The sequence below is a fragment of the Sturnira hondurensis genome, unplaced genomic scaffold (genome assembly GCF_014824575.4).
Source record: "Sturnira hondurensis isolate 20B ecotype Veracruz unplaced genomic scaffold, ASM1482457v3 Scaffold0006413, whole genome shotgun sequence".
Taxonomy (NCBI): Eukaryota; Metazoa; Chordata; class Mammalia; order Chiroptera; family Phyllostomidae; genus Sturnira; species Sturnira hondurensis.
The window spans coordinates 28,517,286-28,589,374 of record NW_028079044.1 but is presented as its reverse complement, the minus strand read 5'-3'; the positions used below and the strand labels follow the sequence as shown (position 1 = coordinate 28,589,374).

Genomic DNA, 72,089 nt, shown 5'->3' with positions numbered 1-72,089 from the left:
TCACGCTCTCCCTCCCACGTGGAGCTTTTGCAGACTCCTCGGAGATCCACCTGCAAGGGTGTGAGACTCAGGCCAGGCTCTTCAAGCTGGCCTTTTATGGAACAGCCCCTGGCCCCTGACTTCTGACCTCTGCCAACCCTGAGTCACACTCTGCTGGGGTCACCTTGCCTTGCAGATGCTCCTTCGGGGCAGTGTCCCTTTCCAGGAACTCAGCTCCAGTTCTCTTCAAGCAGTGGTGGGAAACGCCCCCCTAGGTCCTGTTATGCACCCCTCTCCTGGCCATGCCACAGCGGGCCACTCCAAACTTCATGGTTTGAGTCTCAGTCCCTCTGTCCCCCCAACTCCTGAGGGCACCTGTGGAGCTCCCAGTGGGGGGGGGGTTAAAGCCTCAAAGTCTCCCTGGCTGACTGTGGGGCGGGGTGGGAGTAGAGATAGTCAGGGGGCATTAGGGGAGACGCACCCAATTCACTCCTCCAACGGCTCTCACTCTAAACAGCTCTCTGCCCACCCCTGTATCCCCAGCCCCTTCTTATGTAGTCTCCAGGCAGGTGGCAAGCCACAGGTCTCGGAACTGATTTCACAATCTCTTAGCAAGATACGTAGCTCTCGCTTTGGGTTCTCTGCTGAGACTCTCACACCCCAGCACGTAGGATGCACCACGGGCTATCCAACAACGTTCTCTGCTCCACACAAACACGGAGAAAAGCAGCGTCATGGCCCTCCTCCGTGTCACGGGCGAGGGAAGTGAAAACGCCAGTTACACAGCTGCAAGCCAAGGGAAGGAGAGGCCGGACCCAGCTCCTGGACTCACTCTGAATGCTCTTTCCAGGGCAAGTTCTAGCACGAAACTCAGAGCAGCTGCCAGCGTGCTGGTCACGGCAGCCCACAGCCCGGCCAACTGGGTCCCGGAGGCCCTCTTCTCAGCTTCACCTCCGGCCACACAGGCCTTCTGACCTTCCTCCAGGCACACCGGGCACTTTCTCCTGCTAGCGCCTCTGTGTCAGCCTCCTAGGGCCACCAGCACCAAGCAGCACAGCCTGGGTGTTGGAACAGCCACATGGGACTCTCTCACGGCTCTGGGGGCTGCGGGTGTGGCTGGAATCAGGTGGCGGCAGGGTGGGTGGGTTCTGAGGGCAAAGCTGTTCCGTGCCTCTCTCCTGGCCTCCGATGACACCCAGAAACCCTTGGTGTCCCCTGCTTCACTTCAGTCTGCTCTGTCACTTTCCTCCCCAAGTCTTCGAGACAGCCAGCGCTTAAGGTGGATGGAGATCTGATGAAGCTGCAAAAGCCGCTTGAAAAATCTCTCCAGGATCCTGTTCCGATTGTCTGCTGGCTTTGTGGTGTCTGTTTTTAAACACTGAAAGACAGTTCAGGCCCTTTCCTGAAGAAGGAAACCAGCCAGAGAAGGACGATGTCACCCCTTTTCTCACCACGCCCCAGAAATAGCTCCTAACGCAGAGTCAGGGGATTTTCCCGCACCCTACGCTGTCTTGTTCTGAGGAAGGATTTTCTTCACCAAATACAAAACCTGACAGGTATTTCTCCCAAATGAACCAGTGGGGAGGAGCTGAAGTGACATTTTTTTTTAAAGAATTGTAATATTTAAAGACAGTTTTTTCTTCCCACTCCCAGCCCCCGCCACCTTGGGGAAGGGAGCCCTTAATATTCCCATCAGTGCTGACACGTGTGAATCCCAGACCTTCCGTGTCTGTGAAAGCACCATGATTCATCATGAGCCCCACCAGCCGTGGGCGGCGCACTCTCCTCCTGACGGAGCAGGCCTTCCCCAGAGAAGGGCTCGGAGTGCACCGCTCCCAGCTGCAGGTCATCACGAGCCAGCCTGCTGTTTACTTCTTTTCCATAGTTGGGGATGGCCTGGGGTAACCTCAAGGCCGCTTCGAGTCTGCCACAGATGCAGAGGGCTCTGCAGAAGGGCCTCATCATGTGAACCAGGTCGCCTTGGCTGAGAATGCAAACTGCATTTTGGTTTCTATTTCAGATTCTGTGCATTAAAAAAATTATTATTTTTTAAACAAACTTTACTGGAGTATAATTTTCACACAATCATCTACGTCCACCTTTTTTTTAGATTTTATTTATCTTTAGAGGAGAAGGGAAGGAGAGAGGGAGAGAAATATCAATGTATGGGCCTCTCGTGCATCCCCTGCCTGCAACCCAGGCATGTGCCCTGACTGGGAATTGAACTGTGATCCTTTGGTTCGCAGACCTGCGCTCAATCCACTGAGCTACACCAGCCAGGGCAGCTACATCCATCTTATGAATAGTTCGAGTGTGGATAAATGGGTACACCTGTATCTCCATCACCCTAATCAAAACATAGGACATTTTCACCCCCCACCAAAGCCCCTTCATGCCCGTTTGCAGTTTCTCCCACTTCCACCCCATGCGACCACTGAGCCGCTTTCTGTCACTAAAGGTCATTTTTGCTTATTACAGAATCTCATGTAAGTGAAACATACAGTGTGTGTTCTTGCACGCCTGGCTTCTTTAGCTCAGTGTACTGTCTCTGAGATTCACGAATGTCACTGCATGTATCCATAGTTTATCGCTTTCGGTGGCTCAGTGGTATTCTGTTGTGTGGAAACATGACAACTGATTCATCAAGTGTGATGATGCAGACTGTGGCCAGAAATTTGAGGAAATGCGATTTCTAATCACACCGCAAGTAATTAGAAAATTGTACTATTCTAATACAGCGACAAACCAGTGGTGGGTCCCTGTGGGTTGGGGGACAGGGATCTGACCAGTCCTGGCTCTTCACCAGTCTGCATGAGCTTGGATAAGCCCATCACCTTCTGCGGCCACCCTTAAATGAAAGTACAGCAGGTCCCCAAATAATGTCCTTTCATTCAATGTCATTTTGATATGTTAACGAGATACCATAGAATCCTGACTCATTTATATCGATCAATCTGTGGTCAAATTGGTTTCTTGTTCGTGTTTCACTTGAAGTTGTAGAACCTACTGACGATGTTCCCTGAGGACTTGCTGGAAGCAGAGCTGATCCTTCCTTCACTGCACTCGATCATCTCTTAGAAAACTTTGGGTCCTTTAAGAGAACTTGAACTATAAGAAGCTTGGTGACATACAGTGAATTTACAAACATGGACTGAGTGTGGGAAGCCAGGCACAGAGCAGACACGTGGTTGCTGGGGAAATACAACTCGAGCCAAAATCTTCTCCCAACCCAGAAATCCTCTCCACAAAACCAGTTTTCTTACTGAGTAATCGCTCAGTCAGAATGGCATGTACGGTGCAGACGGTCCACCAGGAATCTCAGAGACGGGCAGGAATCCCGCCCGTTCGCTGAGCCAAGGAGACATGGCCCGGTGCTGACCTGTTCTCCAGACCAGCCATCACGAGGCTGCACTAAGCGGACTTGGTGGCCTCATTTGTCACACAGAGTTCATCCTAACTTTACCTGCCAAGTGGGGTGACCATCTACTAGCTGACCAGCTTTATCTGGAGGAAAAATAAACTTCTACTTTACGACAAGAGGTCGTTTTGCAGCTTGGACGAGGCGGCCGCTGAGGCTGGGCTCCTACCCTCCCGCTAAGCTGGGAGGCAGGGACACCTTCTCCCTCCACATTTGTATTCCAAAGAGATGGCTGGCAGGGTCCCTGCATCCGAAGCTGACAAAAAGCCAACCTAGTTTTGAAAAGGATTTACACAGGATCCGGCAGAAGTAAGGCCTGCTTGAGTGTGGTTGGTAGGGTAATAATACGGGTGTAATAATTTATAGTTTTAATTTGAACATTTCACCTGAAATGTTGTGTGGTGTGCTTGAGTGTGGTATTGTTACATTACAGCATTACTTGCTTACGATTTTGTGATAAAAGATTTTGTAATAAAACAGGGGTGTTATTTGTGCCGGACCCTGTATGTCCTTTCAAAGAGGGGAGAAGGCACTAACAACGGCAAGTTTTCCAAAATCAGTGCTCAAAGAAGAAGGGAAGGAGGGAAATCTCTTCCCATATTTCCAACAGGGGAAGTAAACCTCTTCTTATTTTGCATTTGTCCCAATAGTTCACCATGAGTGTTCCTTAAAGTAATGCACAAAAAATAAATCATTCTGGGGCCCAGATCCCAATCTGGAGCATCCGGCTTTGGGATGAGCGGAGGGGAGGGATGGGAACGAGCTCTAGCCCCTGCAACCTTGGGCTCCTGCAATGGACTCTGTGCTCAGCCTCCTTCTGCCAGCCCAACCCTTTCCATGTCCAGCTTGTTCTTATTCACAGGCAGCTGCTCCTAAGAAACCACCCTCCTCTAACCTCCCTCTGCCAGCTCAAGGCTTTGAGTTTTGCTTGAGTGCCTGAAGTTCTTCAGAAGCCCCAGCAAAGTACTGACTAGGCCTCTCTCACCTCTGGCAGCAACTGGGGTCAAGGACAACACAGGACTCACAGGGTAGCTGGGCACAACCTGCGCGCCAGTCACAGGAAAACTCTTCAGATTCCAACCGGGCGTGACCTGCGCCCTCCTCAGCTGAGTCCCCCGTTGTTCCGTCTGAAAAGAGGCCTCTGTAAGCTGCCCGATCCAATGGCGAGTTTCTCTCTAAAACGCTACCGACTTCTAAGTGTTTTTAGCTGAAATTGGGTGGTTTCCTTTTCTAATGAACTCCAGGGGCCTCTTCATTGATGGTGGCAGCTATAATTATGTCCCACTTAACCCAAAGAGGACTTTAAAATTGGGGGATGTTCAAGGTGACCTTTCTGTCCCCCCTCGCTTATCTGGGCTGGGGTTCTGGGGAAGAGACGACGGTGCTCGACAGATGGGTTGTGTTCTTCCGTTGGCTGGGCGAGGTGCGCTGTGATGTACACGTGCCCTTCCCTTCCTTTCGGCCCTGAGAGCAGCTGACTCAGAGGGTGCCGGCCAAGAGTGTGTGTGCAGTGATGCGAGACACTGCGGGAGCAGGAAGCGGTTGATCCTGTCATTATATAAAATCCCTTCCACCCACTGGGCTGAGTCACTGGAACGTCACTGCCAGGGGGTTTGCATCGGTCTCAAAAATACACCTCAGTGGAGCTTTCCACTCTTGGCCACGTGCCAGTTCTCTCCCTCGGCCCCTTGAAAGGAAGGCTGTTGGGATCCGAGGCACAGCTTCTCCCTCAGGTGCCCGCATGTCCCTCTGCGGATTCCTGATGACAGTGATGCCCACGCCTGTGCAGCACCTGACGTGGCCAACCTGAGCTCTGAAGGAAGCAGTGGGACCCCACGTCACACAAGAAAACTGAGATTTGAGGAGGTTGAGGGACTCGACCCAAGGCAGCTGGAGGGGCAGCCGGGCCAGAATCCGGGCCTTCTGCCTCCTAGCCTAACCCTGGCCCAGCCAGAGAAGAAAAGGGGCCTTTGGGTCTGAAAACACAGACCCCTGTTCTCAAATGCACCTGCAGCAGGTCAGGTGAACAGAGACAAAAATCCACTTTGGCTAAAATGATTTCAACACCTGCCATGTGATTTCAGATTTCAGAACAAATAAGACCATTTCCTTATTTTCCTTATACCTCAGGTGATGATAAATACTCTCTCCCTGCCCCTCAAAGTCCAAAACAAGAATACACCTATAAAAGACCTGGCTGGTTTCCAGAACACTCCATGGCAATCCAAAAGGAAAAGAGCAATTTCCCAAGCAGTGGGTTCTAGTGGTTCTAGAAAGACAGCTGTGGGCCCAGCGGGCTTGGGGCGGAGCCCTGTGTGACTCTGGGCAGGCGGTCATGCCAGGTGCCTTAATGATGCGACCTTGTTTAATCCAGTGAGGCAGAGAGGAGCACCACACACTACTCAGGAACAAAGGGGCTACGTGCCAATGTCACAGTCCTCCGGAGTGACTCAGTCAGGACATGTGACTCCATGGTATGGGACTTTCTGGAGCCCGTGTTCTTTCGACTATTCCACACTCAGCAGGTGAAGGAGAAACCCCAAATCAGCTAAAGACAGCACAGCCACCAAACCAGAGGCACACCATCCCCCGTAGGGGCCGAGGACACGGAGCGGCGGGGAGAGAGAAAACTTTATAGAAAGGGGGGGGGGGGCCTTTGAGCTGGTCTGCAAGGAGCCAGCTTCCTAGCAAAGGAGGAAACTCAGAGATGAGAAGGGGATGGGAGCCATGAACCCTCCAGGAGGGAGAGAGAGAGGGGGAGAGGGAGGGAGAGTGTGTTGTGGGGAGGTGGGTGAGCAGACAGAGCAGGCTGACAGCCAGCCAGCTTGGAAAACTAGATCTGAATCGTATTTCCAAAGAGTTTCATAGGCCACGTTGCAGAGCTGAAGTTAACTGCATGTTCAGTGGGGAGCCGTGAAGATTCCCATACAGAGTGACCTGGCCAGACTGGGTTTTGGAGGCTCCTTCTGCAGAGGTGCCCTGCTGGGGCTCAGGGTAGAGACAGGGCAGGAAGAGGTCTGGGCAGACACGACCAGGCCCATAAAGACTTGTTGAGCTCCCCGCTAGTGTCAGAGGAAAACGCTCAGTGCTGCTAACCCTCACAGTGACCCTGCCGAGGAGCGCCAACCTTCCTCAGATGGGATAGATGGGGACTCAGAGAGGTTAGTTAGCTTGCCTGAGGTCACTCAGTTGCTAAATGGCCAATTTGGGATTTTAAATTGCACTCCTCTTAAGGAGCCAGATTTTAACACCTGTGCTTTTATCTATTCTATGTGTAATGTGTATCTATTCTATTTTAACTATTCTATGTGTAATGCAGAGGAGAGAGCAGAGTTAGGAGCTATTTTAGGAATAAGTGGATGGGGTTCGGCGACCAGTTAAAAGGAAGGACGGTTGAGTAGGAGGGAGAGGCTGCTGCTCGATTGACTTCGTGTGTGGGGGGGGCGGCTGGAGGGGGTTGGGGGGGCTGGGGGGGTGGGGACTGGATGGAAGAATCCAGTGCTTCTCAACCAGAGGCAATGCCACTATGGCATTTAGAGATGGGGGAGGGGACGGTTGTTTGTTGCCATTGTTCCAGTGAGCGGGCAGGACCAAATCTCCTTCAAGGCACAGGGGCGGTCCACTCAACAGAGAACTGTCAAGTCCAAAATACCAAAAGCGCCCCTTCTGAGAGACGCAGAACACAATCGAAAAGGACATCTACCTGCCAGACGGGAGAGATGTGGGAATGAGTGACCGAACCTCAGAAAACAGATGATACCAGGCAGGATGCCACAAAGGAGAGCTCACAACACAGACATTCTGAAAACCCAGCAAGGCCAATGTCAGTGTCAAAGTGGGGGTCTCTGCAGCAGCTGCATGTGGGGTCCATCAGCATCAGCTGGGACTGGTCCAGTGCAAAGCCGTGGGCCCCCAGACCAGCTGCACCAGAAGCACCAGGGCGGGGCCAACAACCCACGGTGCCACAAGCCCTCCAGGTGCTTCTGCCCAGCAGTCAAGTGTGAGGACCACAGGTGAAGGTTGGATGGGACATGGAGGAAAGCAGTGCAAGAAAGGAGAGGAAATGAGTTTCTGGGAAAAGGGAGTGATACAAAGAGGCAAATGCTACGGAGTCAAGCAGAGCAGCCACTACATTTGATTACACAGGATGCGTTTGATGACTTCCCCAAGATTTAGTTTCAGTGGGTGGACTGACAGAGGCTTTCGGCAGGCTGAGGGCTTATATGGAGTTAGAAAGAATAAAGAAGCCCTGGCTGGTGTAGCTCAGTGGATTGAGCACGGGCCTGCGAACCAGATGATCGGGGTTCGATTCCCAGTCAGGGCACATGCTTGGGTTGCGGGCCAGTTCCCTGCAGGGGATGCATGAGAAGCAACCATACATTGATGTTTCCTTCCTCTCTCCTTCCTCTCCCCTCTGAAGATAAATAAATAATAAAATATTTAACAAAAAAAAAAAAAAGAAAGAATAAAGAATGCAGAGCCAAAGCAATGGAGGAGTCAGTAATAGCTCTAGAGGAACGCAGGGCCCAGGGAGAGTTTTAGGATAAAAGAACAGACTTATGTGTCTATAATACAAATAGGAAGAGGAATAATAAACAGGAAAGAAAGTTATAGGAATAAAAGCCATGTCAGAGACCTGTGCACCAAGAAGTGGGTGCTGAATGGTAAGGTGGGTGCAGGCAGAGCTCTGCCCGGTGGAGCAGAGCCCCGCATGCAGGAGGGACGGGGACACAGTGACTGGAGCAGGACATGCCTTCCCAGAAATGGGGGTGGGGAGGGGGGTGCCACAGAGGTACGGAGCATCTGGAGGAGCTGCCAAACGAGCCCTCCGTGCGTTCTCAGAACTAACAAGCCCGACTGCTCGCGGTCTCAGTTTCTCCCCCCTGTGGAGGAGGAGGGCCGACCTTAAGGGGAGAGCCAGCGGACAGGAGTTGGGACAAGACCTTGAGAAACGGGGAAATTTGAAACAATCCCTGTGGGGAGTGGAAGACAGTTGACCAGAGACTGGTAAAAAGAGCATATACAAAACATGGTAAAAGGATGTATGACCAGAGTACAGAACCAGAGTGATGTAAACTTAGAAAGTAATGTTACAGCTCTGAACTGAGGTTTCAGGGGTTTTTTTTCTTCTTCTTTTGGTTCAGCTTCTGTATATGTCAAACAACAAATACCTCTAACCCAGGATGGTGTAGTTACTACTGAGAAAGCAAGAGCTGCCTGTGATGGGTTAATTTGATGTGTCAACTTGACTGGGCCATGGAGTGCCCAGGTAGGTGGTCAAACATTACTGGGAGGAGTTTTGGGAGGAGATTAACCTTTAAATTGGTGGACTTGAGTAAGCAGATTGCCCTCCCTCGTGTGGGTGGGCCTCACCCAAACAGTTGAAGGCCTGACTAGACCAAAAAGCTGACTTCTCTCAAGTAAAAGACCCCCTGCCTGATGGCTTTCAGCCTGGGACATGAACCCTTTCTGGTTCTACAGAAGCTTCTGGCCTTTGGACTTGAACTGGGACATTGGCTCCAGAGGTTTTAGGCTTTTCATCCTCTATAACCCTATGAGTTAATTCATTATAAAAATCCATATGTATATCCATATACACATACATATGTATATAGGTATACACACATGCATATATGCATATGTATATATACATACATGTATACGCATGTGTGTGTGCAGTCTTCTACTGGTTCTCTTCCTCTGAGAACCCCGACTGCTATGCTCCCTAACTGCAGGATTGATTATTCTTCCTCTCAACTGCAGAAAAGGTTTAAAATGGCTCCTTAGCAACATGAAGTTCCAGGCAAGCGTGCCTTCTTTTAAACAGCAACACATACAGGAGAAAAAGCAGATTTGTTGGGAAGCAGTTCTGAAATGAAGGGGGGAAATACACAGAAGAAATTACTCACATGAAGAAGTCAAAAGGGTATCAGAATGTTTTAAAACAAAATTTGACGCCCTGCTGTAGCTCAGTGGATTGAGTGCGGGTCTGCAAACCACACGATCACGGTTCAATTCCCAGTCAGGGCACATGCCTGGGTTGCAGGCCAGTTCCCAGCAGGGGACTCACGAGAGGCAACCATACATTGATATTTCTCTCCTTCTCTCCTTCCCTTCCTCTCTAAAGATAAATAAATAAAATCTTTAAAAAAAATTTTTGACCATATAAAATTATTCAGCAAAAAATAGAGGGGAAACTAGAAAACCAGAAAAGCAATAAAAATAAATTAATATAAACAATGGCATTAAAGGAGGAGGGAAGAAAGGAGTGTAGTCACTATTACTGCTGCTTCGAGACTTGCACGCGGGCTGTAACGGGATTCAGAGGCTGAGTGAACCAGGACGACACCGTCGCCGCGTCACCACTGGAGAGTTAACTTTCCGGCCGGAGGCCCTGCAGCCAGGTGCCTGGGTGTAGAGATAAGAGCCTTCCAAATCATTTATCTCAGAAAAGAGATTCTGATGTAAAGGGCAAGCGGCCAATTAAAATCTGGAAAGCCACAACGATGGAAAACTCGACACTTCCTTTCAACCTAAGTAGCTAATTACACAAGTCCGTTCAAGAGCTGCACACCTGCCAAGCCATCAGTTTGCACACCCCAGTGTCATTTCCTCTGGAAGAACCTCAGGGTTCCGTTAGAGCTGAAACAAATGAATACCTTAAATGACTTTACAGGCAGATGCCACAGAGAGGTTGGAGCAGCAACGATTTATACGACTGACTTTACACGTCTTACCTCAGTGAATGGAAAGGGATGCAACCGTTTGAAGCAAAAAGGCAACTTTCCTAAGAAATGTGGAAGGTGGAAATACAGGCACACTGGAAAAATGAGAAGGAAACCGGTGTCCCCTGCCCCCAAAACCCATTGTCTTCTGTTAGTTATTATCAAGGGACCACCGTGCAGTGAGTACTGGGCTGCAGTTATCTGGTTATGTAGTGAATATGATTTAAAATGCCAACTAATTTTATAAACACACAAAGGCTGTGATTTGGAAGAAATCAGGGCAGCTGCAAGAAAATCAGAACTAAAGTTTACAAATTCCTACAGACCACCTGGATCTTCACCGGCATTTGGAGGAACACACAGGGTGGGGTTTTCGGGCACAGAGCTGGGCACAATTCCTGGCAGAGTTTACACTCAGTAAACCCATCCATGGCTTCTATCGGAATGTGCCCGTGCATGTAAGCAATGGGGGTTACAAACTCATGAGTGAGACCACTGCTGGGGTGGTCCTTGAGAAATGTAAGTTAGACCCCATGATGGTTCCCATACGATCCTGCCTCCCTTGCCTTGGTTGTACGTCCTACACCCCGACTCACTTAAGCTACTGCTGACCTTCTGAAGCAAACTCAGGGCTACCTCCCTCTTGGGGCCCCTAGCATCAGCTGTTTCTTCAGCTGGGGTGTTTCGGGTACGCAGGTGGCATCTTGGGCAACCAAAGACCCCCTGAAGTAGCTCTCCTCTCCTTTCCCGGCCCAGGTCACATGCCAACACAAGTTCAGAGGTGAAAGGTCTTGTTTATCATGGGCTTATTGCCCCTCAACCTCTGGCAGGTGAGCTCCAGGAGGACAAGACCCTTTTCCTCACCTCACTACTCTTGCCCCAGCACCCCTGTGTTCAGTAACCAGTATTTGCTGAGCGAACAAAGATTCCCCTCAAGGACCTTGTAAGCCCTCAGCAGATGGTCGTTCAGTGAACGAGCTAAGGATACTCTCACCCAGACTAGGCGTCAGTGACAGAGACACTAACTCGACAGAATGATCCGACCAGTAACGTCTCAGTTTCTCTCTTCCTCAGAGAATGCGGGGAACGAGTGCTGACCCTGGAGGTGACGACCAGTGCCTTCAGAGGTCGAGGTACGTGACTTGGCCCGGGAGATGCAGGCCTGGCTGCAGCAGCTGCTGCCTCTAACTGGGATGCGAAGGAGAACAAAGGAAAGCCCGACAGAAAAGAAACGGGCAGAACAGGAGACCATAAACCCTCAGAACAAATAGCGAGGGCATTGAAAGGAGTAAAATCCCGAAGTGCAAACTGCTTATCTTTCATAAAAGAGAACTCAAATTAATTTTTAAAAACCTCAGTGATAGTAAACATGATAGTAAGCAAAGAACTGAGAGAATATATAGAAAATCTGAGATAATTCTGGTAGATTTTTAAAAAATATTTTATTTATCTTTAGAGGGGAAGGGAAGGAGAGAAATATCAATGTATGGTTGCCTCTCGTGAGTCCCCTGCTGGGCACTGGCCTGCAACCCAGGCATGTGCCCTGACTGGGAATCGAACCACGATCATGTGGTTTGCAGGCCCGCACTCAATCTACTGAGCTACACCAGCCAGGGCCTCTGGTAGATTTTTTAATTGTGAAATAACATGTATCATAAAATACACCCCTTCAAGTGGAATTTCGCAGTATTGTGTGACCACCACCCTTGTCAAATCCTGGAACACTTTATCACCCCCAAAATAAACTCCCAAGCCCCTCCATCTCCCTGGTCCCTGCCAACCACAGATCTCTTTCTGTTTTGGGATGTGCCTATTCCTGACATTTCTTAGGAAAGGAATCGTACAATACGTGCCTTCAGTGGCTGGTCCCTTCACCAAACCTGATGTTTCCACGGCACGGATGGGGGCTCCACCCCCTTTGACAGCTGAGTGACACTGCCCAGTGTGGAGACGTACACCACGTTGTGTTTATTTAGCCCTTCATTTATCTTCAGTAGATGGGCACTTGGGCTGTTCCCAAATTTCGACTATTATGATAATGCAGCTACAAACCTGTCTGTGTGCTCAAGTTTTTGTGTGGATGTGTTTTCAATTCTCTTTGAATTCACATAAAATATAGAAGGCAAGAAGCAAAAAAGAAACAAAAAAGTGTAAAAAAAAAGGATACTACTACTAAGAATATAGTTAATACAGGGTGGGACAAAAGTAGGTTTACAGTTGTGAGCACGCAAAAGCTTATTCTTGTATTATTAATTATTGTATTATTTTCCATATGAATAACCGTAAACCTACTTTGGCCCATGCTAGATGTCAGACACCTTCCCTGTGCCATGCACCTCACTAGAAATTCACGTGTACCGTGAGGTTTAATCCTCCCAATAATTCCTTGTCGTGATTATCCTTTTTCTACAAGTGGAGCGACTGGGTCAGAACCCAGGATGTCATCCTGCTCAGAGAGAGCACAGAGCGGCCCCTGGCAGATGCGGCCGCTCCAAGGGGCGGGAGGGAAAAGCAGACCGACCACAGTCTAATTCGCCATCAGAGAGACTCGGGTTAAAATAAAACACAGACAAACATTAAACAATACCCTGCTTTCAGAAAAGAGAGGCAAATTAAAATTTGAAAGCAAAAATTCCAATTTGAACAAAGGGGCTTTATTCTGTGAGTAAACGAGGTGAGTAAATGAGGTGCTCTTCAGGACTTGTGAGCGGTGACTTGACACTCCTCTGGCGCGGGGCAGGGTTGTTGTCGGTGGGCAGCGTTGTCTGCCGGCGGCAAGTTAGTTATTAACAGAAGAGAAAGGAGCTGAACTGGCTAAGCCTGACGGACTAGGAAGGGACTGCTTCCAGACCCTCCAGGGGATAGCAGCATTGCCCTCCTCAGGGGATCACCATCCCTCCCTCCATCGAGTAGAGGAAGGACCAGTNCATTAAACAATACCCTGCTTTCAGAAAAGAGAGGCAAATTAAAATTTGAAAGCAAAAATTCCAATTTGAACAAAGGGGCTTTATTCTGTGAGTAAACGAGGTGAGTAAATGAGGTGCTCTTCAGGACTTGTGAGCGGTGACTTGACACTCCTCTGGCGCGGGGCAGGGTTGTTGTCGGTGGGCAGTGTTGTCTGCCGGCGGCAAGTTAGTTTTTAACAGAAGAGAAAGGAGCTGAACTGGCTAAGCCTGACGGACTAGGAAGGGACTGCTACCAGACCCTCCAGGGGATAGCAGCATTGCCCTCCTGGGGATTACCGTCCCTCCCTCCATCGAGTAGAGGAAGGACCAGTAGTGAGGAAGGACGGGCTTTCCAATCTCCCTCGGGACTGGGGGGCAGTGCGGAGGGGGGGGGGGATGTCGGGGGATTGTAAGCAGGAAATTCCTTTGCTGAGAGATGCGCAGAAGCCAAGATGGTGCACGGAGAGGGCCCAGCACGGGCCCTCGAAGAGCCAGGAAAGGGATGGGACAGTTTGAAAGAAAGCTTACTCCTTCCCAAACCCAAGGAGATATAATTAAAGCTTAACAAAGGCCCGGGGTTTGCTTTTCCTTTGCTCATTCTCTCCCCTTTACCAGTTGCATGGTCACGACCCCAGTGCCATCAAGCCTCAGCGAACCTATAGGGAGATGAGACACAGACAAGCACAGCCGAGAACAGAGACTACGCTAGACTACAGAAGCTGCGGATGCCAATGCCTGGGTAATGGTGCAGCAACTCTGGGCCCTCTCCCTCCTCTTGGGATGGGTGAGGACAAGCGTGGGCCTGTGGCTCCAGGGGCTGGACTTTTTTCTCAGCAAGACAGAGCTGAGCCATCTGGTCTTGGATGAGATATCGGGCACCTGGGGACAGTCCTTTGTTTTCGCTCCAATAAATCTTGCCACAATACTGCCCCTCCTCCTATGCATGTATCCTTGAAATGCGTCTCCTGCGATACCATGAAAGAATCCTGTTTCCACCAGCAACAGGGTGAACTGAAGGTGAGCAGAGAGGGGGGCCAAAGGGTCACTTGGAGGCTGTCGGTAGACTGGGGAAAGGAGAGAAATGGCGGAGGGGAAGCAGGGCCCCTGAATGCTTGAGGGCCTGAACGCAAAGCGTGAGAGGCAAACAATGAGCAAAAAGCAGAGGTGGGAGCCACAGCTGGAAGGGAGGAGCTTGAGCACCGAGCATACGCCTTCCTCCCGCCTTCCTCCCTCGGCCGGTGGTCCTGTAGTGCTGCCTCGAACGGACTCAGGAAAGGGGTGAGATCCATGCCAACCACCACTGAGAACCCACAGACAAGGTGCTATCCCTTTTGTATACACTTGCCTCCCACCAAGGGCTCCCTATACGCTGCTGAAGACCTGAGCTGTTCACTATTTCTGAACCTCTTAAATCCCTAAGAGTCAACAGAGACAAATAATGTTGAAGAACACGTGCTGAGCGTCTCCTTGCTGTCTCCCCACAGAGCCTGGCATTGCAAAGGCCCTGCAGGCAATGAGCTGAGTGAGCAATGACTGACAGCAGAGATTACACTCCCATCAGAACCACACAGCTGTGTTTTCGATCCCACCGATTCAGAATTTCCCATCAGAAACAGCTTTTGGGCTTTCAATATTGCAACCGGTTTGCCCTCATGCACATAAAGGCACAAAGTATGTGTTGTCTTTCGTGATGAAAGAGAAAGAAAACTGTCTGTCTAGCAATCTGAAGCACATCAACAGTTATTCAGAAAGCAATCTTTTCCGTCTTCCTCGGATTCACAGGGAAATGAAATCTGGCCATCCGAGTGAACAGAGAATAGGCTGGCTCTTCCAGTTACAGGAACAAACAAAAAAGCCAATGGATACGGGGCATATCAGAAACTTAAGGGCAAACTGGCTCATCACTCAAATGAAACCAACCACACCTGCACTGTCCAACGCAGCGCCCCCTAGCCACACGTAGCTACTCACATTAATTCAAGTTAAAGAGGATTTAAAGTAGGCCCCCCGCCACATTGCAAGGGGCCTACAGCCACGGATGACGGCAGCTACCACACTGGGTGACAGAGGTATGCAATGTCCACCATTACAGGAAAGTCTTTTGGTCAGTGCCCAACCAGAGCAACTGTGCAGTAAGATTTGGGGGAAAAAAGGGGGGTCTATTCTGTACCCACTGACTAGAGTACTATAGGTTGGCTTCTCAACACAGATATCCTTAAGTATGTTTTCAGACTTCAGAGTTCCCGGATCAGTCAGGTACTCTAATTATGGGTTACCAAGTTTGTATTTTGTCAAGGCTGCCAACAGATTGCCAGGCTTCAGGGCCCATCGAGGCAGGCCGGCACTCTGCCTTCTCACTGCTCAGAGTCACAACCCAAAGGCTGGTTTACAGTATGTGCCCAGTAACTATTTTCTGAATACATGCTCAGGTATGTACACACACAGACACATATGTGCATGTATTACACGTACCTTCACTTCTTCATTTCTCTGTCACTAGTTGACATCAGTCACCTGAAAGGTGTATGGGCTCTATGCACGTGCACACGCACGGACAGGCTGGATTAAGTCACAGAATGAATGCATCATCTAACATTTTTTGAGAACTTTATGCTAATAAACACTTCTAGCAAAATATTCCAAATCCAAATGGGCCTCTCTAAACTGGCTGTTTCATAACCGACCATGAGGGGGAGCGAAAGGGAAGAAGCTAGCTGTACAGTTTTTAGTGGCACCATATTGCCCTCTAGTGGTAAAACTAGTACCTGTGTACACAAGTCAACTTTTATTCTAAAAAACAAGTTACTTATGTTTCTGGTGACATTGAAACCTGTACTGACACGCAGTTACCCTAAGAATCAGCCCAAATATGTACGTACATATTTAAATATGAAATCTGGCATGTTGTAACTGTGAAAAAGATAAATTAAGGAGGTTCTGTCACAGAACTCTCCAATAAAGTCATCCACGTACCTCGGAAATGGAGAAATAAAGGAGAGCTCCTCTTTGGATCTAAATTTCTGGATCGTTTCTGTTCATCCTTTGGTTTAAAAAAATACACTGCTTTCAGATGCTGTTGTACAGTTTATTTATTTTTTGTCTAAAACCAACAACCTTTGCTGCATTCAACTCCTTTCTCATTTTTGTCTTAATAGCTTTTTGTTTCCTCATACAGAACATTCCTTAAAAGTGTTTTGATTGTTCTTTTAAATTTTACAAGCACTAATAAATCACATCCAAAGTGGGTTTTGAATGAAAAGATAAAAACGTGACCTTCATCATTTTAGACAGTTTTTGCAATTTTCAATTTGATAACTATGACCTTGAAAGGGTAGCTATTCTATAGTATTTGGGTATATGCTTTTTAACCCTGTGCATGTGTTTTTTTAAAGGCAGCTGAGACTTTTGGTCCAGGTGGAGGCATAGGTAGACATGCTTCACCTCCTCCCACAACCATAGAAAAGAATTACAACTAGGTCTCAAAACAAGTTAACACCCAAACTATCAGAAAATCGAGCTGTATGGAAGTCCGACAACTAAGAATTTAAAGAAGACACATTCATCCAAATGGATGGGAGTGGCAGACAGGCAAGAAGATGCAACTCGGTACAGAGAGGCGGCAGCAGCAAACGGACACTCCCACATCCACTGATGGTGGATGAAAATCGGAAGGGACACCTAGGGAGCAAGCAATCCCTGCTGCAGGCCATACTGCAGAGCCCAGGGTTCCAGTGCCAGGAAGATAAATCCCCACAACACCTGGCTGTAAATACCCGTGGGGTTGGGGTGGCAGAAGAAATTGCTGGATTTTCAGGAGACTCGGCTTAAAGAGCCCGCAGGGACTTAAAACATACGCAAACCCACCCAGTTGGGAATTCACCACCAGGGCAACAGCTGGAAGGGCACCAGTCACACACAGAGTGGGGTGAAGTGACTGCAAAGAGGGCAAGTGCTGAGCAAACCTCCAGAAGCCAGGCAGCAGCACTGTTCCCTCTCTGAGCCCTCCCCACACATACAGCCACGAAGTGGTGAAGTGGGTTGCTGTGCCCTGGCAACAATCTAAGGCTTCACTCCAAAAAATTTACAGTTGCCTTTTTACAACAGGCCACGCTACTAGGAGAGTCAAAGCAGTTCTACCTAATACACAGAAACAAATACAGGGAGGCCACCAAATTGAGGAGACAAAGAAATATGGCCCAAATGAAAGAGCAGAACAAAACCCCAGAAAAAGAACTAAAGAAAATAGAGATAACCAACCTATCAGATGCAGAGTTCAAAACACTGGTTATCAGGATGCTCACAGAACTCACTGAGTACAGCAACAACATAAAAGAAGAAATGAAGGTTACGCTAAGTGAAATAAAGAAAAATGTACACGGAACCAACAGTGGAGGGGAGGAAGCCAGGATTCAAATCAATGATTTGGAACATAAGGAAGAAATAAGCATTCAACCAGAAGAGCGAGAAGAAAAAAGAATTTTTTAAAAATGTGGATAGTATAAGGACACTCTGGGACATCTCCAAACGTACCAACATCCACATCATAGGGGTGTCAGAATGAGAAGAGGAAGAGCAAGAAATTGAAAACTTCTCTGAAAAATAAAACTCCCCTAATTTGGAGAAGGAAATAGACATACAAGATCAAGAAGCACAGAGTCCCAAAGAAGTTGGATCCAAAGAGGGCAACATCAAGACACATCAGAGTTAAAATGCCAAAGGTTAAAGATAAAAGAGAGAATCTTAAAAGCAGCAAGAGAAAAGCAGAGAGTTACCTACAAAGGAGTTCCCATAAGACTATCAGCTGATTTCTCAAAAGAGACCTTACAGGCGAGAAGGGCTGGAAGTATTCAAAGTCATAAAAGGCAAGGACCTACAACCCAGATTACTTTATCCAGAAAAGCTATCACTTAGAATGGAAAGGCAGACTTCCAGTCAAGATGGAGGAGGCACAGACAGACACATTGTGCCTCCTCACACAACCAAAAGATGGAGAACAAATTTAAAAACAAAAAACAACCAGAACTGACAGGAAATCAAACTGTATGGAAGTCTGAAATCAAGGAATTAAAGAAGAAACATTCATCCAGACTGGTAGGAGGGGCGGAGATGGGCAGCCAGGTGGAGGGAACTCAAGGCAAAGCAGAAGCTGGAGGCCCAGGGTGGACGAGGCGGCAGCTGGTGGAGCAGGTCACCCCATATTTGCATGTGGATAAACTGGGAGGAACTGGGGAGTGAGACAGACCACACAACCCAGGGTTCCAGTGCGGGGAAATAAAGCCTCAAAACCTCTGACTCAAAAAATCTGTGGGTGTTGGGGCGGCAGGAGAAACTCCCAGCCTCACAGGAGATTTCGTTGGAGAGACCCACAAGGTTTCTAGAAGGTACACAAACCCACCCACTCGGGAATCAGCACCAGAAAGGCCCAATTTGCTTGTGGGTAGTGGCGGAAGGGACTAAAAGCCAACAGAGAGCTGAGCAAGCAGCACTGTTCCCTCTCGGACCCCTCCCTCACACACAGTGCCACAAGGCAGTGACATGGGTTGCCCCACCCTGGTGAACACCTAAGGCACCATCCCTCACTATGTGACAGGCGCTCAAAGACAAAAATATGGCGCAAATGAAAGAACAGATCAAAGCTCCAGAAAAAATACACCTAAGCAACGAACCTATCTGACAGATAGCCAACCCATCAGATGCAGAGTTCAAAACACTAGTAATCAGGATACTCACAGAATTGGTTGAGTGTGGTCACAAAATGGCAGAAAAAGTGAAGGCTATGAAAAGTGAAATAAAGGAAATGTACAGGGAACCAACAGTGATGGGAAGGAAACCAGGACTCAAATCAACAGTTTGGACCAGGAGGAAGAAATAAACAGTCAACCAGAACAGAAGGAAGATACAAAAATTCAAAAAAATGAGGAGAGGCTTAGGAACCCCCAAGACAACTTTAAACATTCCAACATCTGAATTATAGGGGTACCAGAAGCAGAAGAGGAAGAGAAAAAGGTTGAAAACTGATTTGAACAAATAATGAAGGAGAACTTCCCCAGTCTGGCAAAGGAAATAGACTTCCAGAAAGTCCAGGAAGCTCAGAGTCGCAAAGAAGGTGGACCCCAGGAGGAACACACCAAGGCACATCAGAATTACATTAGCCAAGATTAAAGAGGAGGAGGGAATCTTAAAAGCAGTATTAAAGTCTAAATTGAACCTTAAAATCATTGCATAGGCCTACACAAATCTTTTAATCATCAAAACACATCACCCATGAGAGAGCTTAGACCCTTTTACAGCCACTGAGACCGAAAGAACACTTGCAGAAGACAGAGAACCAGAATTTCCTAATATCAAAACTAAAACTTTTCAGCTTCCTCTTATCCAAAGGAAAACTGAAAGTAAAATCTGCATCCCAAACACATCCCAAGTTAAAATGAATGGATTACAACTTGGCAGTATGTCAAACCTTTGAACACATACAGCCTGTGACCAACCAATGTCACCTCCAGGATCTCTGTTACTTCTCCTAGTAAGGAAACTAAGATGCCTGTGCAAGGATTTTCACCAAAGCAGTGTTTGTAAGAGCAAAAATTAAAACCAAGTGAATATCCATCCGCTCAGGTACATTATGGCACAAACCCATGATGGAAAACCATGTCATCAGTTAAAAAAATGAGGTAGCTCCAAATATGCAGGCAGGTAAGGAAGTCTTGGACACACTGGCAAGCAAAATGTGACAGTGTGTGTACAGTATGTTCTTACTTTAATTGAAAAAAACTGTTGTTTTTTTTCAATAAAAAAAATGTGCATGTGTGTGTGGTATGTGCTGTGGAGCAGTGACAGACCTGGGGGGGTGCATAAACGTCCTTGGGAAGAAGGAACAGGGCTGAGGGCGGGGCTGGGGAGTGGGAGGAGGGAGGAGGGGGCAGGCATCCTCTCTCATGTTTTACCTTTGTTTGAAGTGTATATTGTTTGACATCAACAATTACTTTTGAAATAAAAAGGATTCTGCAGACTAATTTTCTAAAGAATAAAGAACAGCTTATAAAAGCCCTTAAAACAAAACATAAACTTCTCTGTCCCACTCTCAAGGCAGCGGGGGCCCAGGCAGGGCAGCACTGCCCCACGCCCTCCCTCAGAAACCCGCTCAGGATGCTGTAAACGACGTCACTGATTCAGACTTTTAAAGCTGGCAACGCTTCATCTTTCAGACGTCATACATGTCAAAATAAAGGCTTTTATAAAGTATACTTCTTAAAATGTGTAAAATACTTAAACAAATGACTAAAGCTGCATAATTTTGCTACAAGTTTTTCAAAATCAGCCCTACCTCCTAATTACTGGGTTGGCCAAAAAGTCCGTTTAGTTTTTTCTGTAAAATGAAAGACACACTTCATTTTCATCAATAACTTTATTGATTTGGATATTCTGAGTATATGGGCTGTCTCCCATGTGGTGTAACACTCATTGTTCTCAATCCATGTCTCGATTTGATCACTGTCAACTTCACCTGGTCCACCTGACCGTGGACCATCATCCAGCAAGAAATCTCCAGCATGAAACTTTGCAAACCACTTTTGACACGTTCAGTCAGTCACAGCACCTTCACACACTGCACGAATTGTTTGTGTTTCAGTTGCATTTTTACCTTTCTCAAAATAATGAAGCATAATATGCTGAAAATGTTGCATATTTTCTTCCATCTTCAATATTAAAATGGCTGCACAAAAATTCACCAATTTTGACAAGTTTTTTTAAATGCATGCTGATATGACAGCTGTCACAATGCAATCTAATAAAGGTGTTTCGAATGAGGTCAAAGACAGCTAAGCGCCACTACAGCCATGTTGCAGAAGAAAAACAAACGAACTTTGTGGCCAACACTATACTAGAGAACTATGAGTCTAGAGTCCAAATGGAAATACCCATCATGCGTGGAAAAATAATCTTCAAATTTGTGCTCTGATCAAAATTTGACACATTTAAATCATAACACAAGTCAGACACCTCGTATAACAAAACACTAAAAGTGGCATAGCAGGTTAACTATGATACCACTCGTTAAACTCTCAAACTGAATTGTAATCTTCTGAAGTTACACACACCACAATACACCTTTGCACAGGTAATTTTATTCTCTCCTGTGGGTGTCAACAAAGCTCATCGATTATAATTTAAAACATTCAGAAAGCACATATCTGAATATTGTCACATTTCTTTACATCATGATCAAGTAACTATTCAACAGTTATGTCTACTAAATACAGTGAACAAAATGGTATAAATGTTTACACCATTCCCTTGTAAACAAGGCTTTTGTGCACAATAGTAACAAATGGAATTATGCCTATCACAACATAGATGAGGAAAGACCTCTTTAAATAACCTATTCTGTTTTATAAATAGACTCTGATTTGTTTCAATACACATTTACAGACCTGATCAATAAAAAGAAACAAGACATACATTTCCCTTTAAAAAGAAACTGTTCAGAAATGGACTACGATGGGAGAATTCACCTAGGAAAAAGGGTCATAAGCAAGCAAAGGATAATAGAGTTAAAAGTACTGTCGCAGTTCAGCCTACTTCTGTGCGCTATTACACCAACACAAAGACAGGGTTGTCTGGGAGGAGCTCGATTTTACTTGAATTCCAGCAAGTTGCAGTCAATCTTGTAGGACACATAGGGATAGTATTCCTGTTGACTCAGGTTTAAGCCTGGAATATCCATAGGTGCCTATGAAAAATGAGACAAATTATTCGATTATGTACTCACAGAAAGTAAACAAAAAATAAAGTATTACCATTTACCTTCCATTAATACCTACTCTGGACCAAGTTTATGATTTATGCTAATTTAATCTCAGGTATACAGTATCTGGATTTGCAAATGAGGAAACAAGCCCAGAAAGGGTGACGTGCCCAAGGAGACACAGACAGTAAGTGGTAAGGCCAACTTCAAAGCCCGTGTGTTCACCATGATCCCGCTCCTTTTTGTGTACACTGCAAAAAAATTATTTTTCTCAAGCCTGGGATATTCAGCCTGGGACATGTGAGGCCTATAAAATATTGGATAACAATAAAACAAGTATGGTTTTAAAGATATCATATGTATCTCTGTTATAAGAATTTACTGGTAGGTCAAATATTTATTTGACCTCATTATTTTATTGACAATTCCATGAAAATGCAGAAGGTCATTTCTTGCATTTTCTTCTATCAACATGTTTGAAATTAACAAATATAAAAGCCCACTACAATCTTAAACAACAGCAATGACAAAAAACACATATATTTTGTTTATATTTTCTGTATAAAAGATATAAACACATACCATTTTAAAAAAACAATTTGCTTTACAGTGCTCATCTGTTTAATTCATTTCTTCTACCAAGTGAAAATAACTACTAATTTTCTTCTTTGCAATTTATAATTTTTGTAAACAATATCACTGATTGGTTCTATATTTCTGCAACTATAAACATCTGATTTATAGCAAAATAGTAATTGGCTTTTAGGAATCCCAGGTCTAACTACCATAAAACAGAGTAAACAAGGTAAATTACTTGCTGTGTTTATCTAACAAACTAATTGAGAATCTCAATAATAAAAACAGAATGAGTTATCACAATGTTCACTGTCCCTTTGTCTTTTCCAATATTTTTTTCTGAAACTCATTCCAGTTCTGATTTTATGAGGCTAACAAGTACTTACATCAATAATAGCTGCCGCACTACTATCTAGATGTTTATACAATTCATATAATACTTCTCTTAGTTTCTTCATTGTTTTCTTATTGGGCTGAAGTAGCATTGCTTGAAAGTTCACTGGCAGGCCATACCTTATAAGGAAGCAAAAACTGTGTGTAACACAAGCAAACACAGACTTTACTTTTAAAGCAAATACTCTCATACTCTCCTTGAAGCACAGCTAACAGGGAGATGGTACCTCACTTTAATGACCACCTTTACAAGCTCAACTAACATACGCAGAAACTCAAATCTTCTCTGGTCCTCATTGTCCACTAGGTATTTTCCTTTCAAATTAGAGCCAACTGTCTACTAGGAATTACTTTAACTACTCTTCAATATTTAAGGGAATCTATAAATAAAATAATAATAATATGTAAACTTAGTAAATACTTTCATGATAAATGACATGAAATTAACCACATCTACTTTAAAAATTCAAAGTAATTTAAAAATAGTGAGCATAGCTGAAGATAAATATTTCACAGGTTCTAATATGAGTAATAGGTACAGAAAATAGTAAGATATTTAGATTTTACATATATCAAATATGAACTATTTTTGGTTAAATAAAACAATGATTTCAAATAAGTCATTACTATACTGTACCAAACTACACATAAATATCTGAAAGATCTTTCTTTTAAACAAACATTGGCTAATACTTTGTGATCTACTTTTAACCTAAATAAATGGTAAGAAAAGAATCAGCGTATGGCAGCACGGATCTCTTTTTCTGAGCCCATTGTTAAGGGACATGACAAACGTGCACATAATAAGCTGTGTGACACTGACAATCTCCCCTCGTGACTGGCCCTTTGGTTTCTACAAATGATTTCCCATTGCTGGACTGCGTGTTACAATAAAGAGATCCAATGTAAGGGCACCTACGAACTCTTCAAATCCAAGGTTCTCAATGAACTTTCTTTACCTTAAAACAGATTCAACAAAAACCCTCAATGCTTTCACATGAATCCATGCAATAAATGCTTCACTGAAATTCACTTTCAGCCACCGAACAAGTGGACCCTATAAAGAGAGGGGAAAAAATCACCACAAACTTGGTCTTGAAAAATGGCAAGTAGGTATTAGATGATCCAGTTGGCTTTATTAGTCATTTACTTGGTTAGGATTAGATTTCTCCCAACTGAGACAATATGGTTTATAAAGTACTTAAACACAATTTAAAATGAAACGGCCTTTATTTTCTTTTTCATTACAAGAGAAACACCTTCGCACTAATCACGTCTCCCCTCCCATACACTCTTTTGGTCTTCACGATTATCCTACATTTTAAGATGGCAAGAAAGTGGACACCAAATCCATTCCTGCTCCCCGTTTTGCCTAGACTATCGTAACTCTCCAATGGTTTAAATACAAATTTAAAACCCTGTGGCATTTTTAACAACTTCAGTAAAACCCTGTGGCATTTAAAAAAACTGCTTTAAGAAAATGAAAATTGTTGCTGGAAAGAGAAAACTACACTACTGAAATCGCCCATTCTACTGCAGGGGCTCTAACGAACACCCTGCATTTAAAATGAATTTCTCACATGGATTTAGACGGAGTAATGAATCTTAGGTATGTATTTTAAGATAACCATTCACAAATCCAAGCCTGTTTAGAGAAAATTTCTTCTGATTATTTAATAGAAAAAGTAATTAAAATCAAATGTCTTAAATGCCAAATCAGAGTATTTGCTTTCTTTTAAATCAAATAAAAGCAACACCAATTTTTCTTCTGCTTAACACTGATAACACTAAATATTAAGAATACATACAAATTGCTTTTTCTTGTCAGTAGAAAGCCTGTTCATTTCTTCTTTGTCTGCTTTCATTTCTTCTTCATTATACTGGAAGTCACGAACAATGAACCTAATTTTAGAGGAAAAAACAAAATTGTTCACACTTTGTACAGGTGATTTAACAAGTTTAAAAAATAACAAAAAATAGTAATCTTACTTGTTTTCCCTGGCTTTGTGTCTGAAGTCATCAACCGCCTTCCTGAACAATGTGACGTTACAAAGGTAACTATCTTGGTCCTCCGAGAGAACACTACGGAAAAAAGACAAAGCCCGCTGAAAACTTGGCGTTTATCCACTCTCTGTTCATATGGAAGACAGAAGGCAGAAACAGTGGAGGGGGGATGACGAGCAGGCCACTGCAGCCCTTCCCAAACCTGCCTGGAACACCGAAGACACAGTGTTGCCGATGCTTTTGTTTCCATAATAGCCCTACATGACATCTGCCGCCTCCTAGCCAGTCACATTAAACAGGAACTCAAGGAAGGCACCCGCACCCTAAGAAGCACCTTCTCAGTCCACATCAGTGCAGGGCTGGCTGAGGCAACACCGCCGGGGCTGGGTTGACTCCAGGGCCTCCTCGCTTCCTTGCTAAGCATCCGCTTCTCCTCTGGACACCTAACCTTCTCTGCCCCTCCCGGCCCACCCTCTCTGCACTGCCAGAACCTCCTTCCTCAGATCCTTCCCTTTCTCTCACCACAGCCTAGATCAAAACTCACACGACTCTCTAAACCACCTCTGAGAAAACACCCCTGCACATTCATCTCAGGGCTCCGCCTTAGGCTTTAGAAGATCCCAGTGAGGTCGGCACCTCCACCCGGTCACAGCTCTCGGGGACACAATTAAAAAGACCTGCCACCTCCTCAGCTCCCTGGGCAACCTGCCTGCCTCGTTGTCAAGACACCTTCCCCGCTTTTCTTCATAAAAGTGATCTTTGCGATCTCTGCTGCGAGACAAAAGAACGTTTTCTCGGCACTACAGCTAGTGTGGCTAGTTCCAGGCCTTCCTAGTTCGGCTCCTGCACTAACACGTCCATGCAGCCCCGCTGAGTCCGCAGCACTGCTTCTAACAATTGAGAAAGACAGACGTGAACAGTGGTCGGACCTAATCAAACCATCTGAACAAGCCAAAGTACACGGAGGAAAAGGAAAGTGGGGATCCCGAAAGCACAAATGAGAAGCACCTGGCTCTGAACTGTTTTTCAACCAAACAGCAGCTGAACAGCAGCCCGTCCTTGGCTTCTCCGACCGCTCCACCGACCGCTTCTCTGACCACTCCACCGACCACTCCACGACCGCTCCACCAACTGCTCCACCGACCACTCCACTGACTGCTTCTCCGACTGCTACACTGACCACTCCACCGACTGCTTCTCTGACCGCTACACTGACCACTCCACCAACCTCTACACCGACCACTCCACCGACTTCTTCACTGACACCCATCACACACATCCCTGTGCGTAACTGCAAAGTGGGGCAGTGCTGCAAACTGTCCAACAGCTTAGGACTTTAGGCAGAACATTTTGCAGATAATCAGATTCTATACATTTTAAAATAAAACTCTTCCTTCTGGGTTTGAGATGGTATTTTTTAACCTATTCTTGTACCTCAGAATTCCACTTTCACCTCATTCTCCCCAAGACAATCACTCCAGTATTGCACCAAAAAGCAAAAAGTCAAAGTATTACTACTTATAAATGAGTTTTTATAAAGTCACCTAGAACAATGACCATCACACAGTAATTAGTCAAAAACGTTAAGTACTATGATAGCCAGAAAAAATCTAGCCTCAAGGATCTCTGTGCCTCGGACAGAGATCGGACACATTCCAGACGAGCCCACTGGGCCCGGCTGCCCCCTCCCTGTGAACCAGCCGTCCCCCTCACGGTGCAGGCCGCACCACCGCTCTGCTCTGGATGGCTGGCCGCACACGGCAAGTCAGTGCGTGCGCAAGTCAGCGATTCCAAATGACTTCCGAACGGAGACAGAGCAGAACAGACGTTCTCACTGGGTGAGGAAGGGCTGGGTCGTTCGGAAGACAGGTCCTGCCCGCACTGAACGGTGGCTGCCTCCCACTTTTCCCCTGAAACTACTCAAGTGATTTTCTGAAGATGTACATTTCTAAAGTAATATTTTAAAGTCCTTCTTTTAGAGTAAATCTGGGCCTACTTAACCAGCCTGCTCACCATTCCCCCTGGAACTCAAACTTAGCACATGAACAACTTGGGCAGACGTACTGTGTGCACGGGGTCATTACTCTCGTCTCTCCCCGGCCTCCCAGACAAAGTCAGCCTCTATGGCTCTAATGTGCTACAGGGCACCGAGGTGGAAGACAGGTTACCTGCCAGAGTAAGGGCTTCAGAAGAAAACCAGCATCAAGACCCTAAATGTTTACCATGTGAAGGGCTGGTGTGAGTGAAAGGCACAGCACCCCTCCCAGTCCCCACTCTAAAATTCATCATGGGCACAGGTTTGTGGTTTAGGTTTCCAAAAAAAATCACCATTTGTGAAACTACAATACTAATCATATTACATTGTATTTTGTAAATCTTACCAAAACCTTAAAATAACCTTACGACTTGTACAAGGTAGGTACTATACTCACTTTACAAAGAAAATGAGGCCCAGAGAAGTTAAAAGACTTACCCCGGGTCACACAGCAAGCTGGTAGCACACCGCGCAATAGAACTCAGACCCCTGGGTCCAGGACTCTTCCCATTATTCTACTAAGCTACCTCCCATGTGACACAATGAAACTGGAAAAGGAAACAGTTTGTGGGCCTGGCCTTACCACTTGCACTTCCTACTATGGCCTATGCTTTCTTTCACCATGCTGCCACCTTCGGGGTGCACTGCCACTTAATACTGTCTCTGAGAAGGCCTGGGGTGGAGGAGCCACGCACAGAAACAGGGACACGGTGTGGTGTCAGAGAGCACACGACCGGGATCGCTGGTCCAGCTCTGCCACTGGGCACGGACAGCCACGTGCCTCAAGCAGCTATTTAAGTCTCCGCATTCTGACTTCCTCGTCTGTGAGAATAACCCCCCAGACCACCTCTCAGAATTGTTACAACCAGACAATGTACGTTAACCTATAAAGTATAAAGTGCTTAGTAAAAGGGTTTGTTTACTGTAAAGTACAAAGTAGGTAGACTCTATGCCACTGGACTCTGGCAGCGACAATTCAGAGAGCAACGCAGAACTCCAACAGCCACTTAGGGGCACTTCCCTCACAAGGTCAATGAGGACCCGTCACAGGTACACAGGAACAAAGAATTTCCAGAAGGGAGCACTGTGAGGCAGAAAACGTGTCACACCAGAGACCTGGGTTCTAGTTCCAGCCCTGCATTCACAGGCTGTGTGACTCTGGGTAGACCACTTCACCTCTGGGGCCTCAACCTTCTACATTCATACCGTGAGCGGGTGAATCAGACTGTGTATGTCCCTTCCAGGTCTAAAATTATGACAGCTAGAATTCATATAACTTGTTTGTAAGGTGAAATAAAACTATACACTTCCCACAAGGATTATTTCCCAACCCATCATCCAAACTATAAAAGAAATTTTCTAGGAAAAAATGGATTTTACAAAGACTACTACTTACTTGCTAGACCTTGGAACTACCATTTCAGCTAGTGTTTCATACTGTTTCATCCAGTCATTGTGGTTTAACCTGCAGAAAAAACACAACAAGCGTTGGAAAAGGAAGCCCTGCCTCCGGCCACATCCAGAAAGAAAAGAAATGAGGGGACAGATAGGAAACCTGGCTACAGTAAACATATGTCAAATCTATCTAATAAAAATGTTTACATTTCCTACTGAGAATGAATTTCAAACACACTGAGTGAAGAGGTACCTATGGTTCACCACCCTTATATCCACTACCTATTGCAAAGCAGACACATCCTAGAACTAAGTTTGGGAACGAAGTAAGGCAAAGCATATTTTCTAAATTACTTTCAAACTTTAGGGTTGATATGCATTACCTTATGAAAGAAAGGGAGAGAAAGAGAGAGAGAAATAGAAAGAGAGACGGGGGGGGGGGGAGGCCACACCGAAAGCACCATCACTTCCTTTCAGTGGCCACATGAAGGCTGGACCAGAGGATATTTACTGAAAGCACCGGGCACCAGGAAGTACTGAGTCAAGTGCCAGTAAACCTCATGGCCACAGAACAATTGTGCAACAACCTTCTCTAGAGAACACTGGCTTTTGGGGTTGTAGGAAGAGACAATTATGTTTGTAATTTAAAATAAAGAACTATAGTATCTGTAGGCCAGGGCAGAGAATAATTCATTATTACCCTAAAGAAGGTAATGCCTCGGTCCTACGTTTCAATTACAGTGTAGAGAAAACTATGAAAACTTCTGGTTTTAAACACAAATTTTATTTTATGGTTTTTTTTTGGGGGGGGGGTGGAGAACGAAAGAGAGAGAAGCACTGATGTTCAAGAAAAACACTGACAGGTTGCCTCTCACGTGCCCCCCATCAGCTAGGGACCTGGCCCACAACCCAGGCACGTGCCCTGACTGGGAATCAACTGGCGACCTTTCAGATCGCAGGCCAGCGCCCAATCCACTGAGCCACACCAGGCGGCACATCCTTTGCTTCTTATATGGCTTCATTCATCCTAACCAAGCATCAAGATTTTTCAAAAAACAAAAACAAAAGAACAAAATATCTTTCCTTTTGTATCTTGAAAAATTTAAATCCACTTTCTAAATCAAATGATTTAATATTACTTAACTTTTTAATGAGCCAACTCTATTAAGCTGCTAAATTCAATTTGGAACTTCAATTTATAATTCATGTCTCTAGTTATAACTAAACTCTATCATCCGTGCCACATGGGTATGCTGGTTGACAGAAAGAATGACAGGTGACAGTCCCTTTACATTTAGGCTTTATGAGAAACTTCAAATTACCATATCAGTTTTGAACATTTTTTGTATTTTAACAAGTAAAAACCTTTGTTAATAAAAAGACATACTTGGGAACTACGACCAGTAATGTGACGAGATACTCCGAATCGAGAACAAAGTCATCCTTCTTCACAATTTCTGCTAGACTTCTAGTTAGCAAACTTCCCCTGAGGAAGAAGAAAGAAATCATTAGGCTGATAATTACATGCTCCCACAACACAAGTAAAGAAATAGCAAGCTAATTATATCTACACATACGACTCAGACATCTCAAGAGAGCCACTGGTCTAGTTAACATTTTTACTTTATAAGTTGTCAAAGTTTAGCTATTTCTCACCCCTGCAACCAAAGAAATGTCAATTTATCAAAAAGGTCTCCAGTGTCTCCCTTTGTGTTTGCTCTAATTAATGTAACTCGGGTCTTCTCTTGATTACATATGTAATATCTAGTCTGAGAAAGTGTTATTTATTAGGTCTTAATTAAAGTCTATTTCATTGTAATTATGAAATTGTATCATCTGAGCACAACCCTTGGTTTTCCTCTCTCTCCCTGGGTATCATTTGATACCAGGCAATTTCGGTCAGTTGGCCCAACAGCCAACCCTTTCCAGTCAGTCTTCATCTGGTCTCCCAGCACGGACCCTCCCCTAATGGAAATGTCTGGCCTGTTCACCCCACTGACAGTATACGCGTCAACCAGCTTTTCCTCTGGGACACAAATGCTTAACAGCTAAGTGCTTCAAGCTGTGCTTGTAGCAGCCCTGCCGCAAGATCAACCCAAAGAAATGTGTTCAGTTTAAGGAAACCTACTGTGCAAAACCTCTGAACTGGGAAAACAAAGAATGAGTTTTATTGCACTATAAAAGGATTCTTCCACAGAAGTCTTGTAACCAGGTTATGCAATTCAACTGTGATTTGATTTTAAAACAATTTTAGACGTTTTTCATCAAATGCACAAAGGCATAAACCAGGATGGAGCTCTTAAGTTTCAGTCACAAGTATTAATTATGAAACAAGTATGAAAAATCAGTCTCACATCTACTTTGATTAGACTCCATAAACTTTTCTCCATGAAGTGAAAAAATAAACAGCTGCAACTTACTAAACCCCAACAGTATCTCATTCAGTGTATGCTAGATAGAGTACTTCTCTAATTTTCTTTCTAAATCCGCACTCAAGGATATGTTTAGTGATTTTAGAAAGAGAGAGAGAAATTTCAATGCAAGAGAGAAACATGGATCAGCTGCCCCCTGGACGCACCCCAACCAGGGATCGAACCCGCAGGCCCCTGTGTACGGGACGACACCCAACCAACTGAGCCGCCCAGCTGGGGCGCTTCTCTAATTCCTCGTATTCACAAACACTCGCTGTGCTTACGCGTTCTTTCGTTCCAAATTCTGAAGATTCCCTTTCAGGTTATTATATGCGGATGCTCGAGATTTCAGGTCATTGTCAATCTGAGTTACTCCCTTAAAAAAAAAAATAAAAGAGGCCAGGTATTCCTAATCCACATCTGTTAATATACAGTCAACTGCACTTAAACATTAACTTCAAAAAAACAACTACTAGTTCCTGGTGTAAAAACATTGTTTCTTAAATCACAACTTTAAAATGTCATTTAAGAAAATAACCTAATGGGGGGAAGGTGTATTAAATGGTAATGAAAAAATACAATAAAGATTAAATTTAGAAGAAAAAAGAAAATAACATATTTTATTTTTAATAACCATGGTAATTTCCATATGAATCTTTTCTACTCAAGATAATATTTTAGTCCTTGTGTATTTTAATTATTTACTGTATTACTTCTTAAACCTAAATGAAATCTAGGCCAACAGGTTTAGAGATTACTAATTAAAAGGCTTTAATTCACAAGGCTGATGAATTGTTCCCAGAACAAACTAAATTCGTTTTATTCTTCACAACTCCACTATTATTATACAAAAAGTTTTCTCAATGTAATTTGAATTGTAGCTGAATTTATTTATGAACGCTAAAAAGTTGATTTTTCAAAAAGATGACTATAACTACTAAGAATTTAGGGAGAAAACGCAAAGGAGTGGATTTCACACTTGACTACCTTGAGTCTGGCCCCTTAAACCATTTAGCCATCCTGACAGCCTGATTTAATATTTGAAAAACTAGCTTCAGCTCAGCTCTACCATTATTATCCAGCCGTGTGATCCAGGGTAAGTCACTTCACTTACTCTGAGTCTGCTGCCTCATCTATAATAATGTCAGGAAGAGGAACACTAAATCCTTGATAAAAATTGAAAGAAAACAGGCTCAGTCATAGTAAGAGCACCATTTTATAATATTATCAAGCTACTAATATTCATTAAATTACATGATGAGTTTAGTTAAATCCTTGATAATCTACTCAGTTACATTTAACTATAGAGTATACTATACAAATAAAGTGACTGAGAATCAAAGAAATGTCTGTCCAAGTAATTTACACCATAAAACTGCCTTTTTATTGCCTTTTTATTCTATAGCCAAGTTACAAAAATACTGATAATAGTAAATCCTTGTCTATTTGCCTCATTATAATTTCAGGTAAGACTTCTATATTTTCTCTCAAGCTCCAGGACTTCGCAATATAAAAAGGAGCTTTTAACTCAGTGAGTTCATGGATGGGCTTGAGGATTTGTGCACTGCTTGGAACTGCTCATAAAATCATGTGCTACATAAACACAGGCACCCTTCTGGGTAGAGAAGCAATACTGAATGTTGTAAGGCGTCAGAGAACACGAAGTTTCATGTCTAAATCAGTACTGTACATAAACATACCTAAGTGGCCATTACCATCTACGTGACTTCACAAATCCTATTTAATAGTCTCTGATTTCCTATTCTACATGATCTCAGTTACCCTTGAAATCTGTATACAATATAGAATTTTAAAGTTTCTTTTCTTACTAAAACATTGTTGATGCAGCATTAAAGTTAACTATGTAAATAAATAAACTACATAACTTGGATAATCTATACATGAAAAGTGCTATACTTTTTTTTTTGGCAAAGTTGTAAGTGAGGGCACCTCCTGTGTGTATCAGTCACATATAACTAAGTTGCCTTTTCAAAACCTAAAGAGTATTTCCACAGCTAACTGCTTGTAAAATAAATGGAGCCACTATAAATCAGTGTGTCCTACCTGTGTCATTTTTTATCTTACCTTGGCAATTATTTCAGAAATGTTTTTCAGGGACTGCTTGATTGGATATTTAGCCATGTCCCACTGAAACCTTGTTATGTAAGTAACCAAGTCAACTGAAATGAGGGAATAAGTTAATTACTGAGGAGAAGCAATAGGATTTTTTGTAGTTTGCTACACAGTAAACATTCATATTTTAATGCTGAAAATTGGCGTTGAAAAAACTGGTAAAGATGTCATCATTTCCAAAGCATTCTGATCAAATAAAGGTGGAAGGATACTGAGTATGATGAATTAATCAAATTATCCTTGCAATCTGATTGGATCTCTTATCCTTACTCAACATTTAATATATATTAAAATACTCCTTCTAATTTGACGACTCAGTAAATGGAATGAATATGTATATACCCCTGGTATGCCTCATATGTAGGAAAGAGATACAAAGATAAAGAAACTGCTTCAAATTGTCTCAATTAGCAGAATTTGACAAAAGTATGTCCTGTCTTTGCCAAATAACCCGAACAAACTGAAAATAAACTTGTCTGTTGACACCATGTGATGATTGTTCCTAGGGGCCTATACTTCAACAATCTCCAAAACACAGAACTTTAACTTTAAATAAAAAAAATAAAAACTTCAGAGCCAAAGAGACAGTCAATAACTTTTCCTGAAAGTTCAGTCATCAAGATGACTTTACCCTTCAAGGCTGATCCCATCAGACTTGGGTCAAACCCAAATGTCTAGTACAGCTAACTGGCAAAAATAATTCATCTCAAAATATCATTCTCTCCTCAACTTCTCCCCATTTAATACTAACAACTCAACAACGTAGATGGTACTTCCAAAATCATTTTGAAACGCACTGCCCCCTAGAGTGTCAACCCCCTCTCCGCCTACGAGACTGGCACCCTAGTTCATCGGTCACCTAAAAGATTAATAAAACTGCCCTAAATTAACGTATCTACCTTCTGTTCTTTATGTCCCAAACAAAAGTTATCAGAAACAGTAAATCAGATCAGGAGCACTCTCAAAACAAAGAGCAAGAATAAATTATATATTTTTACAGATTATGCATTTATTAAAGATTTACTTATTTGCAAGGAGAAGAAATGAGATTAGAGAAATGTGGATTTAAAATACTGTTACTTTAGAGAGTTCAGCCAAACTGCTCCATGCTTCTGCCTTGGCATCCATTGTGTGTGGCCCAGTGGCCTGTAGGGGCCTAGAAATTACACTACCCCTCCCCTCAATAACAGCCCAATATAGCAGCCTGCAGGCTCACAACTAAATGTGAGTTCCACAGATAACTCTCCTACTGCCCAGGGCCTTCCTCTTGTGGACCCTTGAGATAAGACACTTTCCAAGTTATCAAAACCCTACTCTTTCTGGTTTGAACTGACCTACCAGGACTTAGCCTGAGAACCCCAAAGCACCCACCCCCAGACCCTATTAAAGGCACTTGTCCCAACACTCTCGGCTGTACCCTGCTCTGCCCTGACCGGCCCCCCACCCTGCCTCCTCCAGGACCTGTGAGTAATAAACTTCTCTATTTCACTTTCCCTTGAGGTCTCTGGTTAGGCAGCACCTCACCATTCCACGACACTCCTATCCCATGACCCCCTGGAACTCTATTTAACAAGTGTTAATTTGACAAAGTCACATCAGTGACCTTATCATGTATTTAGTTATACGTATTATAATGACATAACGAAAGACCTACTTTAAAATGAAGCAAATGCTAACATGGTATTTCCCAAGAAAACAACAAGTCCAAGTACAAATGACAATGATATTAAAGCCATCTTTACAAACCCATTATTGCACAGAGCAAACTCTATGTAAATGTTAAGTTCTAGCTGCAGAAAGAACAGTACTCGACAACTGTATAGGTACTAAGGTAAAGAAATGCCGCATTCAAATTTGAAGATAGGGGACATTACTCTGTAATAAAAAAATAATTTTGAGGCCTCCTGGTGCTTGCCATGGGCTGTGTTCTCACACAGCCCTCACGGACAGAGGAGGCAGAGTGAACCCACCCTGTACACACCTCAGCCCAGGCCTTTGCCTGGTCTATATTGTGAATGGGGGGACATGGAGAAAAAAAAGAGGGGGGGGAGAAAAAATAGTAATTTTTATTCTAAGGCTTTAGCAGTTGGATGCTATTAAAATTTTAAAAGTTAGAAAAGACAACAAGTACTTAACTGAAAAAATGCTTAGACACATAACTTGGAAACACACTTGTAAATGTCAGCTAACAAATAAACTCCAGAAAGAACTAAGATAAATCTTTATAATACTGCATCTGGAGGGATTTGACATCCATATCATAAGCTCTATTATACACTATGTAAGACTGTCTCACATGAGCCTGTGTTTCAGGGGGCAGCTTGTAACTAGCAGTACTGCCAAATTCAGTCATCTCTGTATTTTAATGGCTGTCTATCACATTTAAGATCCTTATCTATAGATTTAAATTCTTTTTTTGTTTTTGTAGCTTAGTCATTCACTTCATACAAGTCAACATCAAATCATGAAACATTAGCTTACCTCCGTTTGCCAAGAGATTCTCCTGAACTTTGTCTTTACTGTCCTCTAGTACATCAGCCATATATTGAGCCACTTTCTTAACCACCCTTAAGAGAAAAGAAAACACGTCATTTTCAGGGGAAAAAAAGACCTGAATTCCATGCTATACAATGAACACATTACATAAAGATATGAATCTGACTATATGTTTCCATTATGCATATCTATATAATAGAGAAAAATGGATCCTAACTTCTATAAATAATGTTTGAAGGACAGGACAGACCACAATTTTTATGTAAAACTCAGCTGAATAACTGTTTATTAGTCTGGAAAGAAAAAAGTAGTGAGAAACAGCCTATAGAGAGCCACATGGTATAAACTGAAAAACTAGGCAATGGATCTGACTGTAAGGACCAAGAACAAAGGAGGCGGCAGAGAGCCAGCACTCACCAACTATATGCTTTTCCAGCATGCAACAGAATACAAGCAACAATAATGACGACAAATGAGGTCCTACATTATTTATTCATTAACTATTTATGGAATATTTGCAAGGAGCAAGCCTGTACAAGAAACTTTAGGACCAAAACTTCTGAGGCATCCAGATATTACCCTGTTGGTCTTTTATTTTATAAAAAAAGACCAAGCTACAGAGAGAGTAAGTCACAAAACCAGTCAGTGGCAGATTTGTGATCGGAAGCATGGTGTCCTGACTCTGGAGTCTGGTGTTCTCTCCCCCGTCCATGTGTGCCTCTAGGCCCTATATATTCCAAAGTATCTAAGGCAAAAATCACTAACTTCACATTGCTTAAACTTGAACTGGAGAGCTACCAGAATATACAAATGACTAAATACAAAGCAATCTGTGATCAGTGCCAGTGCAGATTAGCAGGTTAGAGAAAGAGAGAAGCATAAAGGAAAAAGGGATCGCTGCCAATGACTGTAATCAAGAAGCATATGGCTCATGCACAGGGTAATAAAAGGTAGGAATGGTTTTGAAAGGATGACTCAACAGGAAGAAAGTACACCCCGCAGGGCATCAGATGAGTCAAAACCAGGAGAGGCAGAAACACAAGTGACACTCAGAGAACGAGGAGGGGTCCAGACTGCCTGGACCATCGAGCCGAGGCCAAGGGGCTGCTGCGCCGGGAGGGCGGGCCGGGACCTGACCTTTGGCAGCCTCCGAAGTCAGACTTTAGAAGGAAGTGCAACGTGGTCAAATCAGGGCTCCCGGTTACCTGATGACCACGTGCTCACTGGCAGTGCATTTGACTGGAAGTCAAACGAAGAAACTCCTGCACTAAAACCAGTAAGGACCAGAAAAATTGACAGAAGGGTTAAATTTGAATGACCTCAACCTGAGAAAGTAGAACAATTTCAGAAAAAAACCTGAGCTATAAATCTTCGACATGTTTAACTTGAGATCTGTACATACGCTTCTGGCTATGTCTCCAAAATGTTCACCTGTTCCTTCAAAGGAGACAAACTATTATTCCCATGTACGTTCGCAAGTATCTTGTAAGCAGAAACGTTTGTTGTGAACATTAAAAAATGTGCATACACTTACCTTAGAAATACTTCAAAGTACAGAACTTTTTGGTATCACATTTATAAACTTAATGTAAATACCGACTCAGAACTTTACAGTCTCCCTATGTATCTCTAAAAGCCTATGCCAAGGCTTTTTAAAAAGCCTTTAAAAAAAAACTGCTCAAATGATCAGACTGCTGGAAGAAATTAAGCTATAATTTGTTCCACACAGCATAACGTTTAGACTTTAAAAACTGGAACATTTAAGTCATGAGGTACCATCTGTCAATTCTACCAAGGCCTAACAACCACATGACTTTTAAATTCTTCCTATCTTTCAGAAATACTGGAAAGACAAGACCGCACAATGGTGCAGAAAAGGACAGCTGACGAACTGCACAGGTGACTCAATCCTACTGACGAAATGAACTACCTTGCTGTGAAAACTTTTCAGATTCCTTCCCTAGAAAAATGTGACCAAACCTTCAACTACACTCAGGACAGTTCACTGACAATTTAAAGAAAGACCTATTAAGACGTAAAGGTACTTAATAAGGATCAAGGTAAGTGTCGATAATTATGTTCTCAGGAACCGCCCTTCTCAATGTCTCTTTGGTTGTCCTGCCCTGAAACTGTAATGAGGTGGATGAAACCATAGGGAAGACCATGATCTCAGGAATAACAACCACAAAAAGTTTCTTCAAACTCTAAATTAAAAACGTGTACTCAAGAAACCAAGAGATGATCATTTAGTCCTTTGAGAATAGCACCAATAATTATTTTCACATTTGCTCTATATGAATGCATGGAATTATTAACCTTATTAAGTACTTTGATAATTTTTGTTCATCCTCTCTTTTCCATTCTATTGTCAAGTGGCTGGCCTTAGAGATCTCTTGCCTAATCTAGTGTAAAACTGTCTCCTAACCAGCCTTCTTGGGTCCAGTATTAAAGACTATCAGCGTATCTTTAGGTCTGTTTATTTCCTTACCACATGTTACTATGTTAAAAGATCTCTCTGGAACATCTCAGCCTCTATTACCAGAGAACTTGCATTATGATGGTTCTATCAATGCCGAAAAGCCTAACAGCACAATTAGTACACCCTTCCGCACAGGTTTCGAGAGTAAATTCCCTTCTATTCAAGCCTGTTCCCTTAAAGCTTTAGTCAAACGTACATTTCTAAGATTCTCCAAAATTCTGTATTTTACAAAAATGCCTATTTACTTATGCGTAAGTATTTAAAAGCTCTGCATACCAAAAGTTAAAGGAATTGGTTCTGCCAATTCATCAAAATGCAGAAAGTTATCAAGGATCCCATACCCATCTTCAGCTGAAATATACAATAACTAAATTTTAAAAGCTACTGAAACTATAGATTAGAAAAATTCTTCTAATGAAACTAAATTCTGATAACAAAAGCATCACCGTCTTCAAACAAATTACATAGCATCCCATGTTCATGGATCAAAGACTTATCAATATTACTAGGATGGCAATGCTCTTCAAACTGATCTACAGATTCAACAGAGTCCCATCCAAACTCCAGCTGACTTCTTGACAGAAATATGATACAATGATCTTGAGATTCACACAGAAATGGAAGGAACTAGAATAGCCAAAACAATCTTGAGAAAGAAAAACAACGCATACTTCCCGATTTCAAAACTAACTACAAAGCTACAATAATCAAGACAATGTGGTACTAGCACAAAAATAGAAACATGGAATAGAGAAATACGAAACAGAAAAGAAATAAATTCTCAGTTTATTCAAACCGACTTTTGGCAAGGGTGCCAAGACACTCAATGGAGAAGGATCGGTCTCTCCCACAAATGGTGCCAGACTGACCAGACGTGTAAAGGGATGAAGTCGGACCCCATCCCACACCACAGAAAAAAATCAACTCAAAACGGATCAAAGACCTAAATGTAAAAGCTAAAACTATTAAACTCTTAGAAGAAAACATAGACATAAAACTGTGTAAAGGTGGATTAAGTAAGGTTTCTTAGGTTTGAAATTAAAAATACAAGGAAACAACAATGAAAAAAAGAATGTGGAGAAGCTGGAACTTTCGGACACCGCTGGTGGAACTGTAAAGTGGTGTGGCCACTGCGGAGGGCAGTCTGGCAGGTCTTCAAAATGCTAAAAGGAGAGGAACCTTATGACCCAGCGATTCTACTTTAAGAGATATCCAAGAGAAATGAAAACATTATGAATATACAAAACCATACACAAATATTCATAGCAGCTTTATTCATATTAGCCAAAAAAGGGAAACAACCTGAATATCCATCAACTGATGAATAAATTAATAAAAGGTGGTATATCTACACAATGAAATATTATTTGGTAATACAAAGAAATTAAATATTGACACATGCTACAATGTGGAAGGACCTTGAAAACACTGCTGTTAGACTGAATTTTATAAGTGAATTAACTGTAAATTAATTTTGTCAGAATTGTGATAGCTGAGATAATATCATTCTTGTGCACTGTAACAGTATTATTGTTTGGAACTTTAACCATTTTAGAGTTAGATACAAGGAAACAAAAATGATTGGACACCATCTCATTTTTTTCCCCTTTATATATCACTCAACAACTAGTTTCTCTTCCTTTTGTCAGTTGCCATTGTGAATTTTTCAAAAGAAGTACTGTTTCCAGATGCCAGCCAATAAATTGTCACACAATGGAAAATGATATGCCACAACATTCACTGTAAGTTTTAATAAAATTTAAAAAATTTTAAAGAAACCACTGTTTAAAACAATGTTTCCCTGAGGCATTTGAAGCTGGTCACAAGAGACCACATGTTGTCTGATTCCAACAAAATGTCCAGACGAAGCAAACCCGTAACGTCAGAAAGTAGAGTGAGCAGCTGGGAGGTCGGGAGTGACGGACTGTGGTGGGGGCTGCCCGACTCTGTGAATGTGCTAAAAATCCCTGCACTGTGCACTGTAAATCGGTGAATTGTGTGACAGGTACATCGTATCTCAATAAAAATGATAATTTCACACTTCAAACAGGTATATGTTGTTGTAGGTAAACTGTATCTCCACAAAGTTGATCACAAAGAAAAAAGAGTCTTCATTTCTAAAACCATTCCATAAGCACCGTATACGTGTGACAAAAAACCCAACGTCCAGGCAGCCTGAAGACAGCAACCCTCATTTCGCTCTGATCTGTGTACACAGGTACATTACCCTTCCACAAATGCATCCAGTTTAGCCAGTTCATCCGACAAACCAACCAAGACATCCAGTGTGCCGACCTAGAGGGGAAACACAGCACTTTATTACTCAGTTTTCTTTTTACAAGATGATGCAACACTTAATTTGAAGGGCCCACAAAACTTAAGTTCTCCTTTTTTTATTTGTGCAAGTGTGGTTAAAAAATGCTTGCCAGACATTTCAAAGCTATTTATATGTGCAAGGCAATCCTCTAATGCATGGTTACAACCACCGTTTAAGACACGACGATTCTGCAATGGCCGACCTGTGCCTCTGCTTGTACTACCCAGTGACGGTGAATCACTTGAAGCTACGGTTTACAAAAGCAGCTCTTAAGCATGGGTACATGACTGTGCATCAGAGGGTATGTAACTGACTTTACATGCAAAACTGTATGTGTATAAATGAGCATGTTTTGGAAGTAATGTCCATGGTCTGTATCAGTGTCTTAAAGGAATTCATAACTCCCAAAATACTGTTATAAAAACCAGCCAACTTAAATATTTCTTAAGTAGATGAGTGCTGTATATAACTGCCTCCCTTCTTAGTTACCCAGCAAAATACAAATTTTCATGTTCTTTTCCATTCTTTACAAAAGTTCAGTCAAATGATTACACTGGCAGCCTGTTTCACTTTGAGACTGCTAGGTTACTGATATTTAATAAATGGTAACTTGATTAACTAGATTAAATAATATTTGTGCATGTAATATATCACATCTTTTCATAATATTTCCCATTACAATTTAGAAAAAGCACAAGTGTTTAGGAAAAAACATAATTTTGCTTTGGTAGCTCACTTCTAAAATCTCAATTTCCTGAAAAGAAGAAGATGGGTTTCTCTAAAGAACCTATTATATCATTTATACCAAAAGGTAAACAAAAACACAACTGTCCTTCAAACACTATTTTGCACAGTGCAGTTTTACCTTTAAGTCAGGAATGTTGAACTTTGAACTAATAGCAAGATTATTATTCTTTGTAGTTGCTGCATGCAATTTCTCCCATGTTTGTTGACAGGTTTTCTCCCCAGGAGCTGATATAAGCCAGAACTCAGTCATGTTTGTTACCCAGTATTTCTTCCAAAATCAAGAGAGACTCTGAAATATAAAATAAAACTGAAGGTAAGTTTAATATCACTTTTCCTCAAGTATTTCCGAGTCACATTTCAGAATGAATCTGCCACTGGTACATGGTCCCCAGCAAAGTCAAATCTACTCACCTGGAAGTGAATCCATATAAATGGTAAAATGGGACTGACTCATGATCATGTGAAAGAGATGACAAAGAGCTAACACATGAAGTATGAAAAAGTACAAAACATGAAGGACACATGGACAACAACTAAGGAAGGTGGAAATGGGAGGGAGGTGGGGAACACCGGGGGGTGGGCTGGGATGGGAGTAAAAGTCAGAAAACTGTACTTGAACAACAATTAAATAAATAAAATTTTACAAAAATTACAAAACATCCTAAAGTAGGAGTTAATTCAAGAAGGTGGACTACCTAAAATACTAACCACTAATAGTGTCATTTCACAAAAGTCAGAGAGTCACAAATTTATAAGTTTATCCTCAGCTTTTAAAACACAAACCAAACTAAGAAATAAAAAACATGCACAACTTGAATCAATGCATTTGACAAGTAAACTTGCCACACCTGGCTTAGCAAATTCTACAAGGTTAACCAAATTGGGGTTCATCTTAATCCATATTCAACCTAAGGATGCTCAGATCTCTGGCGTATACTCAGCTACCATAAAACATTTATAAACTTGCAAAAAAAGAGAGAGAGAAAAAAGAAAATCTTCCCAATCAGCCTTGTATTTTTTAAAACTATGACCTGGGGCTGGGGGTGGAGGCGGGGGTGGGCGGGATACACCACTGCTGGATCTGAGAGAGAGGCCGTGGGTCTTCTTTTCCAAGAGTTCCAGATCCATTAAGACACAACCAACCTTCTACAGTCTTTCTCCCTCGCACTTTCCTTCTCTCCCTCCCAGCCCCCCCGCACCCCCGCCAAGGCCCGCATGAGCACATAAAAAATAAGTCCAGAGCCAACTGTATTCAGAATCTAAGTACACAAACCAAAAAGAACTCATAAAACTGAAAACATCATTATTTCCACTTTAATATGCCTTTATTAGAACCACTATTAGCCTTCTATTACCACTGCTTATTTAGCCTGTCCTGAAACTTGAAGTCTTAGAAGATAAAACTATCTTAACAAAGTTGCCTTGATAACAAAATTAGTGAAATTTATAATCAGCTTGATAAACTTAAATCTCCTTTAAAATGAAATTATAGCCCTGGTTGGTGTGGTTCAGTGGATTGAGTGCCAGCCTGCAAACCTAAAGGTCACCAGTTTGATTCCTGGTCAGGACACATGCCTGGGTTCCAGGCCAGGTCCCCATTAGTGGCACGCAAGAGGCAACCTTCTCCCCCACACCGATGTGTCTCTCCCTCTCTTTCTGCCTCCCTTCCCCTCTCTCTAAAAATAAATAAATAATCTTAAAGTGTATATAAAATGTAAATTATAGCTAATCATAATTTACTTTTGTAATTTCAGAAGCCCACTGCAATTAAAGTAATCCTACCTAGTCATTACACAATTGAAAGTGAATAGATGCCAGTCTATTTGCTTGTGTGTTTTTTTTGAACTTCAGCTTACAGAGCATCTACCAAATACCAGGATCTGCCCTAAATTTTTTGTGATTATCCCAGGCATCCCAGCACCTCTGAGATATGTACCATCCTCCCCATTTACAGATAACATACTCAGAAAAGTTAAACTGGTATAAATAAGTAATCTCAAGAACTGTATTCTAAGGTGATTTTTCATACAATACTGATAAACCTGCAAAGAGCTACAATCAGACGGCCAACAACTAAACACAGACTTGTCAGTGACAACCAGACCAGACAAAGCACTGAGTCTGGTCAGAAAACAGCAAACTTAACTGGCTGGCTGAGGATGGAAGCCACTCAAAACACCAAGTTCTAAGGAAGACATCCAAAAATAAGCTTTGATTTAAAACAAAAGCAAAAACAAAACCCTCATTAGCCTACATGAGAAACCTCAAATGTTACTTCAGTTATTATATAAATATAATCCTACTCATACTCTTCTCCAACCTGTTTTTTTCACTCAACCTATTTTTGGAATTATCTATGGTAATACCTATCAATTTAATTCACTCATTTTAAATGCTAAATGGTATTCTATGAGCAAACTAAAATTTATTATCCATTTTTCCTCTGGAAGAATAGCTGTAATTTACTTCTTTGCTTTATAAACACGTCTGCAGTGAACAATTTTGTACTTCACGTGTTTTTGTGAATTTTCCAGGACAAATAGGAAAAGTACAATAATATGGTGGAGTTATCTCAAAGGTAAAGGCAACAGGTCTCTCCATGTTCCTACCATCAAAAGGTGGAGTCTGTTTCTCCTACCCTTGAATCTGGGATAGCCCGTAACTTGCTGTGACCAATAAAACACCACACTATTGTAAGTTCAGGGCCCAGGCCTCAAGAGACCTTGAAACTTCAACTTATGTTTATTGGATGGCTGCCCTCAGAACACCATGGAAGGAAGCCAGCCTAACCTAATGTAAGATAAGAAGCCACATGACACAGAGAAACACTAACACTGTAGCTGACAGCCAGCACAAACAGGCAAACGTGAGTGAGGCCATCTTGAAGCTTCCAGACCGGCCAATATCCCAACTGAACGCGGTCCCATCAATGAGCACATATGAATCATGCAGAAGAACCACCAAGACAACCCACAGACGCAGGAAAAATTAGAAATCACTGTGTAAGTCACTAAATTTCAGGGTGGTCTGTTATTTATGATGCGATTAGACTAGAAAAAGGCCAACCATTGTTATTATAATGAGAAGAGTTTGCACAATACTGATGTAACCTGGCAGCCAAGGAGAGTGAACCGGAACGCACATACGTGAATGATGACTTCGATGTACTAGTTACTGGGGGCAGTAGGTGCCGTTGAGTGACTGTGTATACTGCGAGGCTGACACATTCCAAATGACTGAGTAGAGCAATGAAACTACGTTCAGCGTGAACATTCTACCACAGAAACTACTCACATGATTCAGAAGGCTGCGGCCGTAGGAAACTGGTGATCGGCAGCTTCACCAGACAACACACTCATTCTCGCACCACATCTTGTGCAGAATTTTCGGGTAAAACATCAAATCACCCAGATAACTCAGTCCCTCTACCACCCATAATTGGTGCCCTACGACTTCTGGCTTCCCCCAAAACTAAAATCATCTTTGAAAGGGAAGAGATTCGGGAAAACACGATAGAGCAGCTGATGGCGACTGGGAGAACTGTGATAGGGTGCCTACTTTGAAGGGGACTGAGAAGTCATTCTCCTACGTACAATGCTTCCTATGTCTTGTATCTTCTTCAACAATTGTCTCTATTTTTCATAGTACGTGGCTGGATACTTTCTGGGTAGACCTTGTAGATGAGATAACTGAGAAGACCCTGCCAACTCTGGGTACTGCCAAACTCTTCTCAAAAGCAGTTACCAGCGTTAAGTTCCCACATGAAGGTATACATTGTTCATAACTACATACTTACAAAAAAGTTAAAAATATACACAGGAGAAAAGTGCTTCTTTAGCTTTTATTTCTTTAGTAAATTACCTGGGGCAAATATGGCAGAATGTTGATCCTGTTAAATCTGTGTAGTGGGTATGTAAATGTCTGTTAATCTGAAAAATTTGAACTTTTCTGTATACTGGAAATATTTCAAAATTAAATATTTTAAAACTTGTTATAAGAATGTAATTAATTTATGATAAATAGAAAATGCCTAGCAAAGTCATAAAAAATACAACTTTAGTGAAATTTCAAATGCACTAGCCAGATAATAGTCTAGCTACCAAATTAATCCTCCAAGCACAATTTTTCTGTTTTAACCCTCGTGGATATGCTTTCTAGTCTTATGACCAAGAGTAATATACTGAACACCAACCGTTCTGATGTTTCAGGATTTTTTCTAAGAAATATTTTCAGGTCATTATATTTAACAATTCTAATTGTGGAGTCTTGCAAAAGTCAGAGCTTGGGCTACACCTGTACTAATACCAGAATTTATCTAAGCTGCTTTTTAAATTAAATTCCTAATGAAATGGTATGGACCTACTTCTTCTTTATCATCCTGATCCTGTTCCTGTTCTCCACTGCACCACTGCACCTGGGTCATCGCGCCAAGCTGCTCCAACACTTGCTACCTGTTCACTTTCCACCTTTGCACTTTCCACCTTTGCACTTTCCTTTGGCCACTTGGCCTTGGCTGTTTCCTTATCTCTGGTCTCTGGATTTAATATTCTTTTACTTAACAAATCTGACTTTTTTTTTAGCCAAAACACCAATTATAGATCTACCTTGAACTCTGAAGTTCTCAGTTGAATCCAATATACTATATCTTTAAACATCTTTTAATAAACCAGATCTTCAAGTGATAGTAATTTTGGAAATTTGAGGTTTTATTTTTAACTATTTATACAAGTGATCCTGTAACATCATGCAGAGTGGAGGGTACCCCAAAATAACAAAGCATATTCCCCACAACCCATAGTTAAGGGATGGGAGAAAGAAGATACTTGTCGTAACAATGGCAAGTTGACAGCTGTGCTAGCACCCTGGGCAAAAGGCACATGTGACTTTCAGAATGTGTAATGACTCATGAGGTGGTTTGGGGTGGATTGCAGATGGCTTATACAGCAGGAAAATAGAGGCTCCTGTGTCATGGGGTACTCTTGCCCTGACTAAAGACAGCATCCAAAAGAAGGTTAAAGATATGCCAGGGGGAACTGGCAAAAGTAGCACATTGTAGGAGAGCCAGATATGGGGACACATAGGAAGCTCTGAGTCAGCATTTAAAATCAGGGTGGGCTGAAAGAGAGGGAGCTGGTCCGCCACCAGGGCTGAGAGAGTAGGTACCAGCCACGAGGAGGGGAGGCATGAGGAAGGAGCCATGATGTAAGGGGGTTTGGCTACGAGCACTGAGAGAGGAAGCAAGTGGCTGTGCAGTCTGTACTCAGGATTCTGCCATGCAGCCTGGGGTAGCAAGGAAGGCAGCCATGCAGGCTGAGAAAAGGGTGTAGGCTGATGGAGCTGTGAAAGGATCCAGAAAAACTTACAGGGCTCTTTGGGAACCCGTCAACCAAGCATGGATTAGTGGGAGATGCCTGGAATGCTGAACTGTGGCCAGGAATGCTGAGACTACAGACTTCTGATTCTCTGAAGGACATACAGAGAAGCCACTTTCTTGGGACGTGTGCCTTCCTGGACCACTACATGGAGACTGAGCGCAACACACCCCAGACCCTGAAGGAGAGAGCTGCTGCGAGAGGATGGCAACTCCGAAACCCACAAGTGCAGATTCCAGAGGGGATGGAGACCTGTGTGTGCAGCCGGCTTAAAAAGAGATAAGGATATGGGGAACTTCTGGGCGTGTTTTTGGCTTACAGCCTGGTGGGGCGCAAGGGAAGTGCTGGGTCTTGAGGGAGAACAGGGGTCCGAGCAGGAGCACTCTCAGGCCCCAAGGATAGACTCCTGTAAATGAAAACCTACTTCCCTGAGCACTAATTGTTGGGTCATGCATCAAGGTGCCACATGAACAAGCACCGGTTTCCTTGGTTACAGTTCTATTATGATGACACATTCTTATACCTCCTCTCCCAAAACATGGCAGGTGATGAATTCATTGTTAAGTCCTTCCTGATACTGTTAAATTATCTAAACTGAAGCTGTAATAATAAGCATTATCAGAGTAGATGTCACTATCACACCATTTAGAATTCTAGAAAAATCTCATCTATCACCAGTGGGTTCATCATCACCAATGGGTTTCCAAAGGATTTCAAGAAATTAGAAAAAGGATCCTATTTCCTCATTATAAATACCTGCTCTATCCTACATCACTGAGCTTTTATCGGGACCAAGTAAAACAATACCATAATAATTCTAAACAAACTAGGGTCCAGGACTTCCGCCAAGATGGAGGCCCAGGTGGAAACACTGTGCCTTCTCCCACAACCAAGTTTGAATATAACAAAGGTTTGGTGAACAAAGACGCAGCCAAAGAACAGAAAATTGAACTACACAGAAGTCCAACAACAAACAACCGGACCGGTAAGAGGGGCAGAGCCAGCAGGGCGGCGACAGGCAAGAAAGATCCCCCGACCCCAGGCAGCCCCTCAGGTGGACCCAGTGAGAGCCCAGGGCGGCAGACTGGCCGAGGTCACACATTAGCGTGCAGATAAATCAGCAGAGGACTGAGCAGTGAGATGGAACGTGCAGGCCCCAGCGGCAGTGGACTGAACGCTGTCACACATTCGCACGAAGTGGGACGGACCGCGCAGCCCGAGGTGGCGGGAGGCAGCAGAGGGGGCCGCCATTGCTTTCCTTTGACCCTGCCCCCACATACAGTATCACAACCCAGCGACCTGGGTTTCCCCGCCCTGGTGAACACCTAGGGCTCTGCTCCTCATACATAACAGGCACGAACAGACCAAAAGATGGCTCAAGAACTCAAGACCCCAGAGCTGATAACTCTAAGCGAAAAAGAAATAGCCAACCTCTCAGATGCACAGTTCAAAACACTGGTCATCAGGATGCTCACAGAACTGGTTGATTATAGCCACAAATTAGAGGAACATATGAAGGCTAAACTAATTGAAATGAAGGGAAATGCACAGGAAACCAATACTGATGGAAAGGAAACTGGGACTCAAATCAATGGAGTGGACCAGAAGGAAGGTAGAAATGACCAAACAGAAAAAAGTGAAGTTACAAGAATTCAAAAAAATGAGGAGAGGCTTAGGAACCTCCAGGGCATCTTTAAACATTCCAACATCCTGATTATAGGGGTACCAAAAGGGGAAAAGAAACAGCCATGAGTGGAAAACTTACTTGAACATATCATAAAAGAGAACTTCCCCAGTCTGGCAAAGGAAATAGACTTCCAGGAAATCCAGGAAGCTCAGAGAGTCCCAAAGAAGTTGGACCCAAGAAGGAACACACCAAGGCACATCAGAATTACATTCGTCAAGATTAAAATGAAGGAGAGAATCCTAGAAGCAGCAAGAGATAAGGGGACAGTTACCTACAAAGGAGTTCCCATCAGACTGCCAGCGGATTTCTCAAAAGAGACCTTACAGGCAAGAAGGGGCTGGAAAGAAGTATTCCAAGTCATGAAATCCAAAGACCTACAGCCAAGATTGCTTTATCCAGCAAAACTTTCATTTAGAATGGAAGGACAGATAAAGTGCTTCTCAGATAAGGTCAAGTTCAAGGAGTTCATCATCACCAAGCCCTTATTATATGAAATGCTAAAGGGACTTATATAAGAAAAAGAAGATGAAAAATATGAACAGTGAAAGGACAGCAAACTCACAGTTATTAACAACCACACCTAAAACAAAAGCAAACCAAGAGGACAGCTAGATCAGGAGTGGAACCATAGAAATGAAGAACACATGGAGGGTTAGCAACAGGGGAGTGGGAGGAGGAGAAGGGGGGAGAAGGTACAGAAAATAAGTAGCATAGACGGTAGGTAGAAAATAGGGGGGAAGGCAAGAATAGTAGGGGAAATGTAGAATCTAAAGAACTTGAGACAGGTGGTCATAAACTAAAGGGGGAGAATGGTGGGGGAGGGGGCGTGCAGGGTGGAGGAGAATGAAGGCGGGGAATAGAACAACTATAATGGTATAATCAATAAAATATATTTTTAAAAACTGGGGTCCAGTAATGTTTAGCAAAGTTACAGAATGTTTTCTACGTCCCTCTTTTAAATGGAGCCCTCTCTGGAGCCTGTTTGGAGATAAGGAGGGAAAGATGTCTTTCCACGTTTCATACTGTTATATACACTTCTCATTTATCTTAATTCTCATGCCTTCTCTATAATCTGACTAGGTAGTAACACTCAGAGAGGTCAGTCACTTACCAAGGTCACACAACTAGCAGACAGGGTTCAAATCTCATTGTATTTGACTATAAAGGCCATGTTATTTCTACTGTGTGACGCTAGGAGAAAACATTCTGCACCCAAGCCTACCTGGGCTCTCCTATCTGAAGAGAGATCCACACACAGCCTTAAACCCTTTTTCACCCCAGGTGTGATTCCAGGCTCAGAGTACCCTGCAGGCCAAGTGAATTCTACTACCAGATAGAGGGATCTAGACTTCCTTTCCATTCTGTTTTCCTTTCTAAAACAGTATCATCCAGCCTCCAAAACTACCCTGTCTCTTAGAACAAGCAATGATTCCTCCAAACAGAAAAGCACTTTTTTTAAAAATTAGATATTCAAGAGACCTGGCACAAACGCACAAACTCTGGAGTCTCTCACAGCTAAAGCCCTGACTCCACCCCACCCCCTAAATTGTTTTCCTTGCAGCCCCCTTGGAGTCGATTCCGTAAATATTCACGGAGCATTTATTGTGCACTAGGCATTGAGCTAATTTTTTTTAGGGTTATCTATCGGAGCGAATCACTCTTTGAGCATGTTATCTAGTTCAGGAGTAGTGTAGTGTGTGATAAACATAAACAGTAGAAACCACATCAGATTGAGAAACACAGGAGGGTTTCGGGTAGAAGGCCTGGACAGGAGCAAATTTACATTTTCATTTTTTTAAGATTTTATTTATTTATCTTTAGAGGCGAAGGAGGGAGAGAAACATCAATGCATAGTTGCCTTTCATGCGTCGGCCTGCAGGGAACCAGCCTGCAACCCAGGCATGTGCCCTGACTGGGAATCGAACCGCCATCCTCTGGTTCACAGGCCCGCACTCAATCCACTGAGCTACACCAGCCAGGCTACATTATCATTTTTATTAGAGGCTTTCAGAAAACAAATTCTAACTTTAGTTTACAAATTAAAAATTGGTTAAGCTGCAGATTACGAAGACTTTGTCTTTGTTATTTAAGGGTGAACTCAGTCAAAATATAAAAGAGGGCTTAAGAAAAAAACTTATCTATACTTTACAAAGCCATAGTCTCAGTTCTTTTATCCCCTAGTCAAAGCAAACTATAAAAAGAGCCCACAGGAAAGACAAGCTTACTTAAACATCTAAGGGTAAATGTAAGAACTGCCCATGAGATTTATTTATGGCAGCATCAATAAGTCTTTTTGCAAAACTGCTGTTTTCTATGTCTTTAAATAATGTCCACTGTTACCTGTCACTATGCAAGTCACATAAAAAAAATTCTCCTTGAAATTTAAGAACAATTTAAGCAAACAAAACAAACAAAACAAACAAAATTTATCTTCGCAGATGAATATACAGTATACAGACTTATTTAGTCAGAAAAAGGAATCCATGTTGCTCCCCCTTCTTCTCTCTGTTGCATGGAAACAGAGGGTCCAAACTGGCATCCGCTGGTAATCATCTCACCAAGAAACGGGGCACCTTCCTCCACCTCCTGGAACTGCTTCAAATGACTTGTTTTTATTCTTCATTATTTCCTTTTGTTTCAACTTGTATTTTGGAAGTCAGGAAAAATACAGGCAAATTGTATGTTAAACAAAAGAGAATACTATTTAAAAGGTATACCAATGAAATGTTAGAGTTCCTCAAGATTCAGATCTAGGTCCCAAGATGTCTGTTACATGTGCATCTGAATGTGTGTGTAGATATTACAGTTTCTCTCTTGATAATCTTATCTATACTCAAGGCGATTTCCAGCCTAGACGCTCAAAACTCTCCCAACTCTGTATCTCCAGCCCAAGCCCCTCCACTGCTTCTGAAGCTGTATCCAACAAGTCTGTCTCCACAACTGACTACACAACACCCCCAACTGGGTGTCTCAAAAGCACCTAAAACCCAACATTTCTAGTCAAACTCATAATTTCTTCTCGCAAACCTGGCCATACTCCAGTGTTTCCTGAATTAGCACAGGCGTCAATTAGAACTGTCAAACATCATCAAGACAACAGGCAACACTTACTTAGCACTTCCTGTCTACTAGCACCAGTCAAATCACTTTACATGTATAAGTCACTGAGTACTTTTAAAACAACCCTATCAGATGGGTAGTAGTTACAAATGAAGAAACCAAGCCACAGAAAGTGCCTCATATAAGATATATCACATATATATTCATGTCATATATCATATGAGAGCATATATTCCATGCTAAAAATAAATGTATTACATGCTCTCACAGCACCTTCCTGAGGGACATTTTTTATTAACGGCCCTCTTCCAAATAATCTGCCGACCGGTAAGTGGAAACACTGATAGTTTTTTACTACAACTGTATCCTCAGTACCTGTCACAGAGGCTGGCAGGTAGAATCTCCAAAAGTATTTGTTGAATAGTCTTGAATAAGTAAATGAGAGGATAAAATGAGATAATATAAAGTACATTCCTTATAATTGGTTAGCCCCCTTCACTTCCCCTGTATTTTTCAAAAATCAGCTGTACTGAAATATATACACAATAAAATACACCCATTACAAAGGCAGTTCCATGAGTTATCGACAAATGAACACACATCTATGTAATGACCACCAAAACCAAGTCTAAGAACAGGTCTGTCACCCCAAAGCCTTCCCTCACTCACACCCAGTCGTCCCTGCCCCGCTGGCAGACCTGGGCAGATGCTACTCTGTGCTGTCACCCTGTAGAATTACTTCCGCCTGATCCAGATTTTCACTGCAAATTCATGGAAGTACATATTCTGACCTCTTTTACACCTGGCTTCTTTTGCTCTGCATGTCTCTGACACTCGTCCATGTGCAGTGTTAGCAGCAGCAGTCCATTCTGTTTATTGCTTAGCATTCCATTACACGAAAGTACCATTTGCTTATCTGTTCGTCCATTTATGGAAATTTGGATTGTTACTGGTTTGGGACCATTAACAAGGGTGCTATGAAAAAATATTTTTTCATTTCTTAGATAAACATCTAAAGGGGAATTTCTCAGTTGACCAATTAGCATATATTTAACTTTGTAAGAAACTGCCAAACTGTTTTCCAAAGTAGTTATAACATTTTATATTCCCATTAGCAAGGTATGCAAGTTCGTTATTCTACATGCTCTCCAATACTTAGTTCTGTGAAGTCTTCAATTTTTCTTTTATAATACAGGGTAGGGCAAAAGTAGGTTTGCATTTCTGAGTACAAAAATCAGTTTATTCTTGTATTATTTATTAATTATTGTATTATTTTCCATATGAACAACCATAAACCTTCTTTTGCCCAATTCTGTATATACTTTCTGTGGCTTCAGAAAAATATACCTCCTAGCAACTAACCCCAAATACAGACTCTGACCTCCAGGCACCCCAGCCCTGGGAGATATGCTGACCTTCCAGAATGACAAAGACCAGAATGACGCACACTAGACCATCAACTGACTAGTTTTGAGGTCCCTGAGGTCCTTACCATAACAGACTCTGCGGTGTGCAGGTAAAGAACTTTTCACCTCCCTCCCCGATTTCTTTGTTCTGCTTCCACTCTCCCTCCTTATAAAAGCCTCTGCCTGCACTGAGATGTTAAGATGAGCTGAGACAAGAGTCTCCCATCTTCTCAGATTGCTGGCATCTAAATAAACCTTTTTTGCCAGCAAAAAAAAAAGTGCCAAAAATCAGAGGATTTATCTTGCTTGGGCTTCACTGATCTTCTTTGATCTCTGCTTAGTTTTCATCAAATTTGGAAAAACTTCATCCATTCTTTTATTCGAGTTTTTTTCTTCTTCCCTTTCCCTTCTCTTGAGATAGAAATTACACATTAAACCACCTGATACTGTCCCATAGATCAATGAGACCTACGGGTCTCACTTTTTTTAGTTGTTTTATTCTCTGCATTTCAGTTTGGATGCTCTCTTGCTATATATTTTAGTTTGCTGACCTTTTCTTTAGAATTATCTGATATTCATCTGATAAAGTTAATTTTTCACTTTAAATGTATTTTTCAGCTTTATATGTTCCAGTTTTTAAACCTTCCATTTCTTTTTTCATTACGTTCATGTTTTGTTACATCACTGAGCATGTGTATAATTCACAACATCACAATGTCGATCACTGGATTTTACTGTCTTCCTTTTTTAAGAATGCTGTACTTTGTTCTGACAGGTGGGCAAGTCACTTGAAGAGCAGCATGATCCATTCGAGGCTTTTTTTTTTTAAGATTTTATTTATTTATCTTAGAGGGGAAGGGAAGGAGAGAGGGAGAGAAACATCAATGTATGGTTGCCTTTCGTGCGTCCTCTGCTGGGAGTTGGCCTGCAGGGAACTGGCCTGCAACCCAGGCATGTGCCCTGACTGAGAATTGAACCACGATCGTCTGAGTCGCAGGCCCGCACTCGATCCACTGAGCCACACCAGCCAGGGCTCGAGGCTTATTTTTAAGCTTTGTTCAGATGGTCTAAGGATGCAGTTTAGGGCTCATTTAGCTCCAAGGTCTGACCTTGGAGGTTCAGGGGTTCTACTGAATGTTCCAGGTATTCCAGCATGCAAATGCCTCTCAGCGCCATGAGCCCTGGAAATTATTTAGTTTAAAGCACTCTAGTGATTTTTTGCTAGCCTTTCTCCAGAGACCCCATACAGATTCCTGTCTAGCTCCCTCCTCTCTGTCAATATGACCTGCAAATTCCAGCCAGATAAGCCCTCCCCAACTCCAGTGTCTTCAACTCAGCAAGACAACATGCTTGGCTTGGTTTCCCTTCCTAGACCGTGGTCCACAGAAAGGAGACCTTCAGGCAGAAGGCCGGAGGGATTACAGCGTTCACTTCATCTGTTTCTCTCTCAGGTCCTGTTCTCCCAAAACAGATGCAGCTTGAGTAAATCCCCCACATGCACATGTCACTGATTTGCAGATATACGGCAAGCTATCATAATAAAATATAAATTCATTTCAAAGCATTAATAAAGATATAATTTGCCATCATTAATATGTCCTTAATCTAAAATTTTATCACATGAGAGCCTAAAAAAGTGCTGTGATTAAAAGGGGGTAAGGGTACAATTTCTGACAGGCAGTCTGTCAGTATTTATCAAGAGCCATAGCCTTGGCTGGTGTGGCTCAGTGGATTGAGTGCCAGCCTGGGAACCAGCAGAAGGGGAGGGACTGCTGGTTTGATTCCCAGTCAGGGCACATGCCTGGGTTGCAGGCCAGGTCCCCAGTTGGGAGTGTGCGAGAGGAAAGTGATCGATGTATCTCTCACCTATCTCTAAAAGTAAATATAAAATATCTTTTTAAATATTAAAAAAGAGCAATAAATATGTGCCCACACTTTAACCCAATTTTTTCCAATTTTAAGACAGGAAACAAGGATATGTATAGGTATTAACATTAAGTTATTTTTAAAAAACTGTTAATTATTTTTGGGGAGTGGATTATGTTTGTTTACATTCTTTCTGTATATTTGTTTCTTAATTTTTAAATAATAACTTACTACATGTAAGCACATGCACACACAAAAAAACAACTCCACAAAATACCCAAAGATAAAAGGGTAGGGCAGTATCCTCACTCTTGAAAAGACTGAAAAGTTTAGAAACCACTCATTAAATGGCATGGTAGAAAGAAGTCTGTGATAACACAACACAGAAGGGCAAGGCTGGTTAGAAGCTGCCATGCCTGAAGCATGAGATCAAGGCTGGTACCAGCCTTTTCATCTCCCAGGGAATTACAGCCAGAGAAAGCCCCGTGCCGACTTCAGGGAGCACACTGTCATGGCCAGAGCACTGCACTGAGAATGGGGAGACTTGGGACCTAATCTCAGTTCTGCATTTATCCACTGGCTGCATAAATTTCATTTGTAAAATGAAACTGGATTATGACACCCAGGATCTTCGTCTGCTCCTAAACACCATGAATCTATACTAGGTGAGACCCAAGACTCTTTTATTTCTATTTTTTTTGTTAAGTACCTCAGGTAATTCAGATGGTAAGTCAGGTTTCAGAACCACTGTACTAAAATAGGAATTTCTGTGATTCTAGTAATTACATAATGAATGTTACAAGAAATGGGAAATATTTTTAATAAGATGGCTAAATGCCATATCACCACCAAGAATCACACACTACTGTTAGTGCTACAATGCAGAAATGATTTTTTGGAAATCCTTAAATATATCAACTGTCTTACTGCTGTCTATGGAAGATTACAAACCTAAAAAAAAAAGTGAAAGGCAATATGATATATAAAATCAAGTATAGGGCAAAACAAAATCTGGGTAAATGCTTTCGTTGTCAAGAAATGCACAATTTTATTTAATTTATGCAGGACAGAATACAAGAGTATTTTAAATGTCAGAAAACTTCTTGTAATTTCTGATAAGGCTGGATACATTGGTGGACATGGCGAGGAGGGCACTGTATACTTATTACTGAAAGTAGTCATCGGAACCCTCTGAGTTCCCATAGACCTCCTCTCCACCACAGGCAACTCAGTGGCTGCCCAGAAGCAACCAATTCCTTCCATGCCACGGGATTCCCTGAATCTACACTCACGGCTCCCAAAATATTACTTCCCTTTTCTTTCAAACTGGTATTTTAGAATAGTGTCTGGACAACAATACCACGTTTCATTAGATTCTATGCAGGGGTGTCCAACCTGCGGCCCATGGGCTGCATGTAGCCCAGGATGCAGCCCAACTGTGAATGCAGCCTAACACAAAATCATAAATTTACTTAAAACACTGAGATTTGTTTGTGATTATGGGTCACAATGTATTTAATGTGTGGCCCAAGACAACTCTTCTTCCAGTGTGGTGCAGAGATGCCAAAAGGTTGGACACCCCTGCATTAGAAGGTGCTGATAGCTCTAACACAATGTATTCTAACCTGACACTCATTAAGTAAAAGACTAAAAACATGTTAGTTTTCCTCAGAATCACTGTACTAAGCTTGAGATTCTGTTTACTGGTAATGATAATCACTTACTGAATCCGTACTATATAATAAGCACTTTAATTATGCTAGGCAATTTTGTACTTAATTCCTTCAAAGATGTTATCACCACTTCCACTTGCAGATGAGAGAAAAGTTAATGAAATTACTTGCCCAGGGTCACACGCTAGCAACAACATACATTTTACACGTTAGTTTATTAAACTACTCTTAACTTCCATACTCCTGACATCCAGGAGAGTGTCTGTCGCTAACAAGCCCTCAGATATCTATCTGTCCGACAAATACATGACTATCACTCATGGGGTTTTGCAACCAAATGGTACCTTTCCTCCAGGTGTCTGGAAATGGAGCATTTTAGGTTGTCCCAATATGAAGGTAACCATCAGCATTTAGTGAATGGGGGATAAACAAGGGACTGTCCAAATGCCAACAGCATTCACTGAGAAACTCTAACCTACAGGCTCATTCATAAAGAAATCCTTTCATGGTAATGTTAATCCACCTGTTAGCTTAATTTACAAGTAAATTCCTATTTATTAATAGCTTGCTTAAATGTCCTAAAAGACACATCGATCTCTTTTTACATAACACCCTTTTTGCATCTACCGGACATTTATTTTCAAATACACACGCATATCATTCTAAATACAAAGCCAATGCCCCATCGTTTATTCTCTGATGGAACCAAAGCCCCTCTCCTCCACTGCCCACCTGCCCACCTGACTCCTCTCAGCAGATTTGTACAATAGTATAGCATTTGAAATAGCTTTGCCACTGGAAAATCATTTTGCTTCACTATCAAGAATAGTTTGAGCCCTGGCCGGTGTGGCTCAGTGGCTGAGTGCCACCCCTTGACCCCCCAAGAATCAAAGGGTCACCGATTGGATTCCCAGTCTAGGGCACATGCCTGGGTTGGACCAGGTCCCCAGTGGGGGGCGTATGAAAGGCAACAAAACATTGATGTTTCTCTCCCTCTCTTTCTCCCTTCCTTCTCTTCTCTAAAAAACAAATAAAATCTTTAAAAAACAAAAAAGAATACAGTTTGAAATTTTTACTCCCAAGGGTCATTCATGTTAACAGGAAATTTTAGATTGCCCTGGTTCATTGCCTAAGCTATCTTTCCAAAGGTATTACGCTAATGGTTTCTCCTATGTCTTAAAAACATCAGTGAAATGGGAATTTAATATGAATTACTTTACAACTAAAACTGTATAAAAATCTACATCCAAAGAGTGAAAAGGATTTACTCTTCCAGACAGATCAGAATACAGACAATAACAAAATTTAATTAGGAGATACCTAGTTACACAACTGCAGTTACCCCTAAGCGGATTCAAGGTCAAAAAGAAGTCAAAAGTCCCTGTTCAGGAACTAGAGGGCTATAAGGAGATCCTTTGGCAAAGGTTTGTTCTGGTATTTCAGTTGTTCTTTTGCTAACGGAATTATTTCATAAGCTGGAGGAGGGAGTGCAGGGTGGGGAATCAGAGAATCAGTCTTTTGAAGCCCAAAGTTCCTTTTTAGGTTGTAAAAACTAATGTGAATGAGGCTCTTAAAGACGAACATGAGAACCAATAAAAAAGAACATTTCCTGCACAGTTTTAAAAGCAAAATTATTCTAACCAACCAACTTTCAGCATTTACTTTAGTCAGACCCCAAGTACTGTTTTGTTTTGGTTTTTTTAGATTTTATCTAGTCTAGTCCCTGCAAGACATACCAAAAGATAAAAAGATCCAGGAATTCTGAGACACAGCCCTGAGGCTCAGTCTTCAGCACATTCTGAGACTTGGTTATTGTGCAAAGAACCAAATGCAGACCTAAGCACATTCAGATCACCTCTGTTCATTATCACCTCCAACTGCATAGCATCACCCAGGCTCACAGAAACAGACTTTTAAAACACTGACCACTAGCTGCTAAATCCCTTGAAGCTGTCCTACCAGAAAAACTTCACCCAAAGTTCCGATTCAAAGGTTACAGTGCATTTCAAGAAACTGACTGTTCTCTCTAGATGGGACTGTGTGAAGCACTGTGTAGGTCACCAGCAGGAACAATACCCCAGCTACCCTGGAAGTTATGCCAGACTTAGACAAATCACTTTATTTCCTCCTTCCAAAGTCCTAGATAGAGTCCTATTTACACAGAGAATAGCATTTTCATCTACTTCCTTCAAAGACCTGTGCAAATAAACATGAAAGGTAACCAAGTCCTCCCTGTGACTACTGTTCAGCAATCTGGAGTAAATGACATTACCAAAGGATAAATTTGGAAGGCCAAAATGGATTTTAGCAAGGAAGTCTTCATCAACCCCAAATGGCCCAGCCTCCCCTGCAAACTTCAGGACCACTTGGGGTTAGCTATAACCACCCTCATTGAAAGTGCAAATAGAATCATTCTCTCCCTTTCCCAAACCCTTAGCTTCTAAAAGTATAGTTAAACATTCTCTTTAATTACCTTTGGGAAGAGATAAAGTATTTTGCCTTCTAATCTTTCAGAAAAGTTTCAACTGCTTTGCTATCTCCCGGTAAAGTTACAATGTCTTCCTGAGGTGATCTCTCTTCATTTAGTACTCTTGCATCCTCCACATTCACAACAGAATTTTCTCTTCAAATCCACATCTGACCCACTTCACTGTCTATAATCTTCTCTGGTTTCCCTCTTTTTTAAGAATAAAAAGTTTTTAAGAATAAAAGCCCTGCTGGGCCTAACCCCAGGATTCCCCACCTGCTGGCCTGTCTTCCATGGCTCCCTCCAGATTCAGCCACACTAGTCCCCCTTCAACACCTCAACAGCTTTATTCCTCCTCACAGCTCAGGACTTTATTTTTTTATTTTTTTAAGATTTTATTTATTTTCAGAGAGAGTGGAAGGGAGAAAGACTAGGAGAGAAACACTGACATGCGAGTGAAACCTAGGGACCTGGCCTGCAACCCAGGCGTATGCCCTGACCAGGACTCGACTGGCGACCCTTAAGCACATGCCAGCGCTTAATCCACGGAGCCACACCAGCCAGAGCATCAGGACTTTGACATATGCTGTTCCCTCAACCTGGAATGACTTCACTTACATCTTCACTTGCTTTTCAGATGTCAGTTCGAAAGTCAGAGCCTCCAAAAAGCCTTCTTTGAACCTTTTATAAAGGTCTTGTCCTTTATAAATTCTTTCACTTCACTGTTACTCCTTCAAAACAAGTATCAGACTTATACAATTATTTATTAAAAATCCATCTCCTCCGCTTGCCTGTAAGATGTTTGAGATCCTGTGTTTTCTAAACCCTAGCATCAGCACAGTACCTTGTGTACAGTTCAACACGTATTAGTTGAATAAGAAAATAAATCGTTGAGAAGTCATTACCTGACCCCAACTTTATTTCCCACTTCTCCGTACATCAAATCCACCACAAAACTAGACTTTTGACTCCCCTAGAAGCACTTTCCCCCTCATCTTCAGGCCTTCAAATCCTGCGGCTTCCCCTGCCTAGAAAGTTCTCCCCATTTCTCTCCAACTGGTCAAATCCCACTGGCTTGCTAAGACCTAACCTGTCATCTTTCCTCCAGGATATTTAGTGATAGTGGCAGTCCATACATCTGTGCCTGCTCCACAACTCCAAAGCACTTAACATTCTTTTCGATAATTACAAGTAACCTCATAGGACTTCAATGTGTCATGTGTGTGACTTACCTCCCCAACACTGGTGCAAACCCTCAGGCTGAACTGTTTACATCCTGCTCCTCCACTCCCAAGTCACTGCTAAGTACTGAGCGCTCACCGAAATGTTTTCCCCCGACATATCACATTTTACGTCTAAAAAGAGTATTAGCTTCCCCTAACTCCTGTTTGTCCGTGATTCAATTTGCCGAATGTGACTCTCCCCTCAAGTTTTTAAGGGTTTCTTGCCCGCCCTTCTCCCATTTTAATAAATGGTTTGAATTCTCTGGATTCTTGTTTTTCTCCTGCCTACAAGGACCCTCCGTCCTCTGTGAGGGACCCGTACACGGAGGGGCTCCCAGTCCCTTTAAACTGCCATCCGCTTACACCTGGTAAAAAACACCTGTGCTCGCTGTGATCTCACACATCAGCCCGGGTTCTCATTTGGGCCACTCTGCCACCTTCATCCCCATCAATCGGGGGGGGCGGGGGAGATACTCTGGCCACCCCCAACCTCATCCAAGGAAAAAAGTCCCAGATTCGCAATGTTTCTCCTTCCTGCCTTTCCCACTGAGTAGCCCCTTTCGCTTTTCCCCTCCTTCCTCTTCCTAAGACACATAACATGGGCCCAAGGTTACGAAGAACCTGTGCCGAGAAACCAGTCACAGCCACCCAACAAGTTCCAACGCCACAGTCTCGAGCCCCGCGCCGCCCCCATCCTTCCCAGCCGCCGACCGCAGCGCAAGCTTCGGCCTGGCCAGGACGCCCATTGGGGCAGCCATCACTCACTAACCAAGGAAGGTGTCAAACGAGGAACTGGCAGCAGGTAACAGGTACGGAGGCGGGCAGCCCAGCAGACGTTAACGGCTCAGCGCTCCATCCCTCCCAGACCTAAGCTCCGGCCTCAAGGCTTCCACGTCCTCAGCGCCCAAAGAGCAAGTCACGTGCCAGCAAGAGCAGTCAGCTGACCGCGGCGCGCGCCGCGGCGCCTACGTGCGCTACTGCGCAGCCTCAGTTTCTACCGCGCCCTCCGCAGGAGGGCGGGGCTGGAAGGATCTGGGGAAGCTGGGAGACCCGGGAGTGCCGGCTGGCTTCAGTAGTGGGTGGGCTTCCCGCCCTGCTAGTGTCCGGGTGGAGTCTTTCGCCGCGAATAAACATCACCGCTACCATCCCTAACCTTGTCTTACTGCTATAGAGTTCTGCGGTTTAGTACTTCTCTACACGGGATCCTTCCCTCGGGGTTTTCTTCGGACAGCCCCGTTTTCTGAGTAATGCTCTTACTGGTTCACTTCAGCTGATTCATGTTTTCCTTGCAGCCCCCTTGGAGTCGATTCCGTAAATGTTCCCGGAGCATTTATTGTGCACTAGGCATTGAGCTAATTTTTTTTAGGGTTATCTATCGGAGCGAATCACTCTTTGAGCATGTTATCTAGTTACGTTATCTANTTCCAACGCCACAGCCTCGAGCCCCGCGCCGCCCCCATCCTTCCCAGCCGCCGACCGCAGCGCAAGCTTCGGCCTGGCCAGGACGCCCATTGGGGCAGCCATCACTCACTAACCAAGGAAGGTGTCAAACGAGGAACTGGCAGCAGGTAACAGGTACGGAGGCGGGCAGCCCAGCAGACGTTAACGGCTCAGCGCTCCATCCCTCCCAGACCTAAGCTCCGGCCTCAAGGCTTCCACGTCCTCAGCGCCCAAAGAGCAAGTCACGTGCCAGCAAGAGCAGTCAGCTGACCGCGGCGCGCGCCGCGGCGCCTACGTGCGCTACTGCGCAGCCTCAGTTTCTACCGCGCCCTCCGCAGGAGGGCGGGGCTGGAAGGATCTGGGGAAGCTGGGAGACCCGGGAGTCCCGGCTGGCTTCAGTAGTGGGTGGGCTTCCCGCCCTGCTAGTGTCCGGGTGGAGTCTCTTTCGCCGCGAATAAACATCACCGCTACCATCCCTAACCTTGTCTTACTGCTATAGAGTTCTGCGGTTTAGTACTTCTCTACACGGGATCCTTCCCTCGAGGTTTTTTTCGGACAGCCCCGTTTTCTGAGTAATGCCCTTACTGGTTCACTTCAGCTGATTCATGTTTTCCTTGCAGCCCCCTTGGAGTCGATTCCGTAAATATTCACGGAGCATTTATTGTGCACTAGGCATTGAGCTAATTTTTTTTAGGGTTATCTATCGGAGCGAATCACTCTTTGAGCATGTTATCTAGTTACGTTATCTAGTTCAGGAGTAGTGTAGTGTGTGATAAACATAAATAGTAGAAACCACATCAGATTGAGAAACACAGGAGGGTTTCGGGTAGAAGGCCTGGACAGAAGAAAACACATCCTCTGGGGGGAAGGGGCGAGAGCGGTGGGCAGGGGAGGTAGCAAGCCCCTCTTCTAAACCTTGTATATTTCATTGGCGTGGGGAGATAGATGGTATTATTCTAATTTAGAATATAGTTTCAGAAATAGTGAGAACTTTGTGGTAGTCTAATTTAGTTCTTTAAGTTTAGAGAGGAGAAAAGTGAAGAACCATAGGTCCCAGCTGTTGTCACACCAGGGGACTGAATAGACATCTGGTTTTAAGTCCAGGCTCCACTACTGACTAGTTGTGTGATCTTAGGCCTTTAAACTTCAAATTCTTCAGCTGATGAATGGTGATAATAACACATATCTTATACCTAGAGGTATTGTGAGGATTAAAGGAAGTCTGTATTTAGCACAGTGCCTGGCACTTAGGAAACACCCAGTAAATGGTTCCCATTATTACTAAGTAACGTGGAACCCAGGTTTTCTGACCTATCCCGTGCTTTTTCTGCTGTTGTGTTCCTGTAGAAAGTCACCACAGAATTTCTTGGAGCCTCGGTGTTAGGTTGGACAGAAAGTAACAACCAAACCATCCCAGCCTGATGCTTTTCACCATTTCTGGATGAAGTTCAGGCAATTCCAACAACCAGTTCTATAACACAGTTTTGGAAACCTGTCAGAGGGTAGTCTAAAGAGTTTACCTAGCATCACAAAATGGGCTTAAAGGCAATGTTTTGTTAGATCTGTACTGCCCAATAAAACTTTCTTCGATGATGGAAATGTTACTCTGTGCTGTCCATGTGGTACCCACCAGCCCTATGTGACTATTGAGCACTTGAAACATGACTAGTATAACTGAAGTATTGGACTCTAAAGTTTATTTCACTTTAATTAGTGGCAAGTGGTTTGGACAGTGCAATTTTAGGGTCTACATTTGGAAAATTTTGCTTTCTTTATGCTTGGGTATGGTCCTGAAGCAAAATTCTCATCGAAGTTTCTTAATTTCTCAAGTTGAGTGCATCCACTATCCACTTCTGACCTGACATTTTCCAATGTTTTAAACACCATGTTACACCTGAGGGGCAGTATAACGCAGTCCTCAATAAATGTCAGCTCCAATTATTACTAGGCCTCCCATATCTCATGTAAAAACCTAGCAAATATGTTGAGTATAAGCAGGGCAGGCTTCCTAGTGACTTCTAATGGTGAGACAATGTTTTATAAAGAGAAAGGAAGCTTGATTTACTGTAGAAGTATGTGAGAGCATGCTATGCATCTAAGTATGTATAAAAGGAATGCCACGCCTTTTTCTCCATTTCCAACTATCTAAATACTCTCCATCCAGAAGCACCTTTTAAGCTTAAAGCACTGAAAAAAAATACGTAGATAAGGTTTATTTTTTCAAAGAAAAAAGATCAATGTTTTTATTAAACAAAGGAAAGTATTTAAAATAGCACAATAGGGATCAAAATCATTTTTCACCCCCGTACAATATCAAAAAAGTCTTGAAAGTTAGTAGTGGTATTCCCCTTAGGAAAGGAAATGTCCTTGCATAGGGAAATACCTAAATAAACTAGTAGAGTGGAAGATACACTGGGAGCTTGGGTAAATGGAGACAAAAACCAGGGATGTGACCAAACTAGTTTCCAACAAAGATCAGAAAGGAGCAGGAGTGGTGGGGGAGCATAGGCCAGTGAAGGAAAAGAGAAGGGAAAGAAGAAAGCAATGCGACAAAAGGCTTGTAGAAACAGGAGTGTTTAGAACTCCACCAGAGATTTGCTTCAATTGCTATGATGTGAATCCTTAGCCATCCACCTCAAACTTTAATAAAATCTAAGATCATATGCTTTATGTGAGCTTCTTTGGTAGAAATATATGCTATCCAGGTTATGTAATATAAAGAGCTCAGACAAAGTGAATAGAATAATCAGTAAGACCTCAACACACAAATGAGCAAAAAGTATGAACAGTTGAGAAAAGAAGTATCACTGCCTAAACCATATGGGAAAATGTTCACTCTTACTATGCTCAAAAATATAAGACAATATAAATATAATCATTTCTTAAAAGTAAATATAAATAAGATCTTATATTGACAAATATAGAAATGTTTACATAATATCCAGTGCAGGGGAAGGTGTGATAAGATACAATCTTACATTGTTGAGAAACTGCACTGTAAATTCACACAACCTTCACAGTCAGCAGTGTGACAGTATAAATGAGAAGCCTTAATAAGGCTCATTCTATTTGATCCAAGTTAGGAAAATATGTATGCAAAATATGTTCGTGCCATCCTAATATCTTTTTATCATCAACAACATTTATTAGACTTAGTTGAAGAACTCAGCCCCTGATGGAAATGAAGTGTTGAAATGGTTTGAGGTTTATATCTTGAATTTTTAGAGTTTAATGATCAGCGTTAATACATGGAAGACCTTGGTTCTCAACCAGAGAACAATTAGCAATGTCTGGAGATATTTTTGCTTGTCACAGCCTGTGAGAAAGGGATGCTATTGGTATCTAGCGAGGAGAAACCAGGGATGCTGCTAAACACCCTACAATGCACAGGACAGCCCCACAACAAAGAATGACCCAATTCAAAATGTCAACAGTGCTGCGGCCCAAATTCTCAATCAACAGCAAGAGTATATAATTCTCTGTTTTGTCCTGTAAAACCAAAACTATATCTACCTGTATTGTTGTAAGTTCAGTGGAATCATGTAATAAATTGTGGTCACATTGCCACCTTGAAGTGTTAGCTAGGCTCACTCACTAGCTCAGAGATTTGTGGCTCTATGCCAGTCTTAGAGCGAATTCCTGACTTGTCACAATCACAGATTTCTGCATATCACACCCCTTGCTTGAGATGGTTGTGACAGGTGTTTTCAGATAATCTACTTCTGGCCAGTGAAGCGTGATAGAACTGCTTCTTTTGGGAGGCTTCTGTGAAGTTTCTTCACTCCTAGGGAAGAGCTACAGGAAGAGGTGGTCTCTCCTTTCTTCCAAACAGTTGTAGTTCAGTTGCAATATCTGGAACTGCAGCAGCCATCTTGCTACTTCCCTGAGGAGTAAGTTTCCAATGGGGGACAACAGAGAGGAGCAATGAAAAAACTTGGATCCTTCATGACTAATCAACCAACTGCAACATCTATCCTACCTCAGAACTTCCAACATGTGGTTAACTCCAGTTTGAGTCTGTTTCTGAACTTGCAGCCAAAGTTCTGAGCTTGCAGCCTAACTGATGATTCAGGGTAGTTCAAGATGATGTTGACAAGAACTTGACATACTAAATGATAGACTTGCAGTATTCAAAGATGGTGCCACTGACCATGACTGAGATTTATTTGTGAGGCTGTTAATAAAAATATCAATGCAGGACCTACAATCTTTACTCCACAGAGCCTTCCTCTTTCCCCTAAGCCCCTTATAACCTTGGCCTGTGTGCCATTCAGAAGCAAGAAGGTCAAGAAAAGGTGAGTGGCCCCCACAAATATCTAGTGGCCACCACTGTTGTCTTCCTTTTCTACCACCCATCCCGTGGCTTCCTCTTCTCTCCTCTCTTGGCTCATCTGACACCTCATCTCACATGGTCGCTTCTCTTTCTACACGTCAAACCTGTCCTTCCTCACCTTCAATGGTTCCCTTTCTCCTTTACACATGAAAGATGCATTTTCCCAAAGAATGGCTTCCCCATTCTCTGTTCCTTCTACTAGAAGTTAAACCGTTCACTCATCCCACACTGAACTGCTTAGTGGACAGTTCCACCCAGATGTTCCCCTGTAATCAAAATCAGGGTGATCAAAGTCACACCTACCAATTTATATCTGAGAGCCATCTTCTTTTTTAGGAACCAGTACTATGATTTTTTCAAGATTAAGACCTCAAACTGGGATGGGAGTAACAGACAGAAAACTGTACATGAACAACCATTAAAATGAGATTTATTTTTAAAAAAGACCTCAAACTGCTGTTTGATTTTTTCCATATTCCTCTTAATTTTCACCTGTCTCCAGCTCCTAACAAGTCCTTTTCCATAATTTCTCTCACACACACCCCTTCCTTTCTGTTCTTGCAGGCACTATCCTGGTTCAGGCTCCCACTTTATCTCTTTAAACCTGGAATACTCTGATGTCTCTAAAATGAATTCCTTTCTTATGCAGACACCAGCCCGCAGTGTCCACAGCATTATGGATGAGACAAAATAAATTCGCACGGACTACCGAGTCCTGTGGAGGAAAAGGGACAGCGTGACTTCTCTCTCCAGGGGAGAGAGGCTTCCAAGGGTGTCCGCCACAGTCTCAAAAGGAGAGCACCCTGACCCTTGCCTTGAGGGGCTTTTATTGGATTCAACTTGCATAGGGATACAGGGTGTATACGTAAAGCTTATTAATCATTATCAGGCACTAAGGATCAAACAATAGATAACATGCTAAGAACTCTGAGGGCCTATTTTGAGTCAGGATCAGATAGCTAAAGGACCATAAAACTTTGAGGAACAAACTCACTTCCTGCTTGGACCCTTATCATTTAATTGAGAGCATTCTGAACAAAGCAGTTTCCACAGGATTTTACATATTCTTTCTTAGGCCTGATTGCCCTAGGGGACCCGCCCTTTCCAGCACAAGGCTGCACCCACCACCAGCCTTGTTTTAGGCTTAAGTCATTGTTTCAGGCTTAAATCACGTAGGGGAAGTAAGGCAGCTGAGAGATTAGGAGACTTCTCGCAGACAGAATGAGGACTCAGCCTGTGTCAAAGCCAAGGGGCAAGGGCCCATCACCCCTTTTCTGAGCCCCCAAGTCCTTCCTGAGGGACCCCCCCCATGGTTGTGCCTCTCTTAGGTCATCCCTCCCTTGGGGAATCTTACCTGTCATTGGCTAACCAATCAAGCATTGGGGGCCAGGCAGGGTGAAGTAAAAGGGGCAGAGACGGGGCCCTGCCAGGGAGATAAGCTTTGTCTCCTTAGTGGAGACCTTCTGGTGAAGGTTGCTTGCTCAGCCGGAGCCAACGGTGGCGGTGGCGGGAGGGTTTGGGGGGAGGGGGGCAGGCAGTTACAGTTCCTGAAACCAGGCAGGGCAGTTCCCAGCACTTTTCCTTGTCCCTCCCTTCATCACCAAACCCAGAACAATCGGAAAGCTCCCATGAGCTCCTACTGCCTTTAAATTCACGTCCGAACTCCTTGGCCTAGAAAGGCTCCAAAATTAGAACCACAGATATCTTTTCCGGCATGGCTCCAAATATGCCTTTATACAAACTCGGCAATTCAAAAAAGCTGGTTACTCCTCATTACCCACATACTCCTTATGATTCCCTTCCTTCAGCCTTGGCTTCATATTAGACTGCTCTTTGCCTCCTACCTGTTTCTGTCTATCAAATCTGAACCTCTTTGTCAAGGTCCAAGTAAGAGTCTGCGGTTGTCCTGATCACTGCATATGTAAGTTTTTCATAGAAGTAATAATAAGGATTGAAAACAAGAGCTACCATTCAGTGAGTTCTTACTCCATGCCAGCCAGTGTACAATCCCATTCTTGCCAAATATGGGGGATAAAATCCCACCTAATGGAGTGACTGTGAGTGGCAATGAGCTAATGCACATGTGGAGCTGAGCCCAGACCCTGGGAGATGTGGGAAGTGCCCAATAAAAAAATGGCTGAATTGTTGCTAATTATGTTGCCAGCGGAAGTGGGGTTCGTGTGGTGTTGCAAGACAAAGCGTTTTCAGGGACCCAGAAAAAAGGATGAGGTCTGGTGGTAAGATTTATTCAGGAAGCGAAATCAAAAGGATGGCCTTCCAGTGTCCCCTCTCTGTTCATCCTGCCATGGCACATCAGGGCCAGAAGCAGAGTCAATGTCCAGAGATCCCGTGCCGTATCAAAGCTTAGTCCTTGGCAGCCCCCACAGTCTGCCGTGGGTCCCGGTAGCTGCTAGACCTGCATGGTCATGTGCTTCTGAGCCAGAGAGAATGCATGAAAGAATGGCCCAAGTAAGGGTGGGAGTTGGGGGAAGAGGGAGAGGGAGTGGGAGGGAGAGAGAGAGAGCTTCTTTGTTCCCCTGGGTTTTAACCCGGAGTTTTTTCAAAATAACCGATCACTTCCCACGTTTTGCGGGCTTTTGATGGGTCCACCTCCCAACCAATCTCTTCTTTGCCCAGGCTAGACTGACAGGCGTCTCTGGTCTAGCACCTCCCCCTCCTCCCCCCAACAATCTGGTACCAACATGGGAGGAGGGGAGGGTAGAATTTTAACTGCCCTGGCAAAGCAATGCTATGATCCTCGGGGGTGTGAAGCTGTGACTTCCTGGTGAGACAGACAGACTCATTGTCCCCAGTTTATTATGCACAATGTCTAATTCCCTTTACCCTCTTTCTTTTTTTTTTTTTTTAATATTTTATTTATTTATCTTTAGAGGGGAAAGGAAGGAGAGAGGAAGGAAACATCAATGTATGGTTGCTTCTCGTGCATCCCCTGCAGGGAACTGGCCCCTGACAGAAACTGGCCTGCAACCCAAGCATGTGCCCTGACTGGGAATCAAACTGCGATCATCTGGTTTGCCGGCCCATGCTCAATCCACTGAGCTACACCAGCCAGGGCTACCCTCTTTCTTATTAATAATTAATTAATTCGTTAACTCCCTATGGTAACAATTATGTCATTGAAAATCCACAATGAGGTTTTGCTAACAGTCAAAATGACGTGTCTTGGCCACTTAAGAAAGAATGGGCACCAAGGGAGTGGCTGGAAGGCCATGCAGGGGTTGGGAGAAACCCAGTTCCAGTCCCTCACAGAATTGCCAGCATGACTTTCTGAGCCCTAGGCAAATAAAATGTCAATGGCAGAAATGTCCAAACCTTCAGAGAATTTTTTAGTGTATTTGATCCAACTAATGACAATTGCCAGGAAGCAAAATCTCAATGGAGTGAGAAAATGCTCTGGAGAATGGCAACTTTACTGCTTAATTTATACACTAGAATCAAAGGAGGAGATAAAAGGGATGTTATATGAAATTTCATTGGTGGTAAATTAGGGAGGCAGGAGAAAGCCAAGTGGGGAAATCTCTGAGACTGGATAAAAAGTAAAATGGAGAGACAGCCCTGACTGGTGTGGCTCAGGGGATCCAGTGCTGGCCTGTGAACCAAATGGTCACCGGTTCCACTCCCAGTCAGGGCACATACCTGGGTTTCGGGCCAGGTCCCCAGTTGGGGGCGTGTGAGGGGCAACAGATCGATGTATCTCTCGTACATTGATGTTTCTCTCTCTCTCTTTCTCTCTTCCTTCCCCTCTATCTGAAACTGAATATATCAAATCTTTTTTTTAATGGGGAGACAAATACTTCTTTTACACTAATAGGTATAGGATAGTTATCAATGAATGTTTACAGCTCAGAGAGATGGTATTTGGGCAATAAGATAACAACGAAGGATTCTGTGGTCTCTGCTCTGGCGGGAGATTGTGCCCTGAAGGGTCTGGGGGGAAAAGGATTGCTATGACATTCCAAAGGCATATTATGTAGATGCAAAAAGACCACCGAGAGGCTCAGTAAAGGTGAAGATTAACCCTCATCAAGGAAGCTACAGCCCAGGACAGGACTGCCCCCCATGGCCTTCCTTTAGTTAGGAATTTTTATGTTCAGACCGTCTTACGTGGTTACTTGCTCTCAGTCTGAGTGTGTAAGGCCACCATACAGGCCTCCCCCTAAGCTTGTCAGGTTTGCTTTGTGGCCCCTTTTTTGTTCACAACATCTTTGTTCCAAATTATATATATTGTCCAGTGATAGCCTTGTTCTTTACATTTCTAGTACGTGTGTGTGTCTTACATACGTAGTCCCTCACTTCCTTGTTCCAGGCACCAAAATGCAGAACTCAGGAAGCGTTAGGGGAAAAAAAAAAGAGGTTCTTTCCAATGTGATCAGAGGTACAAAGTCATGTGGGAGGCTATAGAGAAAGCTCGCTCTTGGTGGGCAGAGGCTCTTCATACATTTTCATCACATTTAAAATAAACAACAAGGTTTCCCCACCCTGCTGAATCTGTTCTTGCACTTTCTCAAGCTAAAACTCAACCTAAGAGACAGTTACTACTTAGGAATGTTAAATACATACGTGGCTTCCATGCTAAATCTGTGACAAGCCTTCCTCACATTTCAATGCCGGGAAATTAGCAATTTAAATCTCTCTTTGAAACATACTGTGGATTTGCTCCTCAGAACTTAAAAAAGAGAAAACCCACTTCATTCAATTATACTAAGGTTAGGACGTTGTGATTTACATAGTAAGTATATTTTAATAAGTACTCATTCTTTATAAAGGTAAGATGGGAAGTGTAGTTTAGAACACAGACCTACTATAAAAGATTCATCTAGTTCAAGGATATCCCAGACCTGGGGCTTTGAAAAATAGGGCACCATACATTGTGAGCGTCACAGGGTTTGAAATTTCTAGAGGGTAGAAGATCCAATTGCCCCGGTAGGAGGCTGGATTATGACCTGCAGGGTCACAATCTCCCTTCCTTGGGAATTCAGGCACAAATTAGCATGTCAAGGATAGCCCGGCCGGGTCCCTGGAAAATGACAGACAGCATTTTCTTCTATCCAAGCATCCTCATACAGGCAAGCCCCCCTGCTCACGTTTTGTCCCCAAATCAGCTGGGGTGCTTGTTAAAAATACAAATGCCCACGCACAACCCGGGGCCTACAAATCTGTATTTTTAACAAACACCCTCGTGGTGGCTGACTCATCCACAATCTCCAATCACTTTGCAGAAAGCAGGGGGGTGTTTGTTGTGTTGTGAACAGTCCCTCCCTGCCTTCTCTTTCTGAAGCAGGACCTGCCAGGGAGCTAAAGATCCTCCAGGCACACCTTCCCCTTCTCTCTGCCCCTTCAGACTTCATCTTTTCTGTTGTTCCCTTTCTTCGCGGGAGCAGGGTGCCCATCTGATGAGTGTTAAAGGAAAACAGCAATTTTTACTCACGCGCTTTCATTAATATGTGACTTTCCATGCCTTAATTCTTATTTTTTTCCCCATGGACCTATCTTCAGAATACTGGTTTTAAATGCATAAAATAAAATAAAAAGACTATTTATATCAAAGTACTGCTCACATAATACATTTAAAATGTGATGTAGTAATACAGGTTCTTTTTTTAAATAATACATTAGAAAACAAGAGTTAGAGGCAAATCTAACACTTTTCTTAAAACAGCAACTGTAATGCTGTACAAAAGATTCTATGATTTCTATTGGTGACAAAGTCTTAGGCAGTGCTAAGGTTTGTGGACTACATTCATAATTAAAATTTTATTTAGATGAGAGATACAAGATACAACTTTTTCCTCCTCCAAGTTCATGAACTCCCTGAATTCAAGGTCCCTCTGGGATGTTTACCTCTGCTGTGTCCCAATCCAGTTCCACCTGTTCCAACTAAGCCCACAGGCCTTCCCACCCCAGCCCGTCCTCCTCTGAAATCTTCCTCTGCTGCCTAGGACCTTGCTGGACCAGGCACCTTTGCCCTCTGCATTTCAGGTTCGACACCCCAGCTTGTACCTGTTCCACCCGCTCCCTATAGCTTCTTCTCATACTTCCCATGGTGTCCCCTAGAAAGCTCCTGTCCTTGACTCTGGGAGCTAACCTCGTTGTGTTCACCAGTCTGTCAACAAGTGTTCACAGAGCCCTTCGATGGTCCATCCCCAGGAGGGACACAGGAAAACACCTCTCCTCATGCCCAAACCTGATCAGCCAGGTTTGGAAATAAATTGTTTCACTCTGTAGTCACAGGCTTCACTGATAAACACTTGGACAGGTTATCTGACTGCAGCCTCAAGGCACATAGCCTCGAGGCAATACATGACAAGGCACTGACCTGGCCTCTTCCCTGCTTAAGTACAAGACCCAACCCATACCCAATAAACACAGGTGCTTAGCATCCTCAAGAGCGAGATTACCCCCCGTGTTTACACAGGGGGGACTTAGATAAAAGAGGCTCCATAGCCCATCTCACATCAAACAACAAATTGGTAGAGGATCCAGGATTCGAACCAAGGCTCTCTGATGGTCAGCTCTATATAGTACGTGCTCAGGAAAGGGTGGTTTTTGGTGGTGGTGGTGGTGGTGGGGTGTTATTTTAGAGTTGGTTTTTCATTTGCATTCCCTGGAAACAGATTCTGAGACACAGAAAATTCATGTGAAAATGATGTATTAGGGATGAAAGGGTCAGGCCAGCTCCCAGCCTGTCAGATTGCTCAAGACCCAGTCAGGCCAGTTTCCTAACCTGCTGGGCTGCCCATGA

The 72,089-nt window shown here is 43.2% G+C and overlaps 1 protein-coding gene and 1 non-coding gene across 5 annotated transcripts; one reads left to right on the top strand and one right to left on the bottom strand.

Annotated features, from left to right (window-relative positions):
- Nucleotides 1-21,173: 21,173 nt before the first annotated feature.
- On the bottom strand, nucleotides 21,174-61,257 carry ATP6V1C1 (ATPase H+ transporting V1 subunit C1). 4 transcript variants are annotated; one of them, XM_037048324.1, is made up of 13 exons: nucleotides 61,089-61,257; nucleotides 40,918-41,088; nucleotides 39,963-40,030; nucleotides 35,242-35,327; nucleotides 32,713-32,807; nucleotides 30,912-31,003; nucleotides 29,604-29,702; nucleotides 28,218-28,286; nucleotides 24,772-24,864; nucleotides 24,591-24,684; nucleotides 23,742-23,839; nucleotides 22,776-22,902; nucleotides 21,174-21,798 (listed from the first exon to the last, which is right to left on the bottom strand). In XM_037048324.1, the coding sequence occupies exons 2-13, from the start codon at nucleotides 41,047-41,049 to the stop codon at nucleotides 21,703-21,705; spliced, it is 1,149 nt and encodes a 382-aa protein (XP_036904219.1). In that variant the 5' UTR covers nucleotides 41,050-41,088; nucleotides 61,089-61,257; the 3' UTR covers nucleotides 21,174-21,702. The 4 variants fall into 4 exon arrangements, with proteins under 4 accessions (XP_036904219.1, XP_036904218.1, XP_036904220.1 ...); XM_037048323.1 differs by lacking the exon at nucleotides 61,089-61,257 and adding an exon at nucleotides 60,323-60,492; XM_037048325.1 differs by lacking the exon at nucleotides 61,089-61,257 and adding an exon at nucleotides 58,337-58,360.
- Nucleotides 34,659-34,789, top strand: LOC118989023 (small nucleolar RNA SNORA51). Its single transcript, XR_005066921.1, has one exon. It is a non-coding gene; the product is annotated as a small nucleolar RNA SNORA51 (small nucleolar RNA).
- Nucleotides 61,258-72,089: the final 10,832 nt, after the last annotated feature.

Coding starts and splice junctions, on each gene's coding strand:
- ATP6V1C1 (XM_037048324.1), bottom strand. CDS start 41,049: ATGACTGAGTTCTGGCTTATATCAGCTCCTGGGGAGAAAACCTGTCAA. Junction 24,865..28,217: donor GTAGTTCCAAGGTCTAGCAA/GTAAGTAGTAGT, acceptor TTTTTTCCGTAG/TGTTCTCTCGGAGGACCAAG. Junction 23,840..24,590: donor CTGACAAGAAAAAGCAATTT/GTATGTATTCTT, acceptor CTCTCTTTATAG/GGTCCACTTGTTCGGTGGCT.